General features: G+C 40.7%; 1 protein-coding gene across 1 annotated transcript; it reads left to right on the top strand.

Annotated features, from left to right (window-relative positions):
• The first annotated feature begins 40,342 nt into the window (after window positions 1-40,342).
• Window positions 40,343-69,119, top strand: LCP2 (lymphocyte cytosolic protein 2). Its single transcript, XM_034066930.1, has 21 exons — window positions 40,343-40,611; window positions 43,484-43,546; window positions 47,234-47,280; window positions 54,922-54,987; window positions 56,221-56,252; window positions 57,068-57,105; window positions 57,925-58,120; window positions 58,844-58,944; window positions 59,501-59,570; window positions 59,760-59,843; window positions 60,578-60,603; window positions 60,694-60,713; window positions 60,813-60,917; window positions 61,809-61,839; window positions 62,442-62,454; window positions 63,505-63,625; window positions 65,143-65,192; window positions 65,960-66,063; window positions 66,865-66,942; window positions 68,138-68,293; window positions 68,892-69,119. The coding sequence occupies exons 1-21, from the start codon at window positions 40,534-40,536 to the stop codon at window positions 69,012-69,014; spliced, it is 1,602 nt and encodes a 533-aa protein (XP_033922821.1). The 5' UTR covers window positions 40,343-40,533; the 3' UTR covers window positions 69,015-69,119.
• Window positions 69,120-72,089: the final 2,970 nt, after the last annotated feature.

Genomic DNA, 72,089 nt, shown 5'->3' with positions numbered 1-72,089 from the left:
ATCAGCTGCCGCAGGTGCTAAGATGTATCACCATGAAAGGCACAACCAACAAAGATAACAATTCACCTCAGTGCACCATCACAGGAGCTATTAGATTTGCAAAGACAACTAGAGAATTTATTTTGCTTATTGTTTGATTTTAGTGAAGAGTACAGCATAAATAACTTAGTTACTGTTCCAGGTGCACATGGGAAGGCACACAGGGCATAGCTGACAAGCAAAACTTAGATATACAAAAGGTACCCACATGCACGCGATAAGCAGCGACCTAGATTTTGAACCAAGGTACGCAAGTAGAAGTGCTAAAGTAAAAAATAACACAAAAGCACCAATTACTGCCAGTCACAAAGTCTACATTTGTGGAGCTTCACATCAGTTACTTTCAGAAACACATCTAGAACACACTGATATAGCTCACTACAGTTGTGAGCTGCGGCAGGTTGACAAATACAGGTTACACACTACACAAGTTTAAAACAATTACATAAGCCTCCAATCTTCACCACACATAGCAACTTCTTTCAGAGAAGCCAGTTCCCAGAATTAAACCAGAACACCTCTGAAGAGACAACTATGAACTCTAACCAAAGCCTCCTTAAAGGCTACAAAGCTACCCCCCAAAGCCAACAGCACAAAAGAACATGAACTTACCTTGGCTGAGAGTGCCTGTGATGAGCTTGAAAACAGTCTGAGCAAATTTGACAATCCCATGCTTACATCTCTTTGAACAGCCACTCATGGTTCAAACGTAGAGAAAAGCTCTTTGCTGTCACAAAGTCCAGGAATAACAAGAAATAAACCAAGGGGAGTCCTTTGCAAAGTTGCAGTGACAGTCTGTGCAACCGGCACAACTCCGCTCTCACACCCGGAGCCTCTGCGCTGAGGTTTGCCTCTCTGGAGCTACTACGGAAGGTTGCAGTGAAGAAATGTGCATCCCTTCGTGGTTAAGGCACAGCTCTCCCCTGGAGCCTCCCGACTGCGGTTGCACACACTCGCCGCGATGCCCTTATGGAAGTTGCTAAGCGCAGGCAGCACCTCAGGCAGGCAGCGGAGGAGGGGTTTGATTCACGCTGCTTTGCGGGCTGCCAGCAGGGCACTGCTAATGCAGCACTTACCACTGGAGTCTCGGGGTGGTGACTGCTGCAAACCAAAGCCGCTGTCCGAAGACCCTTTTCTTGGTGCTCTTTTCACAGCTGATTTCAATGAACTTGATGTTTTGACTCTCCCAACACTGTAATCACACTTTGCATGTGGAAGGCTGCAGAGTGTTCCTGCACAAAACCTGCTGGAAGGGGGAAAGCAAAGCTGCGCCCAGAAAAAGTCTTTTTTCTTTAGGTTCTGCTTAGCTGCTGATCTGGATGCTCAGGGATGTGCCAGCCGGCCTCCGGGAGCCCGCAGGGATGGTGCTCACAGCTCTGTGCAGTGCAGGGCTATCACAGACCTTCACTTTACCTCACATTGTGCTCACTTGATGCTCACCAGGTTCCCTCTTACTGTACTGTTTCTCCCATAGCAACAACCATAGCTCTGGCTACTCCAGTGGAATCCGTTATTTCTCCATGCCTGGAATACTTTGACTAAAATGACTGGATGTATTCAGCAGTAAAACAGAGATACCTCAGAGCCTTTGGCCCCAGCTGAGAACTGGGTAGAATCAAGCCTCGTTAGGCTTTAATCCATGCTCAAGTCCTCTCAGGTGCTTTTAAACAACCCCCAAATGCAGTATTTGTTGTTCCAGAACGGTTACAAACGGATTACCTCAGGTTTCTGAGCACTCAGCTGCCACTCGTTAGATGGCTTGATCAGCCCTAACCATCAGCACCTGAGGCCAATCTCCCCTCAGAGCAGCACCAGCCAAGCCCTGCTCTGCCTGTACAGAGACATGCAGACAGCTCTTTACCTCAGGGAAGAATGATAATCCCTTTCCCCGGGGGGGCACGGAGCGGCTTTACAGTGTAATATGTAAGTTAATATGTTAATATGTAAGTTAATAAGTTAATATATAAGTTAAATGTAGGGCTTTGCTAAGCAATTCCCCTCACTGTGAGGCAGGTAACGGTATGTCCTATCCACTGCGAATGCCATCCTTCCTTCTCCGGCCCTCACAGGGGTGTCCCGCGCTGCCGCTCACCTCCGCCTCAGGTAGCTGAGGAGCCTGCCCAGAAGGCCTCTGCACCAGGTCATTTTACCTACGGAACGGGGACTTTGGCACGTAAAAAGCGAAATTCAGACAGAATTACTTCAGTAATAGCCACCGTGAAGCTTTCAGACAACCACTCCTGCGCTGAGCCATCAGGCACCGGCTATCTTGCTGCCCACCGGGTTAATAGAATCATAGAATAGTTGGGGTTGGAAAGGACCTGAAGATCATCCAGTTCCAACCCCCCTGCCATGGGCAGGGACACCTCACACTAAACCATATCACCCAAGGCTTCATCCAACCTGGCCTTGAACACCTCCAGGGATGGAGCATCCACAACCTCCCTCGGCAACCCATTCCAGTGCCTCACCACCCTCACAGGAAAGAACTTCTTCCTTATATCCAACCTAAACTTCCCCTGTTTAAGTTTTAACCCATTACCCCTTCTCCTATCACTACAGTCCCTAATGAACTGTCCCTCCCCAGCAGCCCTGTAGCCCCCCTTCAGATACTGGAAGGCTGCTCTGAGGTCTCCACACAGTCTTCTCTTCTCCAGGCTGAACAGCCCCAACTTTCTCAGCCTGTCTTCATACGGGAGGTGCTTCAGTCCCTGATCATCCTCATGGCCTCCTCTGGACTTGTTCCAACAGTTCCATGTCCTTTTGATGTTGAGGACACCAGAACTGCACACAATGCTCCAAGTGAGGTCTCACAAGAACAGAGTCACCACCTAACACTCAATTTCAGGTCTATTCAGATTTAATAGTTTGCATTTTTTGTAAACTTCCAAAACATATCAAAAGAAATGTTCTGTAGGAAGCAGGGACGTGCTCATGAAGATGGCGGACAGCAGAGACAGCATGAGGCCTCCAGGGCAGCCCGCAGCCCCACACTGATGTTCCAGTGGCTGCAGCCTCCATCTTGGAGCACTGCTCCCACACAACCCTTCAGGTAAATAGAGGGGTACATGAGGTTCAAGTGTAAAATAATGTTTCTACTCCCTAAACCACAGACTTCCAACCAGTAACTAAACACACCAGAGTGATGTGAAGGTGGAGGGAAGGGGTTGAAAAATCCAAGAGCCACTTTTCTTTGGACCATTCACATTGTCTAAGTAAAATGAACGGCAGACTTGTGGAAAACACAGTGCTAAGTGTTTTGCTAACCCCATGGAGCCACCTCCAAGGCTTCCCAGAGATTCAATTCAAAGTTGGAAATGGGATTCATCAGAGGAAAAAATAAATGGCTATAAAGCAGTAAAGTATCAATAGGGAAATGAAGGAATCAGCAGGTTGTTAATTAGTATATCTCTGTACCAAAGGTTTTCCGGATGTTTAATTGCAAGTATATTTATACATCATGATATAATTTGGGGGGTGTGTGTGGAATGTAGGACAGTGAACAAAACAAGTGCTAGGAGCTGTATTAAAGTCACAGAAACAGAGATCTTGTATAGTAGGAAGAAGGAAACTGTGTCATATCCCAGATAGCACTTGAAGCCTTCCTGGCACTCTTAAGTTTCACACAGAGAATGAGGTGTCTTCTCAGACATTCATTTGCCTCTTTTGGCCCATATGTCATGGTTTAAGGCCAGCCAGCAACTGAAACCCACGCAGCTACTCACTCAATCCACCCCCTACACACACAGAGGGATGGGGTACAGAGCTGGAAGGATGACAGTGAGAAGACTCATGGGTTGAGACAGTTTAATAGGTAAAGTAAAAACCATGCACACAGGTAAAGCAAAGCAAGGAACTCATTCACCACTTCCCATGGTCAGGCATGTGTTCAGCCATTCAAGGGGGCTGGAGCACCTCCAATGCAAAGGGAGGCTGAGAACATTGGAGTTGTTCAGGCTGGAGAAGAAAAGCTGCATGGAGACCTCAGAGCAGCCTTCCAATATCTGAAGAGGGTGTACAAGGATGCTGGAGAGGGACTCTTCATCAGGCACTGTAGTGATAGGACAAGGGGTTTAAACTTAAGCAAAGTTCAGGTTCGATCCAAGGAAGAAATTCTTCCCTGTGAGGTGGTGAGGTCCTAGCACAGGCTATTCCATCCCTGGCAGTGTTTAAGGCGATGTTGGACATGGTCTTGGGCACCACGATCTAGCGTGATGTGCCCCTGCCCATGGCAAGGGATTGAACTGGATGATCTTAAGGTCCTTTCCAACCTAAACCATTCTATGATCTTGCAATCCCCAGGACAGCAGGGCTCCATCACACATAACAGTAACTTGGGAAGACAAACACCACTATTCTCAGCTTTCTTCCTTCTTCCCCCTTAATTTCATCTGCTGAATATAATGCTATATGCCATGGACTAACCCTTGGGTCAGTTGGAGTCAGAAGCCCTGGCTGTGTTCCCTCCCAATTCCTTCTGCACTCCCAACCTCCTCACTGGTGGGGTGAGGAGCAGAAAAGGCCTTGGCTCTGTAAGCACTGCTCAGCACTAACAAACAAATCCCTGTGTGATCAACACTGCCTTCAGTACAAATCCAAACCAGCCCCATACAAAACCAGCAGACCCATACCAAACAGAAAAATGAGTTAAAAAGAACAAAAAATATACATCAATAAGAGTGGAGCATCTTAACCACAGGGTTCCATAAAAGCTGCAGCAGGTTCAGTAGAGTGGTAGAGATTTGCAGAACAGTAGTTTAGTGAAGCTGGAATGAACCAGGCTTCCATCAGTAGTTTCAGCAGCCAGAAAGCCCTTGAAATGAAGCTCCCACCACTGCCAAGCCTAAGAAAAAGCACTTGGACACAGAGATACTGACCATGAAGGGCCTCAAATTACTTACTGCTGTTATCCTTGGGCAAGTACAAAGGCAGCTTATCCTTGTTGCAGGATAGACAGTCTTCAATAAATGACTGAGAACATCTGAGGTGTTATGTTCATGTTTGACTTTTTTATAGTGGCCTCAGACAATAAGGTGAGCACAGACTGATAGTTTTTCTGTATATTAGTGTATATTAAATGTCTGTGTATCACCAGAAGACTAAGGAGGTCAGTCAAAAATAGAGAGGGATACATAAGTAAGGTTAGTCAAAGAGAAGGTTGTCATGTAGGGGAAGGTATTTTTCTCTAAAGGTTTTTGTATATATAAACTCCAAATTAATACAGAATATGTCCTCTAATTTATTTTACATATATTTTCAGCATGCTTAATAAAGGACTACAGTAGTTACACTGCATTCAGAAATATAACTGGTTCACTGACACCCATGTTTGTTATATTTTTCTGCATGTAACATCCAAGAACTCTATCCAAAATGTTAATTGTCATCCCAAAGAGATATAAAAGTCCATTGTAGGAACTTCTTCTTTCCTGATTTGCCATTCAAGATCACAGTGTGGGTGAGCAAGAGGTAAAAAAATATTCTCTGAGTATGTAAGACTCATATGGGCTAAGTTCAATCAGGGGTTCTGCCAATACAGTTTCTGCTGACATCAAAGAGAGCTAAACCTATTTGCATCAGGAGAAAGTTAATCCCTCAATTTGAAACCACTCAGTAAATGCTCAAGAATAATCTCTGGAATAGGTATGAGCAAACAAACTGTGCACTGGGATGCCCAGCTTTCTTTACAGCCTTCTACAACAAAAATGGGAGATCCCATTTGTGGGTACGTTAGGTTTGGAAAGAGCAATTCCAGAGTTAACTGCTGCCAAGGATGTCAGGGTATAGCTTCCGTGGTACCCAGTTCATTCCATAGACATTGTCATCATCCTTGTGGAGGCCAAAAAGGCAAAGGGGTGATGCGTGGGGTCCATCCTGGGTAATGTCAGAGAATACCCTTTACTTTTCATATTTTTATATTCTTTTCTTAAGTTTCTACTACTTGGCATCATAGGAGACAACTGTCAACCAGCTGGGTATTTGCTCTGGTCCATTCTTATATGTGGCTGGAGGAAGAGTTTTGCACAGAAGCCAGAAGGATAATACAAGTCACTCCTTTTTCCTGAAGCTCAGGGAAGAATGTCATTTCAGAAACTACCTCCTTGCACACACCTCCCCATAACTCTGAGAAGTTTTTCCCATGTTGGTATGATGTACTGTTACATTAATCCAGTAAGAATCCAGGATCCTTCCTCCTGCACTGGAAATTGCTTTCAGTCTCCACATACTCGTCTTGAGCCTGGTGGTCCCAGCTGTCCTGATTGCTAAAGCTGGTGGCTTGGATGGAGCATGCCATAGGTTCCTGCCAAGCCTGTGTACTCAGCTCGCCTTCCCAGAGTAGGGAAGTACAGGAGCAGATGACACACACTGAGTCTCACCCAGACATGGAAGTGTAGAGGTGCAACATGTCCTCATAGGTCCAGAAGTGTTGTCACATATTTTATCATCTTCACTGCATTCCTGAAGGCACAGCTGTCTCAGGATAGACCAGAAATTAAACTTTAAAGATCTGTTTGGAAGCAAACCTAGCAAGTACAGCGAATTGTTCCTACTAGCTGTGTCCTAACTCCCTTTAGATTTGAGGTAGCCTAACACATCACTTACAATTTGATTAGTCCTTAGGTATAGCTTCAAGAAATAGCTTTGAAAATTGATCTACTCAAAATGAAGAACTGACACCTTTCTTGAGTGTGTGGATAGCCTGTGCGGATAGAGCTCTCAAGCCACATCCCATGCCATTTTTATTTACAATAACATGATTATTAATATTAAGCATCTTCCATATATAGAATTCCCAGCACCAGTGGACTCCCAAAGGAATCTGTACTAATGTAAAACTTTTTCAGATGTGGTAAACTGACATGAAACCAGATGGACTCACATGCCTATGATTACCAAGAACAAAGCAGCAGCAGATTTAGAATCAACATCTCCTCTGTATGAATCCAGCACTTCAGAAGCAGCAGCACCCCAGCCCTGATAATCTTCTCCACTGGTTTCTGGCATTGCTGCCAGGCAGATAATGACTGTTCTGCATTTTCATTCACTCTGTTATTCCAGTTAGTATTATCAATCAGAGCCTCAGGAACATCACATAGAGATTACCTCATGGTTATAGAACTTGCTTTTTATGGCACAATAGTTATCTATAGATGCAGGCAGCATTCCTCATTGGAGAGGAATGTATATAGATAGTGGCATATTGGTACGTTCCACAAACTGTCTACTCAAATTGGATTGCCTGTTTATTTAATATCCCATCTGTTAAGCATGACTATTTATACAGAAATCTAAGGGAGGAAAGAGTGCTTATGAAAAAGCACACATGATAAAATGGGCTTTTTAAAGTACAGTGAGAAACTAGGAAAATCAAGGTCTGGGTACGAACCCTTTTGCCTGAAGTACATGCATATATACATGCACTACACAAATTGAACTTATAATTCTGTTTGGTTCTTTTTTCCAGAAGCAGCCTGACATTTGGAAGTCACTCCAAGCAGGTGGTTCATCTCTGCCTGTGGAAAACAGCATTGACTTCCCTGGAGTCCTTCTTTCCAAGCCAAGCACAGTGCTTGCCATGCAAGCTTCTTGCAGAGAAACTGGCTGAAGTTCCAGCACTAGTGATATTCCAGCCCTGGACTTCTCTTGAGGTAGTTTGTCACTCTTGCTAAAACATACTGGTAACACCATAGTTCATACTGGGATGAGACTGAATTCTTTTTAGACTCTCAAATAGATGTGAATACATGCAAGGTCTAAAGCAAAACGGTGCTACATCACATCCCTGAAAATTACAAAGTCTCTGTCAAAAAACCCTAACCAGAATCCAGCCAGTGTTCACAGTTTCACAGCTCTTGGCTGTGATAGCCCAGGAAACACTCTAGTGACATGTCTTAGCTTTCAGTATGTCTGCCCTTATCACAGGCTCTAAAGAAATATTCCACAGGGAAATGAATTCTGCTCAGTACATAAGAACTTGATGATTTAACATATGAAATACACACTTGCTATCATGCTTCCAGCAGTTGTCAACGCTTTAATGATGTCCTACTTAACTTCCACCTTAGCCCTGTGTTCTCAGGATAATTGTGCTACAGAGAGGGGTTAGACAAACTCTTCCTTTATTCTGCCATTGAAACTCAATTACAGGTTGCTTAACCGTAACTAAGGACAGAGATGTTACTTGGCAAATACAAAGCTTCTCAACATATACTGAACACAGTGACTGTAGTTGGCTTGTAAAGCTGAAGTGGGGAAAAGATGGAAATGATCTTGCTCTTGTACATTGGCTAGTGGGAGATGAAGGCAGATTCCCCAGAAAGACACCCACCATCCAGAAAACCTGGCCTAGTCCAAAGGCAAGAGATTTACTTCTCATAAGTGTGTAAGCTCCATGGATAAATCAGCCTTAGCAGGGGTGATTACAGAGGACAAAAATAGGAAGAAAAACCAAATTAAGCCATGCTTTCCTTCACTTTTGTGCCAATGATTTGTCAAAAGGGTGTCCAGACTTGTAGCCCGGGAGGGTTTACATTGAGTCAATCATAGAATCATAGAACAGTTAGGGTTGGAAAGGACCTTAAGATCATCTAGTTCCAACCCCCCTGCTATGGGCAGGGACACCTCACACTAAAATGCATAAATCAATGGCTGGTCTTACACCTCCCAGCTCTGATAACACGGAAGCATGCACAAGTTCAGTTGTAATTTAAAATAGTATCAGAGCACGTGTGAGCTTGAGCTGTCCCGAGTGAAAAAGGAAGGCAATGTCTATGTCAGCTGTGCTTCAGTGGTTTGATAGGACAGGTCAGGAATAAAATGAAGTAACACTGATGAGAACATCAATTGGAAGAACAACTACAACAGCAAGGAGAGCATAGCTCCTTCATAGGCACTGTGTCACAGAATTCCCAAAATGAAATTTCCTCAGGATTTTATTTTCAGGGAAAATTAGAAAAATATATTCTTTACAGCCCATCCTTTACATACTAGGTTTTCACACAGCATTGAGTTAGTTCACTGATGCATTCTTTGGTCTGAGCCCGGTATATACCTTAATGAGACAAAGTATTCTCTTTCTTTTCATTGCTGTAATTATCTCAGACAACTGAAAATACTCTTTCCGTTTCCTCTATCTTGTTATGAAATGGATATAATAACATGTACCTACCTCATACTTATTTTTGGCATCCCAATAATCTATTTGCCTCAACAAAATTAGGTTTAATGATTTGGCATCTGACAGGGTGTGTTGTTTTTTTTGACAACCTGTCTTTATCTTGGTGCAGGCATTATGAAGCAAAACACCTCCCACCAGGCTTCTTTAAGTCAGTAATCTTGAACTACTTTTTGCTTCTTGTCCATTCTCAAGGTGTAGGTGTATTAATTTATGCAGCAGACACCGAACTCCTCAGAAAGCAGCAAGAGAGATTATATACTTATACATTTTAATGAGCTATAACAACTGGTTCTAGTTCAGAAATATAAATGCTGGTGGAAGCAAGACTTAGATAAACGAAATCAAGCGGAATAGGGGAGCAGAGATCATGCTTCCTGACTCAGCTGTTTATCTTAACCAATGGGTTATTTTAATTTAGGCACAAAAGTGCTGAAGCTTTCAAGCAAACAGCTGAACACTTTCCCAATTAAATCATAATTAAAGTGAATGAAGCTTACCTACAGTTTTGAAGCTATCATTCTGCAGTTCAATGCAGGGAATAGCTATATAAAATTCATGTTTCAGCTGACAAAAAAGAAAGTGATGCAAGAAACACTGTTCACAACAACCCCAAAGCAATCAATCCAACCATAGCTTTCAACTCAGTTCTTTTTCTGCTTAAGAAAACATGCCCAACCTATTTCGACAATCTTATATTTTCAAACTAAAATACGGAAAAGTTTGGGGTTTTTTTTCAGGTTAAAAAAAGTTATCTGAACTTTTATGGAAATACTGTCTTGATTTGAAAACTCCACAGTGTGTATTGGTATCTGTCTGCTTTTGAAGAGGTTTATACCCCTTCCAATTATGTTTTTAGTGATGTAAGTTTATGCACACAGCCAAACATGGCTGCTAAGAGTCTGATTCTGTTAATGACTAACTGGCACAACTCTAATAGATGGAAAGCTATAAATGGCTTTTGGACACAACTACCATTTAAAGAAGAGTGTTATAGCTGCCCTGTGAAAAAGAGCCCTGAGACTGTTATACAGAGCAATAAAAGTAAGTACAGGCTTCAATAATTTCACTGTATCTTTTGTAAGTTTGTAGATGGCTGAGAGTTTTTTTTTAGGTTTCCATGATTCTTGAAATTCCACTAATAAAAAATATAAGTGATAGCTCTATTATTATCTTGTTTAAAATTCATCAGTCAGCAAACCACAGAGTAGGCAGTATCATGGCATCAGCAAATCAACCATATGTGTCTGACTGCAGTATAATCAAAACAAACAGCCTGTAAATTGCCCTCAGGTGAAATCTGTTCATTTGGGCAAACCCACAAATGTTTACAAATACTCAGCACTGGGAAGTGCAGATTCAGTCTAAAAATGAAAAATCGTTTAATTAAAAGGGTAAAATCATAATAAAGATTATTCAAATTGGCTTAACCCAAGATCCTTTTGAAGTACCTGCTCTTCTAAGCTACAGTGCTTTAGAAAAATACATCAAGGGAAGAAGTCCTGGCTCAGCTAACATTGACAAACTATCTATTGTCTTGAATGAATGCAGGGTTTCGATCCTGCTAGTTAAAAATTAAGGCAGGGAGTCTGCTGTTTTCTGTTTACTGCGATTCATTTTTGCACACATGGTACAACAGACATTACTCCAACCATCAGTAGCCTTTGTATAAAACCCACATAACAGGAGCTCTTTACTCCTCTCTGATTCCAATGCATGGTAATGCCTTGTTACTCTAGTTTTGAACTGGGTTTTAATTTGTATTTTATTTACTCTGGTTTTTAGAATTCTAATTTCCTTTGTAATCCAATGAACTCTAATCATTAAATCTGAGAATACTTTGGAAGAAGTTAAGAAGGTAAGTGCCAAAAAAGATGGTATTTTCCCTTGCTCCCAGATGAATAGCATTGGTGCTAAAGGCTGACGTACTCAGTTTCTTGCAGCAGCAAGCAACAGAACCTATATCAGTCCACTGATCCATGAGATCTAGACAAACTGTAAGAAAAAGAACTAGTCAACCACTAGATATAGGTGACTGAGAAACAGCATTCCTTTCCAAACAGCACAGCAATGGGATACATCAGCTGGATCATGGACTGGGAACAATTTTTCCCCACTTTTCTTTTGAACAACTTGATTTTACCTGTGCACCTTCAGGCACTCCAGCACACACAGGTGCCTTGTGGGATTCTGGAAGTGTTGAATGAAGACAGTAATTGCTTACTTCCATGAGTTCTTCCATGATCTGCCAAGCAGTTCTCCAGCTACTGCAACTAAAATACACCCAGAGGAGGGGTAGGGTGCTTATCTAGCTTTCTCTGAGGATGCTCAGCAACAGTATTCCCAGTTATTAAGCACCATGCTACTTAACAGTACCGCAAATATCATTACTTCCTTATAAAATAAAATCCCCAAACCTCTCTTCACACTGGACTGTTTCAAGGACCTGACACAGTCTTTAAGGGAATCTTCCTTTGTACATAGCCCGTACTCACGCCCTGAATTGATTTAGTATAACATGGACTTTGCACACTTGTATAGAGACAGCTAGGTTGGTTACTCTGGGTCAGGAATCAGAGCAGGACAGATTTTTGGCTTAAGGGCTTTGTGAATCAAAGCAGCAAACTGGGGAAAAGCTGTCAGAGTTCTGAACATGGTTGCTCATTGTGCAGGATTTCCATTTCTGTCTTGTTCTGTCTCAAAGCTAATCAACTGAAATCCACCTGAAACTAAATGTAAACTGTGTATTGTACAAGCTTATCAGTATCAGTGCTATTCTGAATTATACCAGCCAGAGAGAATTTAGCCAGTCTAGGTGAGGCCCAGAAATGTGCATCTCACATTGTACCTGAGAGTTATTCATGATTTTGTTTGAACTCTATACAAGCTTATGAGAATCTGGAGAAACACAAAGAAATCCCTGTACAGTTTTACATTTCCAAGTCTTTACCAGACCCCAGAAGTATATGTGGGGAGCAAGCAAAACCTCCTTGAAAATTACTTACATCTACCAGCTTTATTGTAGATACACTTTGATCACCCTCCATTCTTTACAGATCATGACAGAGGTAATTGTTTCCTGACAGCCCAAAAAGGACTGTATCAGATTACTTTTGCTATGGGGTTAGACTAAAGTACAAATAGGTAAAATGTACAAGTAATTGGAAAGAAAGAGGGTAGCTAAACTCCAAGTGGCACATCCAGCAAAAACACATTTGTGCCCTGGGCAGCTACAGCAATCAGGTGTCTCAACTCCCAGTCCAATTACTTCTGTAGAAGGCCATTTCATGAGCAACCATGGCTTTTCCAACCCCATATTTATCTTATTTACAAGGTTTCCTGTGGCTGCTAACTTTAGGATGGAACGATCCTCCTAGTTAATTATCAGCTAGGAGGAATGACTGTCCAAGCTTACTTCAACACACACAAACAAACAGTTACTGGAACAATAAAACACATCCTTTCATGCCTTAGTATTTTATTAATGGGCACTGCACCTTACTTATAAAATTAGAAGGGAAACAATGCTTTCTTCTGCATTATTCTCCCATTTAGACACGCTTAGTCTTTCAGGATGTGCTTATTGATATTATATGCTGTTCCTACTCTGTTATGCTATCAATTCCAGTGTTCCACAGTACTGCTTCTCACTGCACATGTACCATCCAGGTGGTCCAGTCTAGAATAAGGCTATAAAAGCAGCCATTTACCAAGCAACTCTCATTCTGAAAGATCAGCAATACTTTCAGTTGAAGAAGTGAGTCAATAATAATGTGGTTAATTGAAAATTGATTATTACCATTTTCAAAAACAAAAGCAGAGACTATTGTATCTTGCTCATTTTAGACACTTGGACTTTGAAATGTCTGACCAATTTCAACTATCATTCTCCATTCCTTCCTGGAACTCCAGAATATAAAAGCTTTCCCTATCCCCCTGAGTGCACCAGGTAAGATCTGTAGAAATAGCAATTTCAGCAGAAGATGACTCATAATTGATCTTCCAGACTTTACAATTTGTGCATGCTTATGTGAGCATCACATTCCCCAACAATGACAAGTGCCTCCTGACTTCCTTCATACCACAGACTATGGAGCTTGGTCCCCTCACCAAGTTCTTACCCCTTGGAAACTGCTAATGTTGTAGAAGCATAGAATTATAGAATAGTTAGGGTTGGAAAGGACCTTAAGATCATCCAGTTCCAATCCCCTGCCATGGGCAGGGAAACCTCATATTAAACCATGTCACCCAAGGCTCTGTCCAACCTGGTCTTGAACACTGCCAGGGATGGAGCATTCACAACCTCCCTGGGCAACCCATTCCAGTGCCTCAGAACCCTAACAGTAAAGAATTTCTTCCTTACATCCAATGTAAACTTTCCCTGTTTAAGTTTGAACCCATTACCCCTTGTCCTATCACTACAGTCCCTAATGAATTGTCCCTCCCCAGCACCCTTATCAGCCCCCTTCAGATACTGGAAGGCTGCTCTGAGGTCTCCACGCAGCCTTCTCTTCTCCAGGCTGAACAGCCCCAACTTTCTCAGCCTGTCTTCATACAGGAGGTGCTCCAGCCCCTGATTATGTTCGTGGTTCTCCCCTGCACTTGTTCCAACAGTTCCATGTCCTTTGTATGTTGAGGACACCAGAACTGCACACAGTGCTTCAGGTGAGGTCTCATGAGAGCAGAGTAGAGGGGCAGGATCACCTCCTTTGACCTGCTGGTCACGCTCTTTTTGATGCAGCCCAGGATACAGTTGCTTTCTGGGCTGCAAGCACACACTGAAGCTGGCTCATGTTCATTTTCTCATTGACCAACACCCCCAAGTCCTTCTCTGCAGGGCTGCTCTGAATCTCTTCTCCGCCCAACCTGTAGCTGTGCCTGGGATTGCTCTGACCCAGGTGTAGGACCTTGCACTTGACATGGTAGAGGTGGGCTCCAACTCAGAAATTCTTGGGCAAACTGCACTCATAAGCATTGCTGTTGGCTGCTCTGAAAGTCACTTATGCTATATGAGAAAAGAAACAGCTGATATGTTTTTGGTTTTATCCTATTTTTGTCACTTCTATTTTTAAAATCAATTAAAGCTGTTGAGATTCATCAAAGCAGCAATAAGATGACAGACTGTGTAGCAGCAGGAGAAGACTGATAGAATACTTACCTCTCCTGCAGCTGTGCAATCAACTTGAAGACAGACTAAAACAACAGCCACAGGAGCTAGCGAAAACTTTACTGATGCAATGTGAAAAGAGCTCAGTAAGATCCTGCAAAACAGGCCAGCTTGGAGAGAGGAGGATCATTGTTCTCATTTTTGGTTCTAAAGGGAGTGGGCAAGCCTCAGTAGGCCCAGTTCTTAGCAGACAACTGTGCTACTGTCTCACTAGTTTTAGGGATTATTTAAAACATTGTTCTCCCATGGTTTTCCTTGACCTTTACAAATCCTCTTTCACGCCTTCCCATGTTTTATGAGCCTCCTGGTTTCAGCTGGGATAGAGCTAATTTTCTCCCTAGTAGCTAGTGCAGTGCTGTGTTTTGGATGTTTAAGATGAAAACAATGCTGGTGACACAGCAATGGTTCAGTTATTGCTCAGCAGGACTTGCCCTGATCAAAGACTGCTCAGTCTCTCATGCTCTGCTAGCGAGGAGAGCACAAGAAGCCAGGAGGGAGCAGACAGGACACCTGGCCCAAACTGGCCAAAGGGATGGATATTCCATCCTGTAGATGCTCAGTACAGAAACTGGGCCAAGTTACTCAGAAGGGATCAATCACTGCTCAGGGATGGGATAGGGATTGATAAGTGGGTGATGAGCAATTGTATCATGCATCACTTGTCTTTCTTGGGTTTGACTCCTCTCTTTCATTGCAGTTATAACTATACCGTAGTTTATTTCTGCTGTTAAATTGTTCTTACCTCAATCCATAGATTTAACTTTTCTGACTCTCCCCTTTCCACCAGGGGGGAGTGAGCAAGTGCATAGTACTTGCCAGCTGGGGTTAAAGCACCACAATGAGTCTACTTTGAAACCATGGAGTTGGTCATGCAGCTGCTTAACAAACTAATCTGTTTTCCCAATTTGGCATTCTAATGTCAATGAAGAGCATTTAAGTTTATTTTCTCTTTCAGCTTCTTATGGCTTCTAAAAATGTGTACACAGACCCTTAGGCCACAATTTCAGTATTATCACCACTACATAATAGCACAGATGCATTCCCAGACACCCAGAGAGGTAGAAATAACTGTAATATGGTTTTGATTACCCCTTGCTCTCCCATCTAACAGGATTAAGGAAAGGCTGATGGTTTATGGAGCCATCAGATGCAAAGAAAAAGAATGTTTTTCAAAACTCAACCCCAGGAGGCCAAGTTTGTGAATCACCAAGTTTCAAAATTCAAAGTCAAATGGAAAAATACAAACAAAAAAAATCCCACCACTCAATATTTGCTTTGTTCTTTCCTGTTAGCTAAAATAACCATCATGTTATTTTTATGAGTGACTATACAATGACATATCAAATGCTTTGCCTTGGTCTTGATGACTCCTAGTATCTATACTGGGCCTCATACTGTAAGGAATGTACTCGAACAGTACATGCACTTACTATAAATTATATAGCAACTTCACTCTAATCTGTGCCAAGCCAGTCAGACATCTGCTATCTTTTTGTTAAAAGATGTAGGGAATACATTAAAATGTCAATACTTACACCACAAAGCCAAATTAGTTTGTATCTATAGGAATTTGTGGTCATGGTCTTCCTAATCCAGTAACCAAGTTCTTGGGTCAGTTGAACTAAGCAGGTGGGTTGAAACCTGAAAGTTGCTACAAAACATGAAAATATTAATGAGACATGAACTTCTGGAGTAAGTACCAAACACATTTAACTGGCAAAGACAGATTTGCAATAACATGTTGTCCAAAGGAACAGAATGTGAGACTGCTGTGGGGAAGCCCTGGGTTAGATCTAGCAAACTAATTGGATGTTGAGCATAAAAAAATTGCTGGCTGTGTATTTAAAGAGCACTTTCAGCGGAAATCAAGCTATTAAAATATCATCATCCAAAGGCAAGAGAGAAGATGTGTAAAAGCAGAGAAACTCCAGCTTTTTCATGATGCTGACGTATTTTAGAGTAACGGAGTTAATCATAGGATCATAGAATCATAGAATAGTTAGGGTTGGAAAGGACCTCAAGATCATCCAGTTCCAACTCCCCTGCCATGGGGAGGGACACCTCACACTAAACCATATCACCCAAGGCTCTGTCCAACCTGGTCTTGAACACTACCAGGGATGGAGCATTCACAACCTCTCTGGGCAACCCATTCCATTACCTCACCACCCTAACAGTAAAGAATTTCTTCCTTTTATGTCCAATCTAAACCTCCCCTGTTTAAGTTTCAACCCATTACCCCTTGTCCTATCACTACAGTCCCTAATGAATAGTCCCTCTCCAGCATCCCTGTAGGCCCCCTTCAGATACTGGAAGGCTGCTCTGAGGTCTCCACGCAGCCTTCTCTTCTCCAGGCAGCCTCTCTGCAGCATCCCTGATCTGTGCCCCAGGTGGGCAACACACCTCCCTTGTGACCGGGTCAGGCCGACAGAGGAGCGTTTCTGTCCCTTAATCATGGTATACTATTTTAATCTGAAATAGGATAAAGATTTTTCTCCCAGAAAGGAATGATCCAAAGGAAGACTAATACAAGATGTTACATAAATACTTGTATAAAAGGATTGTAAGTCCTTTATGTGGTCTTGAAAAGCTCTTTTTTCCTGGCTGGATGCTCCCTTCCTGTAAATTCACAAAGAGGGATACTCAGATGTTCTTGAGTCTGTGTGTGTCCATGCCAAATTAACCCTGTGCATTTAGCCATAAAATGTTTCATTTACCCTGTCTTTATGGGTGTTTCTTGAGAGCAGTTTAAACAGCTTGCTGTATTTTAGATTGCTTACATACACATTTGTGCAGAGTAAAACATACTGGCCTCAAGCTAGTTTGGTTTGACAATGGCTTTTGCTGCCTTTAAGCCAGTCATGTTCACCAAACAGAACCTGCCTATGGCAAGTCACTCCCAAATACTTTCTTTTATTTCAATAGTAAATGCACTTTTTATCCCAAACCTGATGCTAAGTACTTTGAAAGTCAGAGAATGCATTTTTACTTTTAAAATGAAATAATAATTATATGTCAATAGCACCTACAAGCACCATCCCCTTTTTGTACAGGCACAAAGGAAAACCCAGCAACTTTACCTCTGGAGTTTTTGCCTCTGCAGCCTGAACCCTACTGGAGCCCCTCACATGTGCCAACCCATGAGCAGTGACTGTTCCATTAAAATGGGTCAACTCTTCTGTGGTGATACTTAACTGATTTGTCAGAGCTGTGCCCCACCATCATATATTGCAGTTTCTGGATTTGATTTTCATTCTAAACACTTTAAAGAATGGATTGAAATCTAAATGCAGTTGAGTGTGAAGTAGGCAGAGAGATTGCAATCCATCAATTCATTCAGTGTTTCACCCCAAATTAATATAGTGTTTCCTTCCAAGCTGTGGTTTAGAACATTCTCTGTTTACATGCATCTTAATTTGATTGGCACTTGCAGATTATCCTGTCACTCTCCTGTTAGAATCTAGAGCAGAACTCCATTTCTGATACCCTCAGGCAGATGTCCTGGGTAGGCAATCCACCCACCAGTGAATGTGATCCTTTCTGCTTACTGCCCTGAAGTTTACTGAAATACAGAAAGCTTGTGTCATTTGGGATGTTATAAAGCATGTTCTTTCAAACATAAAGGGACCAGATGGCACAAATAAAGACAAGTGGGTAAGCTTTGCACTTATAATGTAGTCAGGTGCTTCCTTTAAAATGAGCTTACACGTCATGCCAGGGCTTCAACAATTTGAATTCTAATTCAAGTGGGTAAGACTCTGATTCTGTTCCCTGCTGACTTTCAATGCACAACTATTTTCTGAAGCAGCACACTGAAGATACTAGTTGTGTTTTCAGATGATGCAGCAGGGGAGATAACTACCATCTTCTCAAACTCAACGCAGTCTAAAGTTTCAGATGAAGAACTCTCTGCCCTTTCAGAAGCAGAACCAAGTTGCACCTTGCTTTGACACCAGAATGCAAACAACACACAGCACATGAAGCAATTTTCCACATTAAGATACAACTATATTGAGCACTGTAGGCCTCAGACTATAATTCACTTTCTCAGCTATATATGCTTATGCAGGAGAACGGATTTGTCAAGCCTGTCCAAACTCTGCCACTTGTTTAACCTATGTATGAATTTACAATCTACCCCTGTTTTCAAAGTGTCAGGCATGAGAGCACATCACGAAGGAGTGAGAGAAAAAACTATGAAGGTTTTCAGCAGCTCTCTGAAGATTTCTAAAATGATAATTACTTCCTTTGTTCCATTTCCCACTTGCCTCTTCGAAAGGCTCAATCATACAGCAGAGCTGAGGGGGAGGATGTTTCAGGATGTAAAGCACTCTTATTTTCAAACACCCATTGCTCATTCTGGGAGTGCCATGATACTGTAGTCAAAAGCTTTCAAGAACCATTAAAGAACTAGTATTGTAAACCCCCAGGGGGTTGTCTAGAAAGAACTGATCTGCAGACGAAGAAACAGTTTTGGAATGCTGTATTTTTTCATTTTAAGTCCCTCACCTTTATCTGCTTTGTCACCAAAGAAAGTAAAGTTAAAGGTAGCAGTTGTGATAACAGCTGGTCTATACATACTCTGCTGCACACTGACAAATCACACTGGTCACAGGTACTAAGGAATTCCCACATTTAGCTCCTACAAACTCCTAGGAGTTTGTAACTCCTGAGTGCAATAGCAAACAAACCAATAAGAGTGGGATTATTAGAATAAGAAATATTAACAACTGTAGTTACTAAAAAAGGGAAAAACCTAAGACCCTCTGAAGCTTTCAGAAGCATGTACAGAGGCTATAGGACTGGATATGGACAGGACAGCTGAGGCTGAGCTATTTTACACTAGGAGCATGGTAGTCTTATGAGCAGGTTCTCTGGCCATTTTGGAAAGTTGTATCAATTCTATCCGGATGTAGCTCAGACAGGCAAGCACAGAATGAAAAATCAGGTTTTCTTTTTTCCCCAGAAACTACCATTTTGTTTTCAAAAAGTAACAGCAGATTTTCTTATCTTAAAAAAGCCAAACATGCTGTAGCAAGATGATAATATTCATGTTTGTCAAGCAAGTCTGTTTCTGGGGTGATTAAAAGCAAGGAAGGTGCTGGTAAGTAGGGATGTAACTGCTGTCTTGTACTTCAGTAGACTTCTCTGCAGGAAGGAATTACACATCTTCACATAATGGTGTAGCAGAAACAGCAGGAAGAAGTCTAAATGTGGGAACATGCACCTTTCTTAGCCAAAGGCATAGAAAGTGTCTGACGTAGTTTTGAAGTTTGAGATCCTCAAGAAGATGACATAGAGCACACAGTGTCACTCACCCTTAGGAGTGAAAGAACATCTCAAAGCAAAGTGCCAGCTGCAGCGACAATGTGGTAACAAGCACAGGGACATTATCTGCTGCTGTTCGAGACCTGCAGTGTACCAGGAATTAAACATCCCATAAAAATAGGTTTAAGCACATCAGGGAACTGGCTCTGCAGCCAGCTCCTCTTCCCAACTAGGAGAATGGTTTCTGCCAATAGCTTGGATAGGCATTCTAATGAGGAGCTGCCTGGAAGCTTCCTCCCTAACTTTGTAGGAATGCAAGACTAAGAATACTCTTCCTGAGTAGTAAGTGGGTAACTGGTCCCATAAATAGAACTGAGTGTAAGGACTGACCCCATAGCTCAAACAAAACACTGAGTTTTATCTGATTTATCCACTCTAGATACATCCATTAGTCAGAAATATACAGCTACTGAAGAACCTGTTACCCACAGACACCCCTGGGAAAGCACACATCCGTATGTAGTATTGTAAGAGACATCACTGCAGGGGAAGCAATTTATTAGATCATAGGACTGCTCATACATCTATAAGAACATAGTATATTTCTTTCACTCATAAATTTGCTTAGAGCCAATCTAGCACAGTAATACATACTCATGCTGCTGATCTCTTTTAAAGAAGTGGAATTATTATAGATCTTACGGATTTCAAACAAAATCTCCATTCTCAGCTGATCAATATGTTCACTTGTTTTTGGATTAGTTAGGTTAGTACAACTGCCCCCAGGCCTGTGCAGGAAAATCAACTCATTTAGGTTCAGTCAACGTGTTTGTTATTAAGTTCAAATGAGTGCTCTAAGCACTGGCAACAAAAAAGTCATACCACCACATCACCCAAGAGAGTTCTGAAGCAGAAATCAGTGAAACTGCAACAAAAAAACCCCTAAAAATACTAACACTTGTTTTTTGTAAGATGAGCAATAAGATCTCTTAGTGCCTTATTTGCATCATTTAATGTTATTTCTCCAAGCTAAACTGGTCCCTCAACTCCCCTGAAAGTCCATAAAAAGAATTGCACATTTCCAGAGAACAAACTAAGCCAGCTACCATCAGATGACTGCATTCTAGACCAGGACTACTGAGTAAAGAAAGAAACAAATAAGAGATGCCTCTCTCTCCACTTGCTAGATAACAACTTGAAGATTAGGTAAAACAGATGAGTAAAGACAGGCAAGCTAGAGCTAGTCCATCTTGATTTGTTATTGGATATTATTGCTTCAACAGTAATTCACCCAGTGGAATTCATCCTGTTTACTGTGATGCATATACCCTAGGCCAGTACAGGTAGAGCATAATGAAAAGATTCATATATTCCTCTTTAAAATGTATTTCAAGCACATGCCTTCCTGCACAGATGAACAACAGTGCTATTCACAATCCTTGCTAATGCTGTTCACATCTTCCATAAGAGCAGTCCCTCTTGGGTAGATCTCATACTGGCTAGGGAAACAAGTCAGAATTCAGTTGCTTTTTTTCCTTCCTTTTCTGAAGAGAGGGTGGGCAGCCATTGATTATTACTGCCTCTGGACTCCTAAACTTTGTTTCTACTATGAAAGATTAATGCTGAAGATTCATCACCTTTTCATCCATTTTGGCCTCAGCAAGCCATTCCCTTGGCTTTCCCTTTCCTTCATAAATTTTTATCCTTTGCTCCTTCAAGCAGTGCCTTCCTTACTGGAGTACAACACCATTTCTCTCCAACTCCTTCCAGACATCCCTCCATAATGGGGTTCTTCCTTAATCATAATGATAGGAACTGGTTAACAAACAACTGAGTTTTGCACTGTGATTCAAAGCATTCATTTGTCTCTTTTCTTCTGCTTCCTTCTTCACTCAGCAGTTCCAAGATGAGATTTTATCTGTGCCTCATAAGAAAAAAACATTACTGCTGTAGACTGCAGGTAAACATTACCACTACACACCCCAAAGCTTGTGGGGCTGCATGCATAATGTCAAGCGAAAAGAGATTTCCTCTACCACTGATGTCTATTGACAGCAGTGGGACATAGCAATCCTTTTTAACATGATATTACAGGCCAGAGACAGCCATAAATCAGCCAGGTAGGCTGGCTTTAATATGTTTGTTTCAGAAAACCTTTTAAATTAACTGGTTTATAATCTACTTCAAAAGTGGATCATACCTTCAACTGGGAGCAATTAAAACATTCACCTGTGATAACAGGGATTTCATGCAAAGTAAAAGGCACATTTTACTGGTTAGCATGTGTTTAGCTAATGTAAGGTAGTTCCTGGGAAAAAAAAATACATTAAGTTTTATCTGTATTTCCTTTAAATGAAAATAATGGCTCCTTTTCTTTACCTTTCCCTATTCCAATAAAAGCATAGTTTGAACAAACTTGCCACCGTTTCCAAGTGGAATTTCAATTATTAAAGCACAAAGGTACACAGGCTAAGACTAATTCCTAACTGACGGTTCTCAGGCCTTCCAATGGATTTTTGTAAGAAGCAAGACAAAGTCAACATTACCCAGCATCCAGAGCCATACACCCATGGAGCTCCATTATGTTATCACCATTTTCAGTTTTAAAATTGCTGAAACTAAACTGAACATACAGTGATAAGGACTGCTTGGAACAAATAAGGTAGAAATGTCACTAATAGTAGTCATGATACACTGACTATTTACCTAGTGCAAGACAGTAGTGGTAAGGAAATAAAAGAATGAACATTGTATGATTGCTTTTATTTCCATTTAGAATAATGAAGGCCTTTTTACTGGATTCAGCACAAGATAAACCATCTCCCATTTGTAGCTTCCAGATCTGAAACATTCCAGGTGTTCCAGAGATGTTTAGTGGGAAGACAAAAGGGTCAGGTAAGATTCCTGATACCATGGTGGTGATATGCTCTTATTTGCATCCTTTTAAGGGAATTCAGTATTCTAATCCAAGAAAACTCATTTAAACCTGTTACAACTTGTCACAGTGTGGAGCCTGAAATCTAGGCTAGATGCAAAGACAGTCACAACATGGGGAAAGCACCCAAACAGTGTACTCTAAATGGCTTCAGTCCATGAGACTGCCAAGCAACTCTGAAGTATTACTAGCTTTATACTCTTCTACTTCCATTAAAGCACCCAAAGCAAATACTTCCCTTTCCTTTACTGAAAGTGTAGACTAGTAATTTCCATTAACTAAAACATACCTGCTGAGTCTATCCTGTTATTGTCTTGCTGGGATTATAATTAGGAGTGAATTTGAAAAGAAAATGCTCATTACCTGTTACAAATTCAGCTGATTTCAGTATTTCACTTGCAAATTTCCAGTGCTTTAGTTCATGGACAACATGCTGTTACAGCAGACACACTATCTTACTCCTGAATAATGTGTTAAGATCACTATGCACTTACACCTATATCAATCACTTAAAATTAGATACACAAGTCTCAAGTCTTCTAAACCATCTGACTTGTAAAAGAAGAAAAACTAGGAGTCCTTTTTTCTCTTTTCCCACTCTCAGTAGAGCAGCTTATTTGTCTTACTGTAGTCCTCCTTAGAGAATCCAGGTCTGCTTCCAGCCTTGTGGCATCATAAATAACCCTTGCTGAGGACACACTGGCTATGCTTACTCTGAAAATGATAGTGCAGTGATTACAAAAGCAACATCATGCCCAAGTATGTGTGTATTAAGGAGCAAAGCCTCCACAAAGACTGATTCTTTTACACATGGCATCCTGAAGCACAAACCCAAGTTCAAGCATCTTCTTCACAGATGCAGTTTTACCTGTTTACAGATAACTGCAGTAATCAAGAACTGCGGGTTCTTAGGCAGCAACCTTTAAGTTTTGTTTAAGCTGATCTGTTAGTATAATACATAGTACAGGCCTTCAGAGACTGTTTTATTTGCTACAAGAAGGTCAATATTTATTTAAAATGAAAACAAACTGTGAGCTACTCAATATGCTTCCCACAGGCTACAATGGTAACAGACACTGTGTTACTTTTACTGTTATGAGACAAAGTAGGATCAGCATACAAGTCAAAAACTAGAAAGAAGTCCTGTAAAATCATGCAGTTCTCTCTCAGAACACAATAAATGGGACAGGATTCCATAAATGCTTTGCCCATCTTCATTTGCAAAGACAAATTGCAAAGATTCAACTGTTTCCACCAGGGAAATATTTCAGCCATTTAAAAAGTGACAGAAAAACACAGACCTTAAAAGTCCAGACTAGCTGACATGGTCACTTTGTCTGACTACATATTTGATAGATAAGGCAATTTGCAATAGCAGACCTACTGCTGGGAAGTGTTTTAAACTCTTTTATACTGGCTGTTGTTTGTAACAAAATATGGACATTGCTTCTCACTTCAAATGAAGCTTGGCATTTGCTCCAGCTGTAAATCACAAACCTAAGCACTGTTAGCCATCTCTTCTATAGTCTTTAGGGATTTTTCTGGTTCCTTTTTTTTTCTCCCCCCAAACTCACTTCAAATTGTGCCTCCTGTCATCATCCAGATGAGTTTTGAACAACATGATAATATTCCAATTTCTCAAGTGGCATGACAGAGTAAAAGTAAACTGTGCAAAGGACCAAGGCTTAGTAATCATCTCTGATTTTAGAAGATAAAGTGTTAGCAGTATATAGTGCCTAATCTTTACTATCAGAGACATCACTTTAAGTTAGGAAAAGCTTTGGCTTATCACAATAGATTTATGAGTAACCGAAGATGGAGTGAGTATACATTTGTGTAACTTCTCCATGAGTGACAAATTACAGGGTTTACATTTCAGAGATATTTAGTGACTGTTCATAGTTTGCTTTCACTATTCTGAACGTCTTCATTAAACTGATCATGTTGTAAAACATCACATAGCTTTTAACAGCTTCAGTTAATGCCTACTAGCAACAGAGACACCACAATAACTGATGAAAACTTTGAACAGTGACATGATCCAGTTTTCAGTATTTAAAGCCTGAGGTGGGTTTTGTCTGGTGGGTTAGATTGGGTTTTGTGGGAGTTTTTTTTCTTGTTCAAGATACTAAGCACTCTGTAGAAGACATTTTCAGTCTGCAGTCCACCATACTCTGTGTTACTCATAAGACTTTAATCCAGCAAATAGGAAGCTACATAAATGAGTTTTTACCTATTTAAGTACACACTGAGTTTGCTTAAGATCCTGTTGTTTGAGATCTTTGAATTCTCATCTCTACTACAAAGGTCATAGATTATTTTTTTAATGAAAACCTAAGCATTCTAAACTCTAGACCTTTAAAGCAGAAGAATGAGTATTGTAAGGTTCATGATAAAATAAGAAACCTCACCATACAGTTTTCACTTCAGGATACAAACCTGTACACATTTAAAGAGTTTAACCATGATTTACAGTATTAAGAGGGGAGAATGGCAAATAGACTTCCTGCATAGGATTTATGAAAGCTTCCAAATTAGGAGCACAAATCCTGCTGGTTTACATTTGAAATCACAATGGGTGGTTCTTACATGCAAAAAATAAACTCTTGATACAACATGAACAGACATAATTCAGGGAATTAATAGTCACAGCCTACATTTACAACAAATACATATTTATATGTTAGTGTTCCCAAAATAATGAGTAGTAATGGAGCATTCTGTACATGTTCTTTCTGCTCTCAACCAGAGCCACCAAAATCCCAGCTGTCTCTGTGAGGGACCCTGTTTCCTGTGGCTTAACAACAGTATTTTAATTCCATGATTAAGACCATCCATCCAGCAGACCATAGTAAGCCTGTGAAGCCATTCCTCTTTCTTGTCACAAACGAACACAGCACAGCTGAAGCAGCAGAGTAAGGGAAAGGGCTCACAAAGGTCACCAGCCTTCTGAACTAAAGGAAGAATGAAGCAATGACCAACTCCCAACAGTTTGATTTCCAGTGCAATCCACGCTCTGCTACCAGAGCTGTGCACCTCCACTTACTACTGAAATTGTGACCGATCAGCCCTGTTCAACCTTGGCAACCACTGGGGCTCAAAAACATTCAAAATAGAGCCTTAGCTTCTAAGCATCTTTAATAAGCCAGCTCCTTCCACCACTGAACTTTCAGAACATGAGAATTCCTCACTTCATGGACCCAGCTTGGAAATTTTGGGACCAAATCACTCTCTCCATACTTGCCACATAGTGTAAGAGTCCCATTTATCTCACAAAGGATACATCAAGATGAGTACACACATAAGGAAGTCTGATCTCCAAAGGTGGCTAATAATAAGGCATTAGCACTACCCTTTCTTTCATATGCTAAAAACACCTCTGTAGTTTCCCCTGGCATTGAAGTAGTGCCTAGAACACAAATATGCCCTCATTACAGGGAGAATTGCATTCCAAAGTGGATAGTTAACTATTTTATTTGCCTATACTTCCAAGGAGACTTAACCTTTACACAGAGCAAGTGAATGATGAACAACATCATTATGCTTGTTGCAGAAATGACCATGTGTTATGTAAATGAGAAAAACGTTCAGCTGCATGAAAATAACCTCTCCCCTGAGAGGATTCCATTAAAGTTTAATGTTTGTTCTATACTTTCTTTTGAATACAGATCATTTGTTCGCAACACCTTGGTCCCATAGAATCATCTGGTTTTCCCTTTAATGTCAAGGCTTTGCTAACACTGCACTCCATCCTCATTATCAGGCTTACTACATTACGCTGCTGTTCATAAGCTTCCAACAGTGGGAAATCTAATTCAATCTAACGTATTTTCCTTTTCAGAATTGTTCTTTTGTGAAGGGTGAAGTTAAATTTAGATAAATTGTGTCACTTGCAACTGCTTTTAAATACAGCTCATTGGGAGTTACCTATAAACAGGTTTGAAATACTTCTCAAGTGGGCCTGTCTTACTGCATTCAGCCTAACAAAGGCTGTTGGTTCTAAGTCATCTGACTTGACACTGAATTCATGTCCACTCAAAGCAAGCTCATTCACAGATCATAACAGAGGGCAAAATCAGAAGAATAGGACTCAAATGGGGGAAGAGAATTCTTCTCCCTCAAGCCAAAGAAGAAAATCATGGTTATATAAAACTGGTTCTAAATCATATTTACACTTTCCCCCTCTACTAGCTGCTCTCAGCATACCAACATCTTCACACAACTCAAAAGAGCCACAGTTACTTGTGCTCTCATGAGTATATTGCCACGTGCTGGAGTAGTAAAGAGATACACAGCAACACCTTGCCCACACAAGAGACCGTTTCTTACTAAGGATAAGTAACAGCAAAATGGTTTTCTGGCTAAATATACATCGGATGCTACCACAGTGCAGGGAATACCTGGGTTAATAACTGAATAACACCTCTGCACTGCAAAACTGCAGATTTGCAAGGCTGTTCAGACTTCAGCCAAGGGATGAGTAATTCTGGAGGACAGTTAATGCATTGAACTGGAATTCAGGGTACCCGGACTAAAGATGCTGCTCACAACACTTTGCACTAGGCAGCTGTGAGGAATGCACCCTAGAACAGCAATGCTTCATAGACATGCATGGTACTTAAGCAAAAGTAAGGCTGAAATACCTAAATACTAAGTAGTGGCTTTACAGATCTTGCAATCCTGGTAAGTTTCCGTAACTCCTGAAGGATCTTAAGTTACCTGGGGTGAGAACTGTGTCTTTAGGAAGTAGGTGCTAAATAAGTCTCATTCTCAGCTGTGGCAAAGCAGTACTGCAAGAGAAAGCTGTAAAAGAGATATTTAAAGTATCATTGCAGTCTAGGTGGAAATAGACACCATTTAATTTCCTGCTGCACTTTAGAAGAGTGTCTCCTTTACATGCAGCTCTTGCAGGAGAAATTAAGTGTAATGAAAACCGTCAGTTATGCAGACATTCCCCATGCAGGATGCTCCATCACCCATCTCTGAGCTGAGGCTTGTTCAATAAATTACCTTTCTCTGGTACAAGATTCAGAGCTTGTGACTTACTTCTTTTCAGGAAAGCCATCACTGGAAATAATTAAATTACTAAATGTTACACTCCATGTACCTTATTCGCAGCAGTTTGCTTTGGATAATGGTGATATGCCTGGATGGGAGAGGAAATCTAAAATCCCTCTGTCAAAGACCAGTGTTCAGACCCTGTTTATATGTATGAATAATTCCAGACTAATAAACAGTGGGAAATAGAAATACTGTGGCTTAAGATATGAACATAACTAACTCTGCCTCAGCAAGTGCTATGCTTGAAACGCGATTTGAATTCTTTCCCAGCCCTACCCACAGATTGAGCTTGTTTACTACTTTTTCACAAATAAAAATGTTTGCCTTAGAGCATATTGCAGCCATGGCAAAGCTGCTCCCATAGGTGACATTACAGAACTAACAGCTGCCTATTGGGTTTCCTCCGCAGAAAAACAGCGAGTGTCACCTCATTGCAAGCAACAGTCACCCAAAGTCTGTGCCCATTTAAAATACAACAAAATCATTTTAGACTTCTTCCAGCAAATGTTGCAGTAAAATAAACTCCCATAATATGAGAATCAACTTTTTCCCTCTTCCCACACAGACCTCTCTTTATATATTCCTCACCTGGTACTGATTCTTACCACTTGAGAAGTCTCACATGATTCTTACTGCTTTCATCAAGTCTTTCAAACAATAAGCACCCAAAGGCACATATGAAGTGGATCATGCCCAGCTTCTGCCTCAGTACTTTTTCCACCCTGCTCCTCCCAACAAGTCCTTACTACAATCCTTTACCTTATGAATTTGGCATAAGTAATTCTGGATGCAATATTAACTGCTGGAACAAAAGTATTCCTAAAATCTACACAATACTTTCATTGGTAACAAGCTATACTCTAGCTCTAGCCCAAAGGCAGAGCAAGCCCCAGCTTTTGGGTCTTTCTGTGCTATCCACCCAACTTTGGATCAGGGCCTCTGTCTCCCTGTCAGCAACCCATAAGCAAAAGTCTCAGACCAACACACAGCACTTAAAGCAAAGATGAAGTATTTGAAGAGAACTGAAAAAGATCATATTCAGCTGAAGCTCTGAGCTGATGTGAGCCCTCAATGACTGCAGTTAACATTCTCATCTCTTACTGCTCATGGTTCTGCAAACATTTGCCTCAGAAGTGCTTTATTTTCCTATCCCTGCAACCAGTGAATCTATGCACTGTTCTACAATTTCATATTACCCAAAGAAGATGGCATATAAAGTTTCTCTTGTTTTCTGAGGAAAGTATTTCTTAAATCAGTAAGGCAAATTTGCAACAAATTGCACTTTTCTGAACCTCACACAACTTTCTGCTTTGCACAAGGCTCTAGGCTGGAACATGGCATACTACAGTAAAGCCTGTGGGGAGACAAGATGAGCCTGTTGAGCCCCTCTTCTGCACCAGTCAGGAGCAGGGACTTCTCCCTCTTCTCACAGAGGTATCACCGAGTGTCTTCAAAACCAATGTCAGCAGAACATTGGCCATATACCTCTGTACCAGATCTGGCCTGAGCTTATCATGTCCAGTTCCAACCCCATAATCCCTCCTTCCATAAGAACTCCTACCTGGGAGCTTTTACCTCAATAACCCTCCAAACACTGAATGAGCCAACAGGGTGTCCTTGCTGCCCTCATTGCCTCAAGACCTACCTTCAACACATACCTGCTTTCCCCACCAGGACCTCCATGTTACTTCTGACACACACACACCAGCTCCTCCTCCATTTAGATTTAAATGACATGAACCTGAGCTCTGACAACCAGCCCAGCATAATAAAGCCTGATTTGGCTCACACCCATAGAAGCACACTATTGCTTTTATCTATTGAAAAAAACCTGCACTTACCAAAAAGGACCTCAATAAATATGTTGAGATTTAAGAAACTGGAGCCTGAAGCTAAGAATACCCAGAGAGAAGTGACTTTTGTTACTATATAATTAATATGTGCTCTCCTGCAAACTAAATGTGATTATACATGCAGTTGCAGTAGGACAGATGCTGTATTAACATAGCTCTGACTGGCACTGAGCACAAATGGGAACCTGACCTCCCTGCATACAAGCAGCTTCTCTGGTTAACCACTCCACTGCCTAACACAGGCAGCAAAGCACTCTTAGGAACTTTGCTGCACATTGCAGTACCAACAGTACCCAAAAGCAGTCAGCAACTGGCAGCTCTCCATCTGCTGAGCAGCACAAGCACTTAGCTTAGCAAGTTGCTTACATGGGATATATGCCATGGAAGAGATCCCCCCTTTTACTCCTATTTATAGATGTTAATCTCCACATAAATAGTAACAATTTTACTTTAGATATGTTAACTGAGGAAAGGCCAAGTAAATTCAAAATTAGCATAGAGATCCATTTGCAGGAGCCTTAACACAATGTTCATCTCTTTACAGAACTTCATGCTGATCAATAACAACTCTTGGTTGGATTAAGACAAAAACCTCATCAATTCACTTGATAAACCCTGCAGGACTGCATCCATACCTCAGAACACATTAAAGCACAAAGGAAAGTCTATTGCTGCAGAAGTACACAAAGATGAAGACAGAGCTTCTGTATAATGCCTAGAGAAAGAGGGAAAAAAGTGGCCCCAAATCTGCTCCAGGACATACTTACAGGGCATTTGCTCTGGGGCAGAGGATAAAGGAGCTGTCTCACCCCACACCTAAAATGTTCTATTCACAAGTTTTAGAAAGGGTTTTTAATTTACTCTTCCCACTAAGAGTATCAGTGCCTGACTCTGCAAAAAGCATTTCATTTGTTCCTATCTGTAAACACTCAAACTAGTAAGGAAGAACAAGCCTATCTGGATGAAAGAGTGTCTGGTTCTACCAAGTAATAGTAGCTATGTCCACCACATCCAGCCTCCATTGCCCTGGTCTTAAGAATGGCAGCAGCCACAGCAGCATAAAAACTTTGGGGTTCATTACGAAGTACATCTGTTAATCAAGGCAATTGATGGAAATTGATGGAAAGCAATTCCAAAAGCTTTCCATAGCTGATGTGCTTCCACACAAGCGCAGATAGAGAACCTTTAATGGGGCTATGCACAAACATTCAAGCAGTCTGGATCAATGAGACTGGACAATACATACAGAACTCAGTAAGAGTGGTCTTGCCAGTGGAGCATCTACAGCCTACAGGAGGGGAGAAAGCACAGCCCTTTTTCTCATGGCCACGCTAGCCAGAAGAGAGAAAACTACAATCAGAAACAGCTGCATAGTTGTGGCACAAGGGATTTAGAGTCCTGCAGAGCCTATGCTTGACTGCCAGTAAAATAGCTACATAACTCCTGAATTGCAGTTGCACCACAGCTTGTATGCACCCAGCTGTGTAGGACACACATTTGATCTCTGCCTGGATGCGTTTTATATGTCTTACACAGCAAGGAACCAGATTCGTACAACTCCTTACTTCTCTTATCTACAGGGGAACTAGTTCAGCTCTCTAACACCAGAGCAAGTGCTGGGAAAGGGAGAAGGCATCCCCCAGTCCTACACACACTTCAGAACAGAAGCAGGGAACATACCCTCAAGTGCACCCTCCAGAAACTACCAGCATTAGGAGGTCATTCATTTCCAAGACCATCCTAAAGTAATAGAGCATCCTAAATAAGAGCACTGAGCAACCCATGTTTTAAAATTACTACAATTAGAGCAATCCAGACATTCATCATCCCCACTTATGTACTGGGTCAAGCCTCTTCACTGCAGCAATGAAGAATGGAAAGCAGAAAGAAAGCTTTTGAAGTTTTCCTGGAAAGTAAACATTACCTTATCCAAGGAGACCTCTCTCTACCCATGGAACACTTCAATGGCAAATGTCTTCATAAGGTCCTGGGCTGAGCTTTTGGGGGTGTTAAAACCTCGGCAGGGAGTGGGTAAAGGCCCCAGGTGAAGCTGGTCAGGGCCATTAGGGCCTCAGAGTGCCCATAGGACCCTGATACACAGGGACACATGATATAGACAAATATCCTTGAGTGATCCTAGGACAGAATTTCTCTCCGTGAAAATGAGGTGGAAAGTCGAGCCAAGTCTTTAATATTGTCATACAATTTACACACAGGCATTCTGCTGGCAGAGCAGGTGCTTGAAGTCTTCTGCTCACAGAATCTAAGATCGGTGACAAACTGTGCATAAAACCCCATGTAAAAGATAAGTATAACAAAGAGCAGTTCTATTTCTTTTCAGAGTTGGTATTATCATACATCCTCTTCATACAAGCATCCAGGAGCTTAATGCACAATCTTTATTGAACCTGAATGATTTAAGAGTAAAAGTGAGGTGAGAAAAAAAGGGGAGTTTTGCTGAATAGTCAAAAATAGAGTTGTAGGCAATTTTCAGCACTTACTGTGTGAAGCAGCAGACAGCTCAGACACCTCAGTGTCTGCCTTCAGCTATCTTTCAGTATCACAGCTTATTTGTCACTTATAATGAAACCATCTAAAACTAATGTCTAAATTCTGCAACATGTTAAATGACACAGAGGATCACAGTCAAATAGTAAGGAGCACGTAGAAGAATGCTTATCTTTCTCTGGTAAATAGGATTTGAATTCTGTAAGTTCAAATCCTAAACAAGAAGTGCATGCCCCATCTGCCAGAACAAGATGGTGAAATGAGAGTTAACTGAAAAACAAAAGGGTTCCCATTTTGAGGGGGGGAAGATCCACTTTGCCTCTGTTATAATTAATGCACACTCTGAACTGGCATTGCTGCCACAAGAAACATCTTAAGGATTTCCTGCAGACCCAGCACCAGAAACATTTCTTGCTGTATTGCACCTCCTACTTTGCACAGGCATAACCACCTGCACAGTCACACAGCAAAGCCATGGCAGGGAAGAGCTGCAGTCTGCAAGTAACCATTTCATCATTTTTTATTGTGAAATCAGCTAACACAGCCAGATCTCTGCTCCTCTTTCCTGCTGTGGTCATGACAATGCTAATGCTGACACAAGCAGGAGCAGCACAAATACAGAACCCAGAGGCTAGGAAAGGACCATGTCTCGCAGTTGCAGCATCAGCTAATGCTGTCTTCAGTTGTGTGTGAAAGTTGAGCAGTCAGGGTCTTCCTCCTGAGGTTTTGAGTCTCATACCACTGTAGCCAAAGAAGGAAGCCCAAATCACACCCTTGTGTTGCTTTGAGCAGTAGATGCTCCTGTCCTTAGTGACAAAACATATTGTATCACTCATCCACAAGCAGCAAGGTGAGCTCCTACCCTGACGCTGTTGTTAATCTGTGTCTTAGAGGAAGACCTAACTGATTAGAACAGCTCCTCCTGAATAGTTACCTTTGATCTGTGCTGACCTTCCTTCATGAGCCAGAGGATTAAAAAGAACAGTTCCTCAGTCCACTCACAGTACTACACACATGTACAGATGAAATATACATGCAAGATGCTTGCTTATGAGATAAAAGTATCTCTTATTTTGGGCCTGCTTCATTTAGAATACAAGGTGACACCGAATATCTGAACAGCATGAGGTGCTCATGAATTCAGTTCCTTGGAAACTCTGAGACAGTGTAGAGAGGACTATAAATACTGAAAACAAAACTAACACTAAAACCAGAACTATACCTGGGACTATGCTGGTTAGCAGCAGCTCTTCTCCATGCCAGTCTAGTTGCACCTAAACTCAGGGCTCAGGAGCCCTGAGGATATCTGTAGAGGATGAAATGTTCTGGCACTTACAGGATGGTGTCTTCTCTGCCTGCAAGCAAAAAATCTGTGCTGCAAAGATGGGAATGCCAAACATTCCTTCTGAATCCTAGCTTCTTGCTGCCTGTTAGGAACACTGCAGGAATAATGGAAGGTGCCAATAGCACCACTGGGTTGCAAGTGAAACTAAGATGCTGAAACATCATTATTTTCATCAAAATGGTCTCCCAGTGGTTCGGAGACAACTCCAGGAACAAACTTGCCAACAAAGTTTTCAAGCTGACAAGCAGGTATTCTTTATTGCTGTGCCAGGAGACACGGGGTATAGCTCCTCCTAACGTGTGTCTCTCTATTGCTACACAAGCCGTCCTTACATAATCCCTGGATACATATATATACATATTCATGAGGCTACGTATGGATTACATCATTTTCCAGAGAGTTCCCTGCATGCGTACAGAAATGTGGTGGTCTCTGAGGGGCGTTTACTTCTTCCAACAATCTTCATCACTTCTGGCAGCCTTTGGAGCACGTGCAGTAGATGTTTATACCAGTTCAATTGGTTCATTAGCACCAGAGAGACAGCAACCCTCCTGTCCTACTTATGGGTTAGTTTAACTGCAGCCCATCCTGGACACCTGCCATTCCCAGACAGTCCTTATCCTTACCTTCTGTTCTTCTAGCCTGTTTTTCTAACACTCATTTTGCACTAAGGTCATAAGGGCCTAAAACTACATAAACTACAACAGTTTATCTTATACACATTTCTCAATATGTTCTCTAAATGTACTCTATTTTTCTCTGTGAATTATGCACCTCAGTAATTTTCCATTACTACTGTTACAAAGACATCAAACTTAACATTACTTAAAATTGATTCTAAAGGTTTATGTATTTCATTTTGTGATTCTGTGCCCACCTTGTCTCACTAAGTAACATATTTTCTGATGGCATGAAATTCACTCTCAGAAACTTTCAGGATTGACAAAAGCATTTCCCATGAAGGTCTGAAATGAAGACAAATCAGTATATAGCTGTTGAAGCATTCTCCTTTTCCTCAGCACTGCAAAATCCCTGGTAGTTTTCTTCTTGTTCAATGAGCTATTTAAAGATTTAGCAGGATCAGAATCCAGATGTGAGTCTGTGTATGGACAAGATGCTCTGCAATTGCAACGTTCACTCCAGACTTTGACTTGAATTTAATAACAATGGTTTTCTTCTTGGTGGAGCTGTGGAGCCTTCCTTGTGATGGGTGCAATGACCAAAACTTGCTGTTAACCAGTACAGATGCCAGCTGGAAGCAGTGTGAACTCTGCAAGTTCTATGGAGTTACCTTTGTTTAGGTTAAGAAAACAACTGCTTTTCTAAATAAAAAGAATGGGAATGTCAGGGGCAATAAGCTGTTTACTGGTGTCAATGGTTAATGTGATAAAAACAACAAAATGGTCTGAGTTCAACCTGTATTTATCAGAATAATTGGATAAAATTGCAATATTGCTGTCAAAAAAACCTTTATGAACTAAAAGTTTTTGTTACTATTCATTCATCTTTGCTGAAAGAGAACCATTTTATTTACTTAGTTACTTATTTCCTCTAAATGACCAGGTACCAAACAAACGGGCAAAGCAAATGGAAGGCTGCTACAGAAGCTCTGCCCGGAATATCCAGGGCTCCGGCGCCATCTAGGGAGCACTGCTCCACTGATGCTCACTGGAATTCCAATAGGGAGCACAAGCGTCTACTCCTGTATTTGCATTTCTCGATTTCAAAGCCATCCTCTCAAGCAAATAATACTTAAAAGCAGCTCTCTCTTACATGTATTTCACCCAACTGCAGTGAAAACTTCTCCTCCTTGCAGCTTAAAATCCCTTTTAACTTCACTGTCTGTGCTATTGAGAGTACTGAAGTGATGCCCAGGGCCTGCACCTCCTCATGCCATAAAAGGGATCAGCCTGGATGGAGGCCACTACTCAGTCAGCATTCAGTCAACAAGCTGTATGCAGCTCCGGATACACCATCTAATGGTGTGCAAGGGGCAGCATTACTCCATCCACAAACACTGACTCTAAAGGGTTTAAAACAACCGATTTTTTTCAAGGAAAGGAGAAACTACACCAAAAAAATCCAATCTGATAAATCCAATAATAGGCAAAACTATCATCCTTTAGGGCATACTTCAGGAACAGCCCTGTACCCAGCCTTTCTTCCATCCTTTTGAGTAGCTGCAGAGGTGGGCACCCTTCATTTTCCTCACCTCTGATGGCTTCTGCTTGGTACCACCATTTGTACGCTGCTGATCATGTCACAGCACTTTCCAACCTATTTCAGCTCTTCAGGGGGAAACCAGGGCATGTGAAACCTAAGACATAGCAAGGAAATGTCCCTTGGATAAACAAGCTGGATACACTTCTGTCTTTTCTCTCCCTTTCCCAGCTTTTATCACTTTGTTCAGGGGCTTTTCTGATCACCCCTTTTGACTACAGCATTCATGAAAAGAATTTGAGTCTGATCACCTCTCAACACCAGGACAAACCCTCAGGCTCACCATAACAGCAACACTGAGCTTTGATTTAGTTCTGCCTTTTGAGAAAACCCCAAATGCTCAAAGCAATTGCCACTGGGAGAGGCTTGCCTGTAGGGCTGGCAGGGTCCCACAGCACAGCAGGGCACAGCCCAGCCTTGCAGGGAGGACACAAGCGTCTAGGTTTTCCTGCTCTCATCTCTACCTTCCCTTTCGCACATTAAGGAAAACATCAGTTCAGTCTTTCCTCCAGAGAAACCCTTTCTAAGGTCTGCTAGGTGTTCTCTGCATTTGCTCGCAGGGTCTCTGGACAAACCAGACATGTTGCATCACTTCTGACCCTAACAGAGTGGAACAAAATAAATGCCTGAAAAAACAGCACTCTTGGTAGAATACCTTCAAGTACTTGCCTTTTTTTTGTAGCTCCTTAATATATTTGATAACTGATGCTCTGCTTTCCGAATAGAGTTCAGCTGCACTCTAGTGGCTGTTTTCTAGGATCTCAGGGAGTCTGGAATTGCCTAAACTCTATATTTCCACTCACTCAAAATAACACGATTTACTAACAATGGAAAATGTGCTTCTTCAAGTACACACTTCTTTTTTCCATCCAGAAAAATCGTTGCTGAGGTTCAGTTCAGAATGTAGGATTTTGTTGGTGTGAAATCAGATTTGAAGCCAGTATCTCAGATGCAGTTTTATTTCAGATGCTGGTAGGTTGGCTGGCATCCACTCGACTGCTAGTCCCACTGAAGGGCCGTATATATAGCCCATGTATCCAGCTTCAGCGTCAGCAGGTCAGGGTCCACCATTGCTCTTGAGAAGCACAGTCCTTAGTGCTGGGTGCAGGTCCTTAGTGCTGGGTGCCTGTCTGTGAGTTACCCACTAGGTGGTGAGGAAGACTCGCAGTTCCTTTCCTACCAAAGAGCTGATTTAAGTTGGCAAAGCCTCAGTTTGGGATCTTGTATTAATGCACAGACATTAACTCAAGGTTAACACTAGACTGCAAGAACTAATGGAATAATGGAGGAGGACATTTGAGGAGTAGAAAATGTGTCTCAATGATTATTAAAGACAGCAAGGAATATATGACAATACTGCAGTGATTTTTAAAGGGTATAAAAGCGAAAGTAGATATAGATAGATATACAGCTTGGGCATAAGGCATGTAATGTTAAAAGGGGAAATACAGGCTGCCAATAGTAAATATTCCCTGGATGAAAGGGAAAAAAGTAACCAAGTCTTTTAAAAACAAAAAGGACAAAAGAAAAACATGTCATAAAGATCACTTTGTTTTGGGACTGAGATGAAGATGAAGACAATTCTTACGAGGTTTGGCCTTTTTTTGCTTGGTTCTAGGAAAATTGACATTTAAACTGAGTTGTTCTAGAAAAACAGGCTATTTTGAAAGCTTTTCGAAGTGGGCCCTTGGCTCCACTTTAAACAGGGTGTGTGAAACAGAACAGCACAGAAAGAGGTGAGAGAAGATGGAAAATAATGACTCTCTTTGAAGGCAGCAGCATGTGGGCAGTGTGAATTTCCCTCCTGCACTGCCTAAAATGGTTAGACTCTCACATTTCCAAACACCAGTCACCAAACCCTCACTACATCTTACAGAACTGTACCACTGGCAGATGTTACTTGACAACACATCTTTTATGTGCAGGTTGTGCCACTGCAGGCATCAGCTACAAAAGACCTAATTCTTTAAAAAGAAGCAAAAAAGGTCACAATGGAAAAGGTACCTGATAATAGTAATAATATCAGTGTTTCTCAACATTTGAAAAGCTAAATGCTTAAAATCCATTCCATGCAAGATCATCAACTGAATTATATAACAGATATATGCTGCCTACTTTTTATGTCTCCATTTCTTGAAATATAAGGTTGAACTACTGAGATTCAAAGCCTGTGATCGTTCCCAGTAGACAGTTAGGACTGCCACCTCTGAAATTAGTTTAGTTATCAACCAAAATTGCTTCATTCAGCCTGTCAAACTTGACATTCTTCCCCAGGAACCCTGACTATATGGCCCTGTCTGTTAGCTGCAGTTAATTTAACTGTCCTAAAGCTTTCTCTGCCATCATTCTGTCTTCCTCAGATGCAGTTGCTTCCCAGACATCCTCCTGCAGACTCTTACCCAAATCTGATTAGGTTCTGGCCTGTGTGGATATTCAACTTCTTCTCGATGACCTTCAATGCTGAAATTGCCTCCCTGAGCGCAGGACACGGGAAACATCAGGAGCACATGGGTGGAAGTGCTGCTTTTGAAGGTAGTAACAGTGACTGTTACAGAGAGAGACAATAATAAGTAGGAAAGAACAATTAAAAGCATGAGGAATTAATGTGAGTTTTTCACCAGGATCAAGATTTCCTTGTGTGGAATATGGGATTTGTCACATTGCCCTTCTGGGCCACAGAGACAGACATTTAAACACATCTTTCAAAACAGCTCCCTACAGTCTGGTCACAAGTGGGGGCCATGACTCATGCATGGTTATGTGTCTGTTGAACAACACTTCCCATTGACATGTTCAGATAGAGACATGGGCTGGAAATGCAATTTCAAATTGTTACACTGATCTAGCACAGTATCAGGAAACTCAAATGGAGAAAATACAAGGGGATGTTTCCCCAGCAAGCCTTGCTTGACCACCACATTTATCTGTTTAGTGCATTACAAAAGAAGTTCTAAAGACAAAGCTCAATACACGTGCAGCTGGTTTTTGCAAAGGGCATAAAATATGCATGTAGCTGTAATGCACTCAGTGACAGACAGGATCCAAGCAAATAACAATATAATGATCAATGTGTTAGGACTTCCATGGTGCTTGCTTTCTAGACTAGCAGAGGGGTTTTAAAGGTGACTGCTTTTCTCCTATCTCAACATCATAGTAAATGATACTGTGATTATTCTATACCATCATCTCACTAAATTTTGACCAGACTAATTAGTTTTATCTCAGTATATATAAGGAATAGCACAATTGAAATTGGAGCTGCTACACTGCATTTAGGATAGAAATTAGATTAGAATGTAATGAAATTCTGGAATTATAGCAGAGGCTTCTTCCTGTCTCAGCACTGTAAGAAACTTGTTTCTCTGTTGAGGGTGTAAGGGGGTGTCTCAGATGTATGCTATGGAATCTCCCCTTTGGCACTGCTGATAATGCACCACCAAAATAACTTCTCTCTTGGGAATTCTTTGTCACAAGTTAATTTACTCCTATTCCATCCCCAAACCTAGATTTACACTGAAAAGGTGGTGGTATTTCTCTGATACTGCCAGTACATGCCTCAGATGATTCATACAGGTAATTTCAAATAGGAACGCATAAAACACAGCTATAGGATGTATTTGATAAATGCTACACAGTTTATAACAGCTGTTAGAGCAGTTTAGTTTTAGAGAGCTTTAAATACCATGCTGCTACCATCATTTATCAACATTTTTGCAGAAAAGTAAGGTACTTTAAATCAGACTCTGAAGTTCAAAAGGAAAACTCTTCCATACAATACTATAAGGACTTCCAGATATGATCTCAAATACAGGCACTTGGATGTTATCCGCTTGCAAATTACAGACCCAAGGTTAGAAGGTCTTCAATGACTAGAAATAGTGAGAGTGATGCATTAGGAAGAAGAGAAACTTTCCCTTCCAGTGCTTCAGAACTATGCATCTACTCTTACTAATACAGGAAGCTGACAAAATACCACCTTTGGTGCAGTGTGAGGGAGCAGCTGTGAAGAGTGACCCCAAGCATTCATACCAATGCAGCTGTGGGAGGAAGCTCCACATCAGGAACAGGGAGAAGGGACAGTGGCTTTATTAAAAACCAGGCATATTTGGCATTACTAAATGCAGTCTCACTAAAGGGACCTGGGATAGGCTGGTGCCTGAAGTGCCTCTGCATGACAGATGCAGTCTATCTTATGTCCCTGTGGTGATATGGGTCTGTAGATTCTTTTTCAGACACAGAAATCCTCATTAGAGGTAGCTGGATAAAGAACATTGAAACAATGTCAATATAATCATTTGTCATCTAAGTTTATCCATTTCTTAGTTTCACCAAGAGATGTCTTATTTGAAGGAACTGGCTCTAATCCCATCCCTAATTCTCATGCATACCATGTTATACACAGCTCCAACTACCCTTTCTTGCTGCAGACATCAGAGAAAGATGATGTGACACTTCAGGTAGTGAGGCAAGTTGAAGAAGTTTCTCTCAAGTGAATGTTTCTTCTTTGGAGGGGGGCTTGCCTGGGCTAGACTTGCACAGCAGCCAATGTCTATGCAGATAACATGCCAATATTCTTATCCTCTCTGGAGTGTGTATATAAGTGTATGCAATTACAAGCAAACAGAGTCCCGAGGAGCTTACTTATGTGCAGCAGGCAGAACGTTTTCAATGCTTTGCTGTGCTTCCTTGTTTACTTATTTATGTTCAGATAAAGGAAGTGGTAAGGCTGACGGGCTGACAGCTTTTCTGAGAAGAGACCATTTTGTGTCAGAGGAAGCTGTATGAGGTCCTAACAACTGAGTCCTACATTCAAAAAACAACAGCTCTTAAATGGAAGAAGCTGAGCATTAGGCAAAGGATTCCTGGACACGCTGGAGGTGCTCACACACAAGGAATATATGGCTGTTCCACCAACAGTACTGCTGGAACCTTCTCTAGCTGCCTAGGGGAGAAAACTTCACCATGGATTTAAGAAACATTCCCTACCGTTCGGATGTGCTTACCTGGAACCCAGATGACTTGGCAGACTACTTCAGGACAGTAAGTTCACCTGTGCTTTGTATTTGTGGGATGGAGGGGCAAACTGCTGCAACATGGGGCTAAATTTACATATTGTTATAATGGGAACTTGTTGCAAAACCAAAAGCAAAATCACTGACAAGAAGCTCAGCTAAACTGGCCAGCAAATTCTATAAGTGAAGCTTGAAAGTGTGTTTGAAATTGGGTATAAGAGAAACTTGTGGCTTCTCAAGAAAATACACCCTTTACTACACCACTTGTTGATATAACACATTAACAACTGCAGAAGGCATTAATGTGTGAAAAGTACAAGTTTTTTAGCTCTTCTTCAATGATTTTCAGAAGATGTTTTATATTTTCAAGTTGCTTATTGTTCAAAAATGTGCCTCTGAATGTCTTTGCTGATCCCATCCATGAGAATCCAGCAAGAACTCCACAGTTGTAGATACACAGACTCCACATTTTTTAGCCTCAGTTGGAGGCTCAGTTCAGCCTTTTGGTTTGACTTCCCCCTTCTAAAACTTCTTGGCCAAAACTCATGGTTCAAGGTTAGTAGCTGTCCCCTCTTTCTGGTTACATTTCTGATGTTGCCTTGTGTGACCAGCTGGGAACTTCTGTTTCTTTTGACATCTTTTTCACTTGTGATTATCTATAAATATCATTTCAAAAGGCAGAGAAGTTCCCACACTGAGGAAGTTCTCTGAACGGCAACACAGGAATGTGGAACCTTTCTGATTGCCCAGGAATGTGTAACTGAGCCAGTTTTACTCCAGTTTCATTTGTGTGTTCGCTGTAAATTCCTTATTCTTCAGTCTCAGAGAAAGGGCCTGCTCTGTGTCCCATGCAGCTGAATATGCTCCTCCCAAAGTCCAAACCTTTCAGCCTGGAGTTTAACATTCAGATCAATGAGATCTGGGGAGATTTGGGAAGACTTTCAAGCACTGCCAGCAGAGGTGCTTAATTTTCAAGTGAGCTGCCAGACCAGCCTTACAAAGCCTGTAAGAGTTTGGGCTTCATTTTAAAATCACATAAAACTCATTGTTTCAATGGCTCCTATAACTCTATGAGAGTTTTGTTTGAGCAGTTCATAGAATCATAGAATAGTTAGGGTTGGAAAGGACCTCAAGATCATCTAGTTCCAACCCCCCTGCCATGGGCAGGGACACCTCACACTAAACCATATCACCCAAGGCTTCATCCAACCTGGTCTTGAACACTGCCAGGGATGGAGCATTCACAACCTCCCTGGACAACCCATTCTAGTACCTCACCACCCTAACAGTAAATTTCTTCCTTATATCCAATCTAAACCTCTGCTGTTTAAGTTTCAACCCATTACCCCTTGTCCTATCACTACAGTCCCTAATCAATAGTCCCTCCCCAGAATCCTTGTAGGCCCCCTTCAGATACTGGGTTGAGGCAAGTATGATACTAGAATGCAAAACCAGCTAAGACAGACAAGCAGCTCAAACACAAAGCCTATGTTTGGAAACTACCAGCTACCTGCAAACCTCTAATTTTAGGTTCCTGCCAAGTAAGAATTCTTCACACTTTAGGGCAGTAACATCTGGTGTGTTAACTTTTAAGCCTCTGCTAATTTATACTATGCACTGTAAAATGCAGAAGCAAAGCTGTTGTTAATAAAATAGTTATTTTTAATAGCTAATCAATATTTTTCATCAATTACTTTACAAATGAGATTAGGTCTCACTCCCACTGATGTGTTCTACCAAGTATGGCAGTCGTTCACTGCTGCACACAGGCTTGTGCTGGTAATGTCATGACAACACTCACTGACAGAGACAGTATTTGCAGCTCTAAGTCCTCAGTCTGCACAAATGACTTAGTCTGTGTCCTGAAGTGTTTAGCAGAGTTTGGACTGTTTCTGTATGTGCATAACTGAAGTGTCCTAAAAACATTCTCTCAGCTGTTCAGATGTTTTCAGGACCTGCTCTCATATAATACCAAGTGACAATTTATTCCTAAAAATGAATAAATAAGATAAAACTAAGAAAGGACATAATGCTCCCTACAATATGTTCTCTGCTTTAGGGGAACTATCACAGCTGCACAGTATTATGTGTCTGCTTAACTTTCCCTAACTAAAGTTTCAGCAGGACTAGAGCCATGCTTCTGTCCTAAAGGGTCCAAAATGTCACTTTGCCCACTCTTTGGGTTCCTTCTGGTGTGGACTTGATCAGCTTGGAACAGGAAAAAGTCATTCTAACCAGATCAAAAACACAAGGAGTGTTCTCACATGCTGTTTCTGACCAAACAAAAGAAAAGAACCCAGAACCCTGAAGGCACCCACTGGAAATATTTAAGAGTCAGGTCTTGCTAAACATTGCCAGGGTTTGGGCTTGTGGGTTTGCTCTTTAAGTCCCCAAAATTACTGTTACATTTTTGCCTGGTAGGACCAGGAGCTTTATTTCATTATGTATGTGATCAGCTTCTAAACTGCCTGTCCTTGTCCTAAACACTACCATAAAACAGAATATTGTGGAAAACCTTCCCAAATGCTACAGATAATTTCCAGGATTAACAAGCAACACATCTGTCCACAAGAGGAAGCTTTTGGGTCACAATGAATTAAAAAAACTGGGATCAGGACTTTAGTATTCCAAGTTACCAAGTATTTGCTGTGCTTGCTGGTTTCCACAACTGTCAATGCCACAACTATCCATTTATTTCCATTTCTTTGGGCCATGCAACTGAGAGGTGTTTTTTAAATGTGAGGAATTACATGTTCCTAAATGGATGGAATTGTCAAGTCCACAGGTTCTAGCATATGAAATGGTGATTTGGAGCATCTACTCAAAGAAAACGATGTGCCTAAGTGTCTTCATCTATTCTTAAAATGAAGGTGCAATAATCATCTTCTTGTCATTGACAGTTAAAGTATAAGGACTGTGAGAAGGTCGTGAGGAAGCACAGCATAAATGGACAACGGTTTTTGGTAAGTGGATGTGTAAAAATTCCTTCCTGTAAAATTCCCACCAAGTGATAGTTTCTTGGTTTGCATCAGCAGATGCAAAGTGCTGAGCTCAAGGTGGTTATTCAAGTATAAATATGAGAAGTAAGTACCTTTACTAAAATCAGCCAGCTATCTTCCTTTGCATACAGAATGCTGGCAGCCCAAGCATGTTGTTTAATATGCATCTATTTATGTACTTTTTAATCCAACAGGGAGCTTATAAAACCACAATCTTGTCTTGAGTTCATCTGTTCCTTTATAGGAAGTGCTTGTTTTAAAATACTAACTACAGAAAACTCACATTTATTAATTGTCCTCTCTCACTAAAGAAGATACAGATGTGGGCTGAATGACTGGCTTCTAGTGTAATCACTATTTCATGCCTATATACTTTAAATTAGGTTTCTTTAAATTTTGTATATAGAAACATACAAAATCAGTGAACTTAAACAGCACCAAAATAAGTAATAGTTTAAAAATAAAAGTCCTAGTGGGTTTAAACCAACACTGTTCCAGGCTTTACCAACAACATGGCTAAACTTTAGAAAAGCCGACAACTTCCACTAACATAGCAAATGTTTCTGGGTCTTAAATATACATCCAGTAAGATGTCTAAGGGCTTTTATTACTTATTTTACTTTCTATTTTATATTTATTTTATATTTTATTTTATTTTTATTTTATTTCCAAATATTAACTATATTATTTTCCCCAAAAGTAGTCATTCTGATCGTCTGGACAGTTAGTGAAAGTGGGAAAAGCTATGCACACCTCTTCTAAAGCCTTATATTTAATTTACTTGTCCTAATGGATCCAGCTTTTTGGCAGACAACATCACATTTTCAAGCACCCATTACAGGAACAGGATATGACACCTCACTCCTACTGGGTGGAGTCAGAATTATTCAGATGTGTGTTATTGTCACAGGATCTATCCTACCAACCGCTAAGAGCTACCCCTTAGCTCAAGCACTAAGAAGCTGTGGCTGGAGTGGGAATTGTGGCTCTTGGAAGCATGAAGAAATTCTGGAGTTTGTGAGGTCCAAATAAGATGAACAATAACTGTGATTCCGAAGGGATTTCTGTCATTTTGTATGTCCAGGGTGTTTCTCTAAATATATAGAATCATAGAATCAACTGAGTTGGAAAGGACCTTTAAGATCATCAAGTCCACTCTTTATGCCAGGACTTCCAAGTCCACCACTAAACCGTGTCTCAGAGTGCAGCATTTCTTCAGAAGCATCCTAGCAGATGCAAAGGATGCTTTTGTATTAAGTAAGCAGCTGCTCACCTCTGCTGAGACGTAAACTTTCAACCTCTTGACCTACTTGTCATTTGTATGAAAATACCTCTCTTGTCATTATACAAAAAGGTTCACCTGTGAAACTGAACAAAAGAAGCCTTTCAGTGGAACATTCTAGAGTACAACTCAATCTTGAGGAAACAATTACTTCTCTGTATAAATGGGTTTTCTCAGAAACACCTTTTTACATATTGTAAGTTATTGGAAAGTGCCAAATTACAGTAGCACGGAAGGAGCTGTTTGGACTGGTGGTTTGCAGGTTTTCTATCTGCTGTCAGATCTATCTGTAAACCTGACTGTAACAGCATTGCTGTCTTATTCATCACAACACCCTAGTTGCAAAGTCACATTTCTGTATCCACTACAAGGCTACCGCAAGGAAAGTCCAGTTGAGCTGTGGTAGCAAGGAGACCACAGGGATTCCATGTGACTTCTTCTAATAAAATTCTCTATATTTAAAGTAGCACCATGCCCCTTTTATGAGAGTTTACAGTGATAGCTTTTATCAGCTTTATTGCCAGAATAGAATTCTAGAGAGAGACTTTAAAAGGTCTTTAACAAAAAAAATCTAAATTTAGAAAAAAAGAGAGTACAATTTTTCTGTGTTTTACTCCTGTGAGTATTCCCAGAGGCAAAATAGTGGTGGAAACCAGAGATGGGATTAGTTCTGTGCTGAAAATCAGTGATAGCATTGTGTACCAATGCAGAATTAGAAACTGCTTACTGTTGGCAGTGAGAGAGAAAGAACCAGACTATCATCCATGTTCCAAAGGGAGTGTGTGAAGCTTGTGAGTGACTAAACAAAACACTTTCTCCAAAGTTTTCATAATGTTCTAATCTGTCCTAAACTCAGCATGGAACATAATGGAAGAAGTAAGGAGCTGACCCTCTCTGCAGGAGCATAGCAAAGCTCTCAAGACCTAGCGCAGCTCAGCTTCAGGTCAGGAGTAAGCTGTGATCTAATCACTCCATTATGGTTGAAGGGAGAAGAAACACACACACAGTTTCTAGAAAGATTTCTGTCAGGCTGCAAAAGCTGCTCTTAAGTTCAAGGAGTTTTCAGACCATATCTCCTCTAGAACATGTGATTTTACATGTACTGTGATGCTACAGATATGGTTCTTAGCACAAAACTCCAGCAAATACTGTTCTATTTTAAAATCTACAGTTTTACCACGAAACTGCAATTGCACACAACTTTGCCTGATTTCACTATGCAGACATAGCAGAATTCAATATATCTAGCTTCTGAAGTCACCTAAATACCATATTTTTACCTACACTAAAAAGATGTGAAGCAAAATAGCCTAAAATCAGAATCTATGGTAGAAATTTGCCTTCCCTATCAGGAACAGCCCTTTACAAAGGGCATTTCATTGCATATTACCTTAAAACTACAAGTGTTTAAAAGAGCATTTAAAGTATTCTGTCCTTTTGTACTTTCTGTGAGAAGCATAATTCCATAGTTGCCAGGAAGAATGCCACTGCTGATGGGCTCAAGAAGACCATGTTGTCGGGCTCACACCATAATCAGTAGCACAGGAAGTTACCAGGATGTAGCTCTCTATCACTCGTTTGACACTGTCCAACAAGATGAATTATAGTACCTCAAGGATGTGTTTTCCTGTATGCTAGGTGATGGCAATGTACAATGAAACAATATCCAGAAAGCAAGAGAACAAAATGAGAAAAAAAATAGAAGACTTAAAAATAGTGCTGGAATTGTTTGGGTCACTGTCTATCCACCTGCTTTAGCATCAGCATCTTGACAACCTGTAGGAGAAAGCTGTTGCAGAAGAGGGTTTGATTCCAGTTCTTTTGAGAAGCAGCTTGCCTGTAGGTCAATGTGACTCTACACCGTCAGTAAAGAACTGGATTAGAACCCAAATCAGAAAAGCAAATGATTTGATTTTAACTTTGCACAGAATCCCATTAATCCTGGAAGAATGGCTCATCTGCTGCTAAACAAACACTCTCATCTGGGAAGTGCTGGTTTAAGATTTTACTTCCCCTTACAGGTCATTATTACAAGCTCACATTAAAACATTGCAGCCATATTCTAGAAGTGCTTCTCTTTGAAGTTACATGTGATTATTGTGCTGAAGTCCTTTGTGTGTAACTGAATACACACCATGTTTGTTAACCTCCAGCAAAGCCAGAAAATAGAGAGAGGATTTTTGATGACAATGGGTTCACTTCTCTTACAAACTATGGGATGGACAGGCTGTTATCTTACACTGCTTTTCTATGCACTTGCTATTCCTAGCGGTTGAGATTTGATGCCTCATTTTGCATATGCAAACTCCTGTTGTGTCAGGGTGTTCCATGCACAGTTGTGTGACATGTACCATGTGCTTCCTTTTCAGAACATGACTGAAAATGACATTCAGAAATTTCCCAAACTCCGAGTGCCGTAAGTGAAGCCAAGCCAATTTAATACTAACAGTTATTTTAGCTGGTCTGCAGTGAAAACTCATAGGAAATATGGGGCAAATGATTTGTAAGTGATTAGACAGAGACCTGTTGATTGTGGTGTACCAAGAAAGAGAAGTTTCTCCAAAACGAAAGGAGGTTTGTCATGATTGCTCAAGCACAATGATACAATACAGAAATATTATCTGGGGGCTGTTCAGAACAACTCATCCATAAATTCTTTGACTGACAGCAGCTACACAAAGGTTAAACTTCTTTGCAAGTATTAACTTTAAAGTATGATTTAACTGTTTGGTGTTTAGCTGTTAACTTTAACTCAAAGGAATAAAGAAAGTCAGGTATGTAGACAACGGACGAGAAGTTCAAGTGATTTTCATCATGTGCTTTTCCTGTAGGTAGGCATTAAAGATAAACCAGTCTGGATCATTTGATTCAGTGTTCAATTGTTCAGCTTCCCTGAGCCCTTGTGCATCAGGCCTTGGGAAAGTTTCTAATTTATCCGAATAGCTTCTGGGATTTTAAAGAAGTTACTTACGAAGAAGAATGCCTCATTAAGTTAAACTGAGTAACAGAGAAATCAGCTGCTTCTATTATTTTATGGTGAAAATCAAAGGATGTTATTTTACTGTGAGTTCTCTGGTACATATTTAAGCTGGACATTCTAAACAAACTAAGGAGGAAAAAAGGAGCTCAAGTTATACCAACATGGTTTGCTGATAGTTTCTCAGTTCCAGACTCCCTCTATGCATATCTCAATTTTGCTACATCAGATACAGTCTGCGTCACCTTTTCTGATGCATCAGAGCTTGTGTAAGAGGTTTTGGTGAGGCCAAGAGCACTGAAACATTGTGAAATACTTGTGTGGTCTGTCACATTCACACGCTTCTGGGTAAGCTGGTGGCTAGATTTGAGGGCAGGAGGATACTTCTATTCAGATCAGATATGCAAGGACATTACATGTTTCTTCAGATCATATCTGTACTTTCACACAATAGTGATTGGTGGTGTATGAGTGTTAGCCAGTGGGCCCAGAAGTATCAAAGACATTCCTACAAAAGAAGATGCCCCAATGGCTCAGCATTTGCCAAAAGTGCCTTATGTTCTCCTTGTTTGAGCTTTTTGATTTCTGAGTCACAAGCAGTCAGTGGAAGGTCTAATAAACCCACACATAAAAGAGACATTAATGTCATAGGTGAATAGTCAACATGAAATCTAACAGTCTGGATTTACTCCTAGCTCCTCATCTAATCCATTGATACCTCACAAATGTTTTGGAAATGTGATTTCCACAGTCACTTACCTTGTATCACCCCAGCAGCAAGTGGAGAGCCTTTTCTAGTCAGATCTGGGCTTCTCAGCAAGAAAAGAACTTGAAATGAAAAGCTTTAAAAGCAGACTTAAACTTGTTGCACAACTTGAAGAACTGGATGATTAAGTAAATTAATCAATCTGAATGAAAGTTCTGGAACTAATGCCCTTGTTCTCAACCTTCCCCACACTTACAAAAGGGAAACAGTTCACTAGACTATTGTGAATGCATATGGGACAAGGTTGATGTTATGTGGGATCCTCAATGTAATGCCACTGTTTGCCACAGGAGTTTAGGGCTTTAATGGGAAAGAGAAGCTGTTGCCATTTAAAAACACAACAAAACCAAACAAAAACCCCAGCAGAATAAAATTTATCAGTAAAAGAACTTGTTAATTTTTTAACATTAATTTCACCTCTTCAGAATCTCCACATTCTCCCCCAAGTTCAAAGTGCTTGCTGCTGACTGCCACTACAGCACAGTCATACCTTACTTTCATATCATAATGCAAACCTCACCTAGTAGGAAGAGGTTTTCTACAAGCTGAAAAACACATTAGCATGTTGTATAGTATGTAATGCTTAACAACAGTGCTAAATTTCAAGCATGTTCTGTAAAAAATGACTAATATAAATGCAAGAGTCACACCTGCAGCCATTGGCAGGAATAAAATGTACATGTACAAGAGCCAGTCCTCCCCAGTAACTGTAGCAGGGTTATGTACCAAATGCACAAGACAGCACTTACAGCTCTGCAGGCTTTGCAAACCACAGCCTCCATCCATCCACACCTCCTGAGCCTGGTATGTGGTTTGACTAAGTGTATACTTTTGAGCAAAGCTACTGTGTAAGTGTTAAATATAAATGTGTCATCACTTGGGGTGATTCTATGACATTTACAAGAACCTTTATGCATCTAGGCTGGAGCAGCTCTGCTACAGAGCCATGTTGAGAGAGCTGGGCTGGGGCAGCCTGCAGAAGAGAAGGCTCCTGAAGGGGAGACCTGAGAGCAGCTCCAGTGCCTAAAGGGGCTACAACGATCCTGGAGAGGGGCTTGGGACAAGGGCCTGTAGGGACAGGCCAAGGGGAATGGCTTGAACCTGCCAGAACAGGGGAGACTGAGATGAGCTCTTAGGCAGAAGCTGTTCCCTGTGAGGGTGCTGAGGCGCTGGCACAGGGTGCCCAGAGAAGCTGTGGCTGCCCCATCCCTGGCAGTGTTCAAGGCCAGGTTGGACACAAGGGCTTGGAGCAGCTGCTCCAGTGGAAGGGGTCCCTGCCCATGGCAGGGGCTGGAGCTGGAGGAGCTTTAAGGTCTCTTCCAACTGTAATCAGTCAGGATTCTATGATTCTATGAAGTATCATGGGCCATTCCCTGAACTAAGAGAAACCCCCTGCAATCTTCTGTTATTATTAACAGAATTGTTATTTTGAGAGCTGATCTCCATCAGCTGTGTTACAGGTGCACATCTCCATGAATTTTCTTGGGGCTTATTTTTAAATGCAAAAGAAGGATATAAACACTGTTTTGAAAATTAAAATGCCTCACAAAATCTTTAAAACTCTCCATTAAAAAGCCTGCAGTCTATGGAAAGCTTTGCTAAAACATTTACATATGCAAGGGTACCATATAAAAGTGGCTGACATCTCTGAACAGTCCTCCAAGTTTTATTCTGGCAACCTTTCTGCAGCCAAAATTGTTAATGGACAACAAGTTTGCACAGGATGCACTGCACATGCAGCGGCCATACACAGATATCTGAGTGATCATAACAGACTCCACAGTCCATGTACCCAGCAGGGAACCCCATTCTTGCCCAGGGTCACTTTCTACCTTTCTTGTATGACTGCAAGAGGTCTTGTACACGGGGTGATTTTTACTGGTGTAGTTAAGGAAATCTTTTCCACATGTCTCTTGGGGCATTACATCTTGTGGAGATGGAAAATGAAGATTGAATGAGGAAAATAAAGAAAATAATAAGTTTTACAGTCATTCAGAAATGATGGTGCTACCTTTCTTGGGAACCCTGAGATCTCTTGTATTTATGTTGATATTAAAGGAGTTTTAGAGAATAGTTTATAAAATCAACTTTGCATAATGCTGTATTTTGACTCCACATGGAAGCCTTGCTTTCATTCCCACTTACATGCACGTAGAATCAAAGTGTATCTGAGCACCATGTCCCAAAGTAAAAGGCATTTTACAGCCCCACTCACCACCTGCACCCTTTCCTTTGGACAAGAGGGAGGTGAGAAAAGCCACGTGGTCTTTGCCAGTTCCATGCTGTAGTTGAACTGCTCTGGGTGGACACAGGGAAGTGGAACTGGAAAGAGATTCTGGGGCTGGTGTAAAGCTCTAGGCACTTCTTCAGGCTAAATAGAAAATGCCACCACATAGTATTTCTACTTGAATATATACATTTCTATTTGCAGAGTATCACCTTCAGGTCGTTTAGTAAAAAATTAAGAATACTATACATGGCTTAAGAATTTAAGCATAGTTGCCATTCCATGGAAAGATACATGGCTTTCTGTTCCAGTGACCATGTAGATCTGCTATGGCACTGAGGGTGAAGTTTTGAACACCTGATTACACATGATGGAACCCAGTCTCCAGGTTTCAGACCACAAAGGGTTTTCCCTGTTTCACTCAGTGGAAATCTGTGGCCCAGGAGACATTCAGTCATTATCCCATTGCCACAGACCTTTAAGGACCAGCAATATTTGGGACAAGTAATCTATTAGTAGGAACATCTTGTTCCTACATTTTGTTCTTTTTCCCACTGAGAAATTAAGGTAAATAACTGTGGCATGACCATCAGCTTTAGAGATGGGGTTGTCAGGAATGTAGCTGTCATCCTACGTAAGAGAGAACATCAGGGCTGACCTAACAATTTCTTCAGTTATTAATAGCTTAGGTATCAGTTACAACCTGCTTTCTTCAAACATACACTATGCTTAACACTTGGCATTTTGTAACAATATGAGAACCTGTAAAAAATCATAGTGTTAATGGGTTTTGTTGAGTTCATTCATATTACCTTTATACTTCCTGTATCTTATGGAAGAACAATTTAAGTTAATATTAATACCACTAGGTTAACACACACACCTGAAGGTTCACAAACAACACATTGCATCCTGAAAGAGTGGTGCACTGGCGAAACAGGAAAGGGATATGGTACATAATACACAGCAGACATTGAATCTCTGTCTTAAATACTAACTGAAACTCAGACCTAATCATGATGCAACTAACATTTTGGTAATGAATCTAATGAAAGAAAAACTTAAAGGACACATGGAGTTTTGTTATTGCTCATTATTATTTCCAGTCACACGAGGTCATAAAGGTTTATACTTGTGCTTAACAAATGGGAGTCTTTCAAAATGTTTTAAAGAACAGTTTTGGAGCTAATGTAGTAGTACTGCATCTGCCCAACAGACTTTCCTCAAAGGCCAAAACAAAGACTTCAGCACCAGTTATGCTCTCACAGTGTTCAGTCTGCAACTCTGCAACTTCTTGGCCCTAGAGGACTTTGCCTTCCATCTTTCTCTCCCATCTTAAGTCCTTTATCCCCTTCCTGTAGAATGGATTCTATTCACAGCAGTATCTGCACTTAGTGAGCAAAAGCCGAGTCAGAGTCCTGCTTTGGGGCTGGGTTTGGGTTTCACTTTTTCTGGTTCTCATCTCCCTCCCAGTCTGAAGCCAAGCATGAGGTGGAGGAGGCAGAGGGAGAAAGAGAAGTCTGAGTAACATTTTCTGCAAGTGCTGTTGCCTTATCGGCGCCTATCGCCCACTCCCCGGCTCAGAAAGCAGTGTGGTTTGGGCACTTCCTTCCTCACACTGCTGCAAACTCAGCTGCTCAGCACACCCACTTCTGTAATAGACTTGCCTGCAGAGCATTACCTTTCTTAGCTTTGCTTTCTTCTAACAACCTCTCTAAGCCATTGCTTTGAAGCATTTCAAATAAGCTTGAAGATTAGACACTGTTACTTTAAGCAACAAATAAGTAATTGTTTTGTCTTCAAAAATAAGATGAGCAACATCCTCCTTTCAGGTTTTCCTCAATACCCAGTTGATGTAAATGGTCATAGCAGCCAGGCCAGGGTTGGTCCAGAAAGCTTCATAACACTAACGTCTCACTCTTATCAACAGTAGTCTGAACAACCAGAATGATCAGCTCTAAAGCCAGTGATCTTCATTTCATTTCTTTAGCTGAAAAAAACCCACAGTATTACAAAAGATCCTTCCTCTGTATCTTCCACATCGGAGAACAAGCCACACACCAGTTCCGTAATCCTCTTCTCTACCAAAGCACTGGTACCCTCAGCGCACTGTTTCCTGGTGTTTCACATGGAATTTATTATTTACACAGCAACTTCCTTACCACCTGCAGCAGGACAGTTCTTATGCAGAGGAAGGTTGATTGCATGGGAAAGAAGAACATACATTATATGCTCAATGAAGCATATGCCTGTAACTTGGCTTTTTCCTTGCTTTGTACGGTTTGCTCAGGTAACAGTGTCAGACTTAGCTGTAATCCCTCTTAAATGATTAACATTTGTGCATAAGCTTCTTTCCAAATGGGCAAGTGAGGCAATATCCAATTCAAATAGAAAAGTGAAAAGTACTGTCTTAAGAAAAATGCAAAATATCCTTCCTCTGCCTTTCTATTTTCATACCTGGATCCTTAAGTACAAATCCTCAACTTGACATTACTCTTCACCCTTTTCTGACAGCGTGACCATGATGATCTGAAATCGCTTGTTCATGCAGGCAGCCTTATCTCTCACCATAGAGTTTTCCATAATACAACAGAGCAACCCTATGTCTTGAATTTATCATTTAATCTGAAGTACAGTAAGGCAAGTATTAGGGAAGTAGCAAGGGCGAGACAAGGGATGCTCAAAATAAGAGAAAGATTTTAGCATGGTTCAGGATGTTGGCTTTTTTTTTAATACTAGGTTGCTTGAAAGCTTGTCCTCCTTAAGTCCCAGCCCAGAAAACAGTTAGACATGAAAGCAAACACAAATGAGGTCACTTGGAAAAACCTAGGGAATTAGTATTGCAGAGTAGCTGAAAACAGACATGAAAGAAGAAAAAAAGCAACATAGAGTGGTGAGTGCCTGGCCATGAACACTGATTCTACAATACTGAGACAAAGTGTGATTGATCCGAAATAAGATGTTTGGGAAAGAATTCTGCGCTAACAAACAAACAACACAGTTAAGATTGTACAGAATTTAGAATCTGAGACAGACATGTTGAATTAATGATCTTTTTTCATACTACTTTTATTTCCACAATGACTGTCTCACACAGACCTAAATAATATAAGCTAGAAGTCAAATGGGATATCTTTCACCAGATGCATGCAACCAGTTTCCTTTGGCTGTCACAGGACTTTCTTGGTGGGGCGTCACTCAGAAAGAAAGCTAAGAAAGGAAGTCTCAGCCCATGACTGATCATAAGCTCTCTTTGAAACAAAAACATTATTTGAAACCAAATAGGCATTGAGGCAAACTTCATTAATGGCAGAGCAGCAGCTCCCAGTACTCAGCTCAGGGATGCGCGTCCTGCAACCTCAGTGCTGCTCTTGGGGAGTCAATGAGAAAGCTCTCAGTACCAATGTCTGTGCTGGCTGTGGATGGCAGCAGAATCAGAAGTAAATGTTCCTGGCTGAATTGTGCTGATACTCACCCTACTGCTCCTTACAACTTATACATGAGAGACAACAAACACATTGCCTTGGAAAAATCTCTTTAGACATAAAGCTGTAGTCTTTATACATTCCATGATATTTCTGCCCTGCAGATATGTTATAACATGGAACTAAATCAATCTTTGCACTTTCTTTACTGGAGGGACTTCAGATACACCTAATCCACTTCTGCTGATATCTTGTAGAGAGAGGGAGACAGAATAATACAGCAGACAGAGGGGACACGTAACCCTGCTTTTGCAACCATCAGCTTGGTCAAAGCTGTTTCCTGGAGCATTATCTGCTTTTCCATGCAAAATAACTCAAATACAGTTGCCATCATTCAAAGCAGCAGTGTTCTAGTGTGTGACATCTAACACACTCTAAGCATCTAAGGCTTGCTGGGCTTAATGTTTGTTTTCAAACTTGATACAACAACATGGAGGCTTGTCTCTAAAATAAGCAGTTTTCAATTGAGATGCTGTAGTGAAACTTTGCAGCACAATGATCAATTCTATTCTTAGTTTAGCAAATATTGAGGGGAAGCAGCTCAGAAAATGACAAGTTTCAAGGATATTTTCCTAACTATTTTTTGTCTTTCTTTTAACTAGAATTGTAAGTAAATTAAGCCAAGAAATAAACAGGAATGAAGGGCGGCTTTCTTTCCTTCCAAAATGGTAAGTTAACCAATTCAGCTTCTCTTGTCAAAGCTTTCAAATCTATCTTTTCTGACCTGTTCTTCATTTGATAAATAATACCTGGGCCAGAGTGATAGCCTGAAATGAAATCCAGGTCTGTTTAGCTAATGTTGTCTGTTAAGCATAGCAAAGACTGAGCCCAAAAAGACCCCAGGTACTTCTGCCATGCCCAGAACCAAGTAATATTTCATACAGTTTTCTACCAGAGTTCAGTCAATCTTTCGGACTGCTAAAAGCTTAGGCACACATTACTGCATAAATCAACGTCATTAATGTATTTCACACTCCTATACATCATTGCACTTCTTAATACTTTATAATTTATTGGATATAATCTGAAGGGGGCCTATAAAGATGCTGGGGAGGGACTCTTCATTAGGGACTGTAGTGATAGGACAAGGGGTAATGGGTTAAAACTGAAACAGGGGAAATTTAGATTGGATATAAGGAAGAAATTCTTTACTGTTAGGGTGCTGAGGCACTGGAATGGGCTGCCCAGGGACGTTGTGAATGCTCCATCCCTGGCAGTGTTCAAGACCAGGTTGGATGAAGCCTTGGGTGATATGGTTTAGTGTGAGGTGTCCCTGCCCATGGCAGGGGGGTTGGAACTGGATGATCTTAAGGTCCTTTCCAACCCAAACTATTCTATGATTCTATGGTTCTATAATATTCTTGCAAGAAGTAAAAGAGCAGAAACTTGCAAGAACATTGAATGAGAAAAGAACAATTTATGTTCATATGTAATGAACATCTAAGCCTCCTCAACACAACATGTTTGACATCAGCTGATAACATGAGTTTACACCTTTGTATTTACCACAGTTCAAAACTAGAATCGAAACCCATGAGAACATTTAGCAAACCTATAATATTTCTGAACTTGACTTTCAGTAGCTTGACCGGATTTAGGAAATAAAATGTCTGTTTTCAGCACTGAGGCCCCTGGTAGATTTATTTTCTGAGTCCCTTGTTTCTAAACACTTGACCTCAGTGACTTGAATTTGTTTCAGGACAGTTTAGCTTACATTAGGATCCTGTATGTGAAGTACAGAGCTATGTGGTTTCGGCATTTTGGGCAGAGTTAAACTCATCCATGCATAGTTCATTCTACTGCTAAAGCTCTTACCTTTACTCACAACAGATTTTAGTATGCTTCAGACTTGTAAGAATGGCAAATGGAAGGACTTTAATTTGTTTGTATCTCTGTTGTAGGGCCCAAACACAAAAAAGTCCCGAAGTCCCAGGTGAGTGTGAGCTGGCAAAGAGCCTCTAACAACAAAAAGTGATTAAAATATTAAGTTAATCCTTGCAGGACACAGTAAACGGGGGAAGAGGAGGGAGGGCACAAGGGGACAGAACCCAAAACAATAAACAGGCAAAGGCAAGAGCATGAAGCAGTTGCAGTAAGAATAAAGAGCGGTTACAGGAGAACAAGTAGGAAAAAAAATACTTCTAAAATAGAAATAATGGTGAAGAAAAGCAGGAACAGAGCAATTTGCATGAGCATCCACTAACTGCCTTTCTTGAATCCAACAGAAATTATCACTGCTTATATATTTCCATTCCAACACCTCTGCCTGCTGCCCCTACTCCTAACAGCACTCTGTCAGAGAGGGAAGCTTCTAGATGTCCTGAGTTTTCATGTCAATCACTCTCTTAAGCATCCTCGAGCACTTAAAACTTCTGCAAGTTGTCATGTTCCCCCAGCCCTACTGAAATAAAAAACCCCTTTTGATATAAAAGCTAAAATAGTATTAAACAAAGAGATCAAACATCTCTGCTCATTCTGAAAGCATTGTGCCTCAAATAATATGTAAAGCTGAAGTGCAGGATAAACTTGAAGTGACAGCATGTACACCAATTCATACAAGGACAGCTATAGTCTTAATCAGAATGCTATTTGAGGTACCTTGCATGCCTGCCTGCCTTTGAAAGACCTACCTTGTTCCTGTGACATAATATCATGGCTCAGAATCAATCTGGGATTTGTTATGTCTTTTTTGTCAAGTTACATCTATTGTGCATGCTAAGTAGCCTCACATTATATTTCTTTACACAGGATATGCAGGTCAAGACGATGGTGGCTGGTCTTCATTTGTGAGTATCAGGATTAACGAAACCACAAAACCTACTGGTTGAATGGATTTCCTCTTCCATATGGTCTATCCTTTCTTACTTTGTCTACTTTGAGCAGCACAGATGGAGTGAGCAATGGCAGGGGGTGTTAGGATGAGGAGAAAGAGAAGGAGGAGCATGAATGACTGGAGTCACTGCACACTGATCTCTCCCCAGTAACTTAATGCAGTGCTTCAGAATGGCAGTCCAATACCACTGGCTCCAGTAGAATCTCACAGCCTATGACCAGGTCTCCATAGAACCTTCACTGAATTTTATATACTGATTTCAAGCTGTTTGAAGAGGAGGCTGGTAAAAGAAAGACTGCTGTATTAATGGCAAATTATTGGTGTTTTATACTTTAGAGCTGATTTGTTGAAGAATCTGATTTTCCGAAGCCAATTGGATACAAAAGTTCCTTTTGCCTTTCGGCACAGAAAATGCTTTGGTGAGCATCATGATATGAAGCACCCATAGCTCAGCCAGCTTCAGCTGACTGATGGATAAGCTGACTGATGCCAGTCTGTTGTTTTGCAGAAAATGGGGAGGGATTTTTAAAACCCACTTGCTAACAGGTTTGCAGGGGATTTGCTGCTATTTTAGAAGCACAAAAGGTAAAAGTAACCAACTACAGAGGCCCACAGTGCAGAGTTAAGCTGGGATCTTCAGCCAAGATACCAATGACAAACTGAGCATTCTTTTCCTTGCAGCCTTAGGAGATTACACAGAAGTTGTGTGCAATGACTGCTACCATTGGGCTACCAATGACCGCAGCAATCATTTTTTATGTACATTTACCAGGATGAAGATGATGACTATGAAAGCCCTGATGATGACCAGGAACAGGAAGAGGCTGACTATGAATCACCAACAGAAGAACCTGAGGAAGCAGAACATGACAGTGATGGTTATGAGCCACCTCCATCCAATAATGATGAGGCACACCACAATGTCATATTTCCTGCCAAGTCACTTGCAAACAACACAGATTATATAGGTAATAACTAAAAATTAAGTGTAATTAATAACTTATAAACGATATTTCCGCACGTTATCAGTCATGTTTGAGATATTTGGTAATGGAATATAGAAAGTTTTTTCTTGAAGTCTGCCATGTAGTTCATGAACAAGATTTAGTGACAGACTTACAGCACACTGGTGGCTCTGTGACTTTTGAAGCTAGATTTTCTACTTCAGACAAGCTCTGTTGGGTTAAAGATAAGTTCTGTTAGTTTCACGTGATGTGTGCATTCAGGCCTTTGGTCTGAACTTGTATGAAGCTAAACATAGAGGCACACTGTATCAGCATTAGCATGCAACCTCGAACAGAGCAAGCTGTCACAGCAGTGGCATAAAGTGTCCCTTTCTCTGCCTGCGATGTTTTCATGCCTGATTCTTCAGGAGCCTGCAGCTGTGGCATCAAACCTGCCATTGAGACTGGCTGGTGTTTCACACAGGCCCTGCACTGCAGGGAGTGAAAAGAAATAGTGTGGACCAGCAGAATAGCACATGGAGCCACCTCAGAGGCAAAGGGATTCATGAGCCTGTAACTACCAGTACACCATTGATCATAAAGCAACTGTCCATTACCTACTAAAACAATATCTTCATGATATATTAAGTACACAGGCTATTGCAAGGGCCTTTTTCATAAAGATCTAATGAGAATAGAAGAATCAAACTCTGCAGTTATTTAGTTTGGGATTTTTGTTTCCTCTAGACAGACCTCCAACCACTCGATCATCACAACAGCCTCCAGTACCACCCCAGCGACCCGTCCCATCCCCAGTACCAGCCTCCTTTGGGGGAAGAAGTGCTTCTGTATGTTTCTTTCTTAATATTTCATCTATTTCATTTGCCAGTAGGAACCACAACATTGGAATGCATCTGTCTGGACAAATCTAGGTTTAGATGCCAACATCTTTTGCAGCTGTTGACAACACTGTGCTGTTTGACCCAGCAACAGTCAATAACACAGACTTATTATATATTTTCCAACTTCAAATTTACATCCCCTAACTTTAAAGCTAGCACTAACTGCATTGAAGGGAGAAAAAGCACAATAGCATTGTTGAAGCTCCCATTTTTTTCCTTTGCTCTTTTCTTTACTCTTTCCCCCCCCAAAGATAACATCCCTCTAGAGTATTCCTTATAAGACAAAACAGATTAAGACAATTCTGCCTGTAACAAAACCCTATGTATGTAGGTCATTCTTCAGGAGTGCTAATGGCTCCCACCCTTCCTGCAATGAGCAGGAGTATTTCTTGTGCTATACCAGAGACCAAGATTGGCAGATGTAGTGTGGTGGGTTAATTTACTAAAACTGAAGCAGGTAGGTGAAGACACACTTTAACAACATGTAAAACATTTGTTTTAGCTGCCAGCTTTTCCTCCTCCACCAAGCAACAATGACTTGAGTAGAGACAGAAATATCAAGCCTTTGAAAAGTAAGTACAGCTGGTTTTCTCCTTATGAAGCTTTCCCCACATGCTTCATTTTTGTTCCTCAGCCCCACTCTCTTCTACTATATGTAGCCTCAGTTCTTATTCTAAGAAGTAACACCAGCTCATGGCTATGCAAAATAAAGCCATACTGACCTACAGTAGAAAATTATCTTACACAACTGTTGTGTTTAGCTCCAGCTCCTTCTATAGACAGAAGCACAAAGCCCTCACTGGATCGCCTTGCTCCACCATTTGAAAGAGAATGCCCTGCACCAGGTCAGTATCTGCTTGTGTTAATATCAATAGGGGTTTTAATCATTCAAAATTATCAGTTTGAATATCATTCATGCAAATGAACAAGGCTCAACCAAAGGTACTGTAATCCAATCACATTCAGGGTGATCTGTTTATCAATAAACAATATGAACAGTTCTTACAAAGCAAGAGAAATTGTATCTAGGAAGTAGCAAGCCTTGCTCAGGACTGGTCGAACAGAAAGACATTAGGAGATCCCTGTGCAATACAGGTCTGAGGCAATTACTTAAGTGAATGAACAAGGAAATATTTAGTAGGTTAAAAGAGAAAAGAACTTTTGCATACAAAGCTAAGGAAACTGCACACATCACTCTATGTAATTTGGCACCCAGACTTCAAAGAATGCTGAGACCTGAAAACCACATTTTACAGAGACTCTAAACAGAATCCTCTATGAATTTTATTTATTAAACACTTCCATTTGCTATAAAATTGCATAAAAGTGTCCACCAATTCACAGCTGAACCATAGAAAATATGATTGAAAACCATGCCACTTTGAAATAGGTAAGAAGAGATACTGCAGTTTTGCCATTGCTTGCAAAGCCAAAAAATCTGTCTGGCTTACACCTCAGGAGGCTGAATGCTTCAATCTGCAAAATTCACATTCAATGATGTTCAAAACCTGTTTTGTCATAGAAGTTTTAATGATCTTACATTTAATGTTTTCTGAATGTACATTTTTACTATTTTCAGGGAGGAAGCCCAGCACTCCTGAAAAGGTAAAGTCTTTTTGTTTGGTGCTTGTTGGTATTCTTCACCTATTGTGATACACTTACACATTCTCTTAACTATTCCTTGTTGCTTTACAGCCTCTGGCTTTACAGCTAAGGTAAGAGATTTGCCTCTGGAGATGAGACTCTCGTATTACCCAATTATTCCTTAGTAAGCAGCTTTTTGCCTTTATTTCATCATCTTGATCTTGCTTCAGATCCCTGGGTGAACAGTTAGCAATGATGCCAAAACCTCCAGTCCCACCCAGTGACAGATATGAAAGAGGCAATCCATCCCCTCTAAGGAAGCCAATCCCTGTAAGGTAAGTGTTCATTTAACTGCAATTTAATAAAGGATAAATTCAATTCAATAAACACAGATAAGCAACACAGGATAGTAGAATTTACTGTCTCCACATAACAGCGGTGTCTGTGGTTATCAGTTTTGCCCTATGAACATGCATGGGCTATACTCTAAGTGACAGAAGCGTGGGAATGCAGGAGATTTCCCCAGCCACATCTGAAACAGCCAAGTTGCACAAAGAAATGTGTGATCTGTGGTCTTTACTAAAACTGAAACAGAAAGGTGATCAAGAACTTGACCAGATCAAGTTCTTGCTCTGGGGAACATTCCTTCATGAGTTCTTTGGCTATTGTTTTTAGGATGTTAGAAAAAGGAAGCTTTACTTTCCTACCATTGATTTGACTCATTTGCAAAGCTCCTTCTCAGCAGCAAACAGCAGAACTAGATCATTCTCCAGCATTTGCTAGATAACTTGTGGGCTCAATAGTGTGACTGATCTTAAAACAGGAAAAGAAAGTAACTGAGATCTGCTAATCAGCCAGGATAATTTATAAGAGAAAGGATAACTGGAAGGGTTAGCATGTGCTCCAGCAGTGTTGCTAAGGACTAGAAAGAAGTCTAATGCTCCATATTTGTAAAAACTTGTTTTAAATTCTAATATCATGATCAATTCATCAGACGTTTTCCTTGTTGATAGAGTCAAGATGGGCTAAGGACTAGTGTGACATCTTATGGCTGGAAATTAGAATATCAGATATTTTTAGGAGGGGAAAAAATGTTTCTGCATTCATTAGGTCTGTATACTTGCTACAAATTCATACCTTAGTTGAAAATACAACCTAACGCACACAGAGTACATGAGTAACATTCCACCTGTGATTCATGTTTTGTTTTCTCTGTTTCATTTCAGGCAGGGTTGGCCACCACACAAAACCCCTCAAGTAAGTATAGTCTCAAAGCAGATGTTTAAACATATAGTGACTACAATAAAATTAAGTACCTATATAAATTAATTAATTCTAGAAAAGGTAAACTCGTTTCTTTTATCAGTTATAAAAATACTGTTGGTTTCTTTTTGAAAAGTTCTTCTATGTCAAGTTCAGTTTATTCCCAGAGTACTTTATCTTAGATACATAATAAGACCAGATTTTTTTCTGTTATGGGAAAAGGGATTTTTCTTACACTAGGTTTGGGGGTTTTGGGGTTCTTTTCCAGCTTAAGCTGACCTAAGGAGTTCACTTTCAGATAACTCATAGAATGCACTTCTTGATGGAATGGGGACAGTTTACATCTGCTGAGAATTACTTACTACTTTGGGTCAAGAACCATCTACCTTACACCTTGTTTGTAATAATAGAACTTGAATAATGATTTGGTGTTGGATGAAGACAGAAAACCTATCAGTTTAGATGAAAATGACAGTATAGAATTGGAGTCCTTGTGTACTCAAAATTCACCAACATCCAGGTTTTTGTTTTGTAAAATATTCGTAAGACCTGTGCTATAATATGTTGCTAATGTTTCTTTTCTTTTGGCTCCCCAGGAGGAAGATGACAGTGAGTATCCCTACTGTGATTTTAAAACTTTAAGTCTTTCTTGGTCTTAGTTCTAAAAAGAAAAAGTGATTGCAAAGTTGTTTCTTTAAAACCATTTCAAAATGTCGGGTGGTATCTTGACAGGTTGTAGAGTGCTTATAAGACATGTCCTGCAGATGTATATATCAAGGCTGTAAAACACAGGAAATCAATAGCTAATAGACCCTTCACAGTCAGCCACTTACAGGACAGCAGGGCTCCTTAGTTTGAAATACATTTCATTTTAGAGATTTGTGGTCTGCACACAGCATCAAACAACCTCAGGCAGCTGGGCATGTAGACCTGGTATCCTCCTAGCCTGCAACCAAACATCCTGTCAGACCCTGCCAGTCTTCTGTGTAATGTTATTTACTGTAATGGACAGAAGTAGAACTTGTTTCATGCAATATTGGTATTTATAAATTACTTCAGAATCCTGGTTCCTAAAATGAGGTTTGTAAAGTGATGCCCTAGCAGAACATTTGGCCAAGTCTGTAAATTATCACTGCCTCTAAGCCTCAGTGAAGAAGAGGGCAGTTTGAGCTGTGCAGAGAGCGGTTAATCTACTCTCCTCTTACCAGCAGTTGATTTCTGAGGACACTGCAGAAGAAAGTGTTTTATTGTATGCTGTTGTTTATGATGGTATGGGAGAAATTTCACAAAGGAGTGAAGTTCAAGAAGGTAACCTTAAGTGCACTCTTTAGAAGCAACGTAACAGAGAATGCATAGTTATGTACCATCTTCAGCTCTAGGGCAGTTATCTGAATTTTGGCTTATCCAAAACTGAAGGAAGAACATGTAAATGTTGCTCAACCCATTCCAGTTTATTTGTAATTTTAATGTTTAAGATTAAGTTCTCACTTGTCCATCTGAGTTTACAATCTGTAACTAACATATCAAAGACGTTTTATAGAACAGTTTCCCCCATTATGCTCATCTAGTTAAACAGCAGCAATGTGACACCAGTTCTTCATTCTACCTCATTTAAGAATGTCTCAGAAGTTTGACATTTCCTTCTCTTTCTCTCCACAGCTGCACCCCAAAGACCAGTGCCACAGATATCTTTGCCGCCATACAGCTCCAATGCATTCCCATCCAAATCTGTCAAGCCTCCACCTAAACCAAGCTCCAACACTCTGCCTGGTGCAGAAAGGTTTGTTTCACCCATTATTGTGTTATTCCTGTGAATCTCTCAGCAATTTAGCAAATAATAGTAGTAGGTTCTCAGGTGAACACAAGGCAACTACTTGAAGTAGTCCATTATTTTTCAGGCTATACCCTTGCCTCCACTACATGAAAATTTGGTTATTCCTACTATCAAGGAGAATCCTTCATATAACTGAAGCTCTGTATCCAGTGAAGCAGATAGTGGACATATGGCAACAAAAAAAAACAATCTCTCAGGTTTATGTCAAGGCAGTATTTTAGAGCCTACATGGTCCAGTGCTTCTGTTCTCTGCCATTGCCTCCAGGATCCCTAAGAATGACAAGACCTTTTGGGAAAGGATAATCATCATAAAAACCTAGGCAGGATGTAGGGCAGAGGTCCTTCTCTAACAGGACTCTGCTCTAGAAGCCTAAGTGCTACAGCTGTGACTAATAATTGCTTCAGAACTAAAACTCCACCACCTTCACTGTCTAGAATTGAATGTGGAATATACTCTAACCATTAAAATTGCTATTAAAATTGTGACCTTTTCTTCAATTGTGATTTCATTCTAGCTTCAGCTTCTAAGTATTACATTGCTGTGTATTCATTTGTTAGATGGAAGAGCCCTTAATTAAATTTTGATTTCTGATGCAGTGTGCAACAGACCAAGCTTGGATGAGTTACAGTGGACTCCTTGAGCCTAAGGCTCAAGTACATTTTTTAAGCTCTGTATTTTTTAATAGCTCTTTGATGAATTCCTCCCATTTGCCATCATCCTCTGGAGCTGCTGACACCCCAGTAGAACAAATATTGCAGTAGCAAAGGCAAGGTCATATGCAAATAGGAACTATTCCTATGATGAACACTTCTGCTTACATTCAAACAGCGCTGCCAAATTTTGCTATAGCAGAGGCCCCATTTGGCTGATTCTCTCCCATGAGTCAAGTCATGATAGTGTGGTTTTGTTCTGCAAACATAATTAACATATTTATCCCAGAGCTTTTTGTGCAGTTCATTTAAGCAGGAGAGAAATATGAACTATAAAGGAAAAGAGCGCAGGCAGCTTGTTCCCAATGAAGTGCTCAGGCCATAAAAGGAAACTGTAGGTTTTCTAACAGAAAAGAATAAAAATGAATACAGGAGGGAGATCATAGACACACGGAGGTGTTATGGCACTGTGGGTATGAACTCAGGGCCATTGTCAGCTTAGAGAATCACAGGGTGGTTGAAGAGGCCAGGAATCTCTGGACATCATCTGGTCCAACCTCCCTGCTCAAGCAGGGTCACCTACAGCTGCTCAGCACCATGTCCCGATAACTTCTGGGTATCTCCAAGGATAGAGACATAATGGTGCATCTACTTCCATTTTAAACAGGAAAGAGAAAGAGGAGAGAGCAGGCTACCCTCATCCTGCATAGGTCTCAAGAGGATCTCATGTTCTGTGAAACAGGCTTCTCAGAGCACAGAAATGTACAGCAGTGTTGTAGTTATACTGACTCCTTTGTTTTCCTTTTAAACAGCGCTAGAAACCGCTCTTCAACTGGCTCACTACCACCACGCTTACATCTAGGTTTGTATCCTCTATTCCTGCCTTTTTTTGTACAAAAAATGACTGAAAGTCAAAAGGTGGCTTCAGTGCAGTCAATATAATGGCTTTTCTCTAAGGATGTTTCTGGTTGGACTGTGAACAGAAAACTATCATCAGGTTCCTGAAAGGCATCTTGTGTAACTTAGCCTGAATGACAGATGTTTTTAACAATGAAGTTAGGGCTTAATGCCTAGCTAAATCACTGTCAAAACCTCATATAAGCAACTTTTTAATATATACTGATATATATAATATAAATCCATATTTTATATATACTGAGAGCTGAGCAACATTACCTGCAAGTCACTGTGGCATACTAAGACTGACAAAAAAGGGAGCAAACACTTTCCATGTGATGTATGCTGCATGTTTAGCTTGTAATAACCAGTGAAAAATAAAAGAAGCTTAGAAAGTGATTGCTTTGCAAATAGATTCCCACATATGGTTAACAGCTGCCAATGTCTTACAGTGACATTTTGTACCTTCTCCATGCTAAGAAGGCAAGGAATGCAAAGAGACAACGTTACATCTAACTGTCTCTTAATAAACCAGAGTGGTTCACAACTAAATAACTGTGGAACAGAAGCTCAAAAGCTGTAACCTCTGTTTCAAGTTCACCTGCTTCTAACTGAACGCAGGAGTTCATTAAAGTCCCTGTGCATCAAGGATGAATGTATGTAAACATGCTGGGTCTCATACAGCAGCCTAAGTCTGATTTCAAATCAATTCCTCCTTTTCTATCTTTGAAGGAAGCTACAGCAGATCCCCTTCAAGAGGCGCAGCTGACGTAAGACCTCCTCTGCCAATTCCTAGCAGACAGCCTGCTCACCAAACTAACACAGAGGAAGATGAGGTACAAACCATCGCAAGTATTAACCATCATTGCTGAACAGCAAACATGATTTCAAGAGAGAAGGGTTTTTCTAAGTTGTTTTTCTAGAAAGTAGTCACTATCAGGATGTCAGAAGGTGCTTTCAGTTTCCTGTGCTGACTTTAGGGCCTTATTTTGTCTTCCCCAAGAAAGACAATAGGAAAAACCCAGTAGAACAAAATAAGAAAAATACTGTTTTGCTGGATTACTTGTTTTGCACAGTTGCTTTCAACTACCATCACCCCTTGGGTTCTGCTTCCACAAAACCTGGGTGCATAAACAATTCAAACCCTTGACGTGCATTTTTGTTTCACGTTTCTTTAAACATGACAAGTTTAGAGTAAATCACTCCTGGTGATAACACTGCTGGGCAGCCATACATGGCATGTGTGCAGGAAGGTTGCCTCAGATGATAGTGAAAACAAGGAAAAATTAAGTAATTATTAGAAAAGCCACCACCATGTCCCAGGCAGACAGAACAGAAAATGTCATTTTGAATCTATCTTGTACTGAAAATATATGGAAGTTTCTGTTTTCCCAGCTTACTTGCAGACATATTTTAACTAGGTCTGTAACATGTTCAGATTTATCCAAGTGGGCAAATCATAGTAAAATCATGTAGTGTCACTTGCCATACTGGCATGATCCCTGAAGCTCACTCTCTCAGCCATTCCACACATAAACCCAAGTGTCCCTCACAATCCAATTTCTCTTTACTATTTGTATGTTGTTAACATCCTAAGCTAATGATTTCACAGCTTTCTCCTCTCTCACACCCCCCAGGACTCACTACACAATGAATGGTACGTTGCCTATGTTAGCCGGCCACAAGCAGAAGCAGCTCTTCGGAAGATAAACAAGGTACTCTTTAAATCCTTGGTGCTTCCCACCATCCCCTTGCTAGATGTCCTTGCAGTCATATGGGAAGAGTGAAGGTAAAAAACAGGCTAAGGTTATAGTGCCAATATAAAGACTTGGAGTGGAGGATGCTTCTTGAGTACCTTTACACACACAGATGTTACATGTCTAATCTAAACCAGACATGAAGGCTGTTGGTTTCCATAGTCCAAGAGAATAAATGATGTGTTTCTACAAAGCAGTTTCACCTCACCTCTCTTAGGAGGAGTGACTTGCACTCTGGAAATAACTCCGTGTCACCAGTGAGGAATTTTTGCTACCCCCAAGTTTTAGATAGCTTGAGTTAGATATCCTACCCCTTTCTAGGCCATATTTATCAGCAAAATGAAGTAGAGATACAAACAGAGAGAACCCAGGCTCAACTGTGCATGTGGAGATAAAGCAAACTGAACCCCACTGCTGTGGGAAATCTGTTTACCCTATGAGGCTTCACAGCACATGCAATGAAGATGACACAAACAACATTACCATGACTTGTGCCAAGGTCCAGATCACATTCAGTACCTTTAAGAAAGGGTGTTTTGATGGAAGGTTTGTTTAAAAAGGTCTGAAATGAAGAAAAGCAGAAGGAGGTGGCTGGACAATATCACTGTCTTTACTAAAATGACACAGACACTATCCTTACTTCAGGCTGTCTGTAAATAGATCACACAGGAACCTTGAGTGGCACTTACCGGAAATGAACTTCTCTTCTGGTTCAAGTGATGTGAAGTTTGGCCTTTGATATTTTACTTCCTCCTTCAATGGAATCTCTTCGTCACAGAACAGCGTTCTTCCCTTCCCTAAAACATTTGCATTTGTATCAGACAGGAAAGTTTTAAGTAGCAAATTGAAAGATAAAACATTAGAGAAATTGTCTAAACTTTAATAGTGCAGTTTCTCTTACCAGGAGGAAAGGCATTTCAGAAAGAAAGAACATTAAAAAACATGAGGCCAGGTTGGATGGGGCTTGGAGCAACCTGGTCTAGTGGAAAGTGTCCTTGCCCATAGCAGGGAGTTGGAACTGGATGAGCTTTAAGGTCCCTTCCAACACAATACCGGTCTGGGATTCTATGATGGGTGCTCTAGCTCAGGTTGTTATGCTGCTCAAACCTAGAAGTGATGGGGTTTTGTCATCCTTCATTTTTTCATCTTTCAGGATGGAACATTCTTGGTAAGAGACAGCTCGAGAAAAACTGCTACTCACCCATATGTCCTGATGGTGTTGTACAGAGATAAAGTATACAACATCCAGATTCGTTACCAGGAGCAAAACCACTTATATTTGTTAGGAACCGGCTTAAAAGGAAAAGAGGTACTACGTGTTTTTCACACTACTTCCCTTCAGCTCAGGGTATCTCCTGTCTCATTCCTAAGTGTCAGGCCACTTAACCTGGCAGCTGTTTTACTGCAGTGGAATTCTGCATATTGTCTTAGAGTTATTCCTGATAGAACATATTACTGCTGGAAGTGAAATCAGATTCCCTTCAGGGAATGAAGGGATAGCTTTAGAATGCAGCTGTTAGAAATCAATGTACCTGGTTAGGAATGTTTGCTTACCACTAGGATACCAGATAAGGGAAGCAGACAGCTGAGAGCAAATCCATATCTGCCAGCCTTACTGCTTTGGACCCAGACAGCCAGTTTATTCCATTCAGCATACAGGCTGGGTTTCCTGGCAGCAGACAGACAGGGCAGCACATGTACCACAGCTCTGGTCGAGTCATAGCTCTCTGAATTTATCAGTCACCTTTTTGTACTTCCAAGTGTGCTCATCACGTCAAGCATGATCTGATAGTATTTACAAAACCCTATAAGACTGCTAAATATTTAGGGTTAAAAAAAAACAACCCTTGTTTTTACTAATTATGAATCATTCTGACATATCCTTCTCACTGTTTTCCATCCCACAGGATTTTTCTTCTGTAGCAGATATCATAGATTACTTCCAAAGAACACCTCTCCTTCTGATTGATGGGAAAGACAGAGGGTCAAGAAACCAGTGCATGTTAAAATATGCTGCAGGACATATTTAAATGAGACCTTAAGGAAGATTACATATAACATTGAAGCCTTCTGAAGTCTTGTAAACATCAGGATATTGACTTTTACAGCAAACAAAAACCATTAAGTCATTAAAAATCCATCTGATTTTAAGCAAAAAGGACAATGTTATTTTTAAATTATGCCTCTGAATCTGATTTTCTTACTTTGTGTTTATTACAGCCCACTAACTGTACAGTGCATGAGGAAATTGTACCTGTGTGTGTGTCTTCTTGCAATGACTTCCACGCCATGTTAAAGCACCCAGAAATAAACACCAATACAAGCCCCTGTTTTGAAAGGAGGAAAATGAAAAAGCTATTTCTCAGGTCAGAAGAGCAGCAGCAGGTGTGTTATGTAGAGTGATTCAGAGTAGACCCAAACTTTGTCAAAGTTGAGGACTAGACAAAAGACAAGGGCCCATTTTTCCAACAATCCACTTCCCAGTAAATCTGACTCTGGCCACTTCTGTGAAAACAGTGGGCCTCTGACTGGGATCCTAAGGACACATGGGTTTTAGAGACACCAAGAATCCCTTAACACTGGATATGCAGCTGCCTGTCAAGGTCTGTGTCTGTGTTATTCATCTATGAAATCGTCTTCGTTCACATTTTTTGAGGAAAATAAAGTATCTGCAGCTTTCATGTTCTCTTTGCCATACCACTGGTGATTCACTGATGGCATGTGCAGGCTGGAATTACGTACCTCTAGGAGCCTCTAACCTCAGTCAGGAACAAGCATTTCCTCTGAACACAGACCTCTCTTTAGCTGTGTCTGACTCTAAATTAAGCAATTCCTTTTTCATAGGAATCACACCAACAAGATTCTCATCGCGTGATTCTTCATGAGCAGAACACCCCCATCTCTTAGAAAGCAGGCACACATGCTCAGCCTGAACTTGGTTCCTCTTACACAACTGCTTTCTGGTTTGACTGTATTTTTTCAGGAAAACCAGTAACATCCTCAGTTCTAAACCAGCAGTCACAACCGAGGACCACTGAAGCACACCATGTCAAGGGATTTTCTCATTCCTTGTTATGTAGGCTTTATCCAGACTCAGGTTTCTACTAAGCTTTATTTTCTGACAGGACCTTAGTTTGATAGTTAGACTTTGTCACACTTCTCCTTTAAGAGTCCTTTATGGATATATCGCTTGAAACATCCGAATCAAAATTCAAGGCAGAAAACCATTTTCCATGTAATCTGTATAGCTTGTCAGGTGAAATAATCAGATTTCATCAACAGTTTTACTTTAAACATACATGTTTTATAAATGTTATCTTCCTTTCTAATACATTTAGCTAGGAACTGGAATTCAAAGTCAGTCAATTTCATTTCCATACAACCATAAGTCAAAAAACAAAAGACGAGAAATAAGATTTCAAAAGTTCTTCAGCTGACAAATCCCTGTTTCTAGCTCAGCATCTTTAAAAAACTCACTCCTCATCTTGAGAAAGAAGGGTCAGGTCTAATGTGTGTTTTACAAACCATAGTAAAGTTAAGAACAGCATCCCCCAGATTACCACTGAGTCTGCGAGCCAGAGGTTGCAACTGTATTTCACTGCACTGCCTTGCAAATCTGGCAGCCCAAAACCGCCTCCCATAGAACTGTCAGATTTGTTTGAAATCAGCCTGATAGTGAAAGAGAAATATAATGCAAACCAGCACAAGAAATATAATAGTGCTCATTTTTTTTCAGCAGAGTGAATATTGAGTTGATTATTCAGAGAAATATATTTGCATACGAATACAAAACACACCTCAACATTCAAACACGTCCACAAGTAAAGTAAGATTGAATATTTATTACAATGAACTACATGAAAATACTGGCTACTCAGATTTTGGGCTGAGATTTCAGAATAGAGTATTCAGACCTCTGAACCAGAAATTCACTGCAGACTTTCCAGAATGAAAGTACTTTTGGTTTACCAGAAGCAGTCTGCTCTTTGCCCCCTTCCTCAGCAGCACTTTCAGAATGAGGAAGGAAGATCAAATGACAACTTGCAGTACCTCCTCTATGGACTGTTCCTTATCCTGTTTTCCCAAGCACAATTGAGAAAAGAGACCAATGACTTGAAGTGACTGGAAACCTTTTGTTATTGCTCCAGTACATCTTTGTTTAAAAGGCAACAACTACATATGAAAACCTTCAGGTCCAGATCCTCGACCTCACTAGTTAATTCTATCCATTTTCCTAGCCCTAGTGGGCTAAATTTTGGGTTGAAAAAAGAAACATCTCAAGATCAATAACCTACTTACAGCATTTTTCCACTCCACATTTTCAGTTTAAAATAAGAATAGCCTAGCTACAGGAAAGCGTGCTATCATTTTACAGTCCAAACTGAACCAGTATTAATAGAAGATGCTGCATGAAAATGGATGTTATTAATCTGTCAAACTCCACGGGTTTTCTTCAGCTTCTCTTAAATCTCTGGCCTTCACAGGATGGTTAAAATTCAGGGTAAGGTCACAAAGCAGTAGCTGGCTTTCCACTGAAAGACAAAGGGCAGCATATCACTATCACGTTTATTGAGTGGTAGATGCTAACAAAATGGCACTTTACATACAGCACTTTCTGAAGTGTTCATCTATCAATGCATTAAAACATCCAAAGGGTTGCCTTCTTTTCTTTACCTCAGGATGGTGAAATGAAGTTTGGTGTTGGCATACTGCTAATACTTCTACTAGAAGAGGATTATTGTTCCACAAAGGAACGACTTTGACTGCATACCAGGTTTTCACCATGGTTAGCCAATATGATTCCACTTCTATGCAACTACTGTTTCATTAATGTTTCAAACCAGATGAGCAACTGCATTGTTTCATCAGAATACAAACCAGCTGCATGACATAGAAACCGAAGCCTTTCAGAGCTGCATATTCTGTAACCTGTGTTTAAGTGGACAAGGAACTCAGAATTACCAGTCATTCTTTTCAGCTCACTGGACATCTTGTCAGCGTTTTTAATTGCAGCTTCAAGGGTGAACTGGTGACAAGCAGCAGCGGTTTTGAACACCTGTATGAAACAGACACAACAATAATGGGCAGTGCACATATGCTTCACA

The sequence above is a fragment of the Melopsittacus undulatus genome, chromosome 10, assembly GCF_012275295.1.
Source record: "Melopsittacus undulatus isolate bMelUnd1 chromosome 10, bMelUnd1.mat.Z, whole genome shotgun sequence".
Taxonomy (NCBI): Eukaryota; Metazoa; Chordata; class Aves; order Psittaciformes; family Psittaculidae; genus Melopsittacus; species Melopsittacus undulatus.
The sequence above is the reverse complement of the archived record's forward strand: the minus strand, read 5'-3'. Positions and strand labels throughout refer to the sequence as shown.

What these genes read in the sequence shown, in the direction of transcription:
- LCP2 (XM_034066930.1), top strand. Translation starts at nt 40,534, where the DNA reads ATGGATTTAAGAAACATTCCCTACCGTTCGGATGTGCTTACCTGGAAC. An exon ending in TAAATGGACAACGGTTTTTG is followed by an intron (nt 43,547 to 47,233) that starts GTAAGTGGATGT and finishes CTTCCTTTTCAG; the next exon opens with AACATGACTGAAAATGACAT. An exon ending in CTCTTCGGAAGATAAACAAG is followed by an intron (nt 66,943 to 68,137) that starts GTACTCTTTAAA and finishes TTCATCTTTCAG; the next exon opens with GATGGAACATTCTTGGTAAG.